Genomic DNA, 72,089 nt, shown 5'->3' on the forward strand with positions numbered 1-72,089 from the left:
ACCGTTCCTTTGTTTCATCAAAATAAGCTTGGTTGATATTTGATAATTGACTTGAATATCCAGCACTGTGACTTTTGTTCACGGGGACCCTGGATTGCAGGACAATGGTTATTTCATTTGTGGCCACAGACTTTCATTTGGAGTTTTAATGTGGCCCATAGGGTATTTTACTTTCTTTTTTATGGTTCGTTTTTTAATGCCCTGTAATCAACCGTTTATTATTGTAATTGTGGCTTTCAGTATATTCTTTTGCAGCCCGAGAAAGTCGAGTGGGAGGATGTGAGAAAGTAGCCTCTTTCTAGCCTTGTTACCCCCACTTTTGGCCTGTTTGTGAGTATATGTCAGGGTGTTTTCACTGTCTCACTGGGATCCTGCTAGCCAGGGCCCAGTGCTCACAGTGAAAGCCCTATGTTGTCAGTATGTTTGTGATGTGTCACTGGGACCCTGCTAGCCAGGACCCAGTGCTCATAAGTTTGTGGCCTATATGTATGTGTTCCCTGTGTGATGCCTAACTGTTTCACTGAGGCTCTGCTAACCAGAACCTCAGTGGTTATGCTCTCTCTGCTTTCCAAATTGTCACTAACAGGCTAGTGACCAATTTCACCAATTCACATTGGCATACTGGAACACCCATATAATTCCCTAGTATATGGTACTGAGGTACCCAGGGTATTGGGATTCCAGGAGATCCCTATGGGCTGCAGCATTTCTTTTGCCACCCATAGGGAGATCTGACTATTCTTACACAGGCCTGCCAGTGCAGCCTGAGTGAAATAACGTCCATGTTATTTCACAGCCATTTACCACTGCACTTAAGTAACTTATAAGTCACCTATATGTCTAACCTTCACCTGGTGAAGGTTGGGTGCAAAGTTGTAGGAAAGTACCATCTTGCCTGGCATGTTACCCCCATATTTCACTGCATATATGTTGGTTTAGTTGTATGTGTCACTGGGACCCTGCCAGCCAGGGCCCCAGTGCTCATAAGTGTGCCCTGTATGTGTTACCTGTGTTATGACTAACTGTCTCACTGAGGCTCTGCTATCCAGAACCTCAGTGGTTATGCTCTCTCATTCTCTTTCCAAATTGTCACTAACAGGCTAGTGACCAATTTCACCAATTTACATTGGCATACTGGAACACCCTGATAATTCCCTAGTACATGGTACTGAGGTACCCAGGGTATTGGGGTTCCAAGAAATCCCTATGGGCTGCAGCATTTCTTGTGCCACCCATAGGGCGATCTGACAATTCTTACACAGGCCTGCCAATGCAGCCTGAGTGAAATAACGTCCACGTTATTTCACAGCCATTTACCACTGCACTTAAGTAACTTATAAGTCACCTATATGTCTAACCTTTACCTGGTAAAGGTTGGGTGCTAAGTTACTTAGTGTGTGGGCACCCTGGCACTAGCCAAGGTGCTCCCATATTGTTCAGGGCAAATTCCCTGGACTTTGTGAGTGCGGGGACACCATTACACGCGTGCACTATACATATGTCACGAAATATGTATTGCGTCACAATGGTAACTCCGAACATGGCCATGTAACATGTCTAGGATCATGGAATTGTCATGATCCCCCGAGTCTCTAGCTCAGACCTGGGTACTGCCAAACTACCTTTCCCGGGGTTTCACTGCAGCTGCTGCTGCTGCCAACCCCTCAGACAGGTTTCTGCCCTCCTGGGGTCCAGCCAGGCTTGGCCCAGGAAGGCAGAACAAAGGACTTCCTCAGAGAGAGGGTGTTACACCCTCTCCCTTTGGAAAAAGGCGTCAGGGCTGGGGAGGAGCAGCCTCCCCCAGCCTCTGGAAATGCTTTGATGGGCACAGATGGTGCCCATCTCTGCATAAGCCAGTCTGCACCGGTTCAGGGATCCCTCAGCCCTGCTCTGGCACGAAACTGGACAAAGGAAAGGGGAGTGACCACTCCCCTGACCTGCACCTCCCCTGGTAGGTGCCCAGAGCTCCTCCAGTGTGCTCCAGACCTCTGCCATCTTGGAAACTGAGGTGCTGCTGGCACACTGGACTGCTCTGAGTGGCTAGTGCCAGCAGGTGACGTCAGAGACTCCTTCTGATACGCTCCTTCAGGTGTTGCTAGCCTATCCTCTCTCCTAAATAGCCAAACCCTCTTTTCTGGCTATTTAGGGTCTCTTCTTTGGGGAATTCCTTAGATAACGAATGCAAGAGCTCATCAGAGTTCCTCTGCATCTCTCTCTTCACCTTCTGCCAAGGAATCGACTGCTGACCGCGCTGGAAGCCTGCAAAACTGCAACAAAGTAGCAAAGATGACTACTGCGACCTTGTAACGCTGATCCTGCCGCCTTCTCGACTGTTTTCCTGGTGGTGCATGCTGTGGGGGTAGTCTGCCTCCTCTCTGTACTAGAAGTTCCGAAGAAATCTCCAGTGGGTAGACGGAATCTTCCCCCTGCAACCGCAGGCACCAAAGAACTGCATCACTGGTCCTCTGGTTCTCCTCTCAGCACGACAAGCGAGGTCCCTTGAACTCAGCAACTCTGTCCAAGTGACTCCTACAGTCCAGTGACTCTTCAGTCCAGGTTTGGTGGAGGTAAGTCCTTGCCTCCCCACGCTAGACTGCATTGCTGGGAACCGCGTGTTTTGCAGCTACTCCGGCTCCTGTTCATTCTGCAAGGATTTCCTTTGTGCACAGCCAAGCCTGGGTCCACGGCACTCTAACCTGCATTGCACAACCTCCTGAGTTGTCCTCCGGCGGCGTGGGACTCTCTTGTGTAACTTCGGGTGAGCACTGTTTCACTCCACTTTGTAGTGCCTGTTCTGGCACTTCTCTGGGTGCTGATTGCTTCTGAGTGGGCTCTTTGTCTTGCTGGACACCCCCTCTGTCTCCTCACGCAATTGGCGACATCCTGGTCCCTCCTGGGCCACAGCAGCATCCAAAAACCCTAACCGTAAGCTTTGCAGCTAGCAAGGCTTGTTTGTGGTCTTTCTGCGGGAAAACACTTCTGCACGACTCTTCACGACGTGGGACATCCATCCTCCAAAGGGGAAGTTTCTAGCCCTTGTCGTTCTTGCAGAATCCTCAGCTTCTACCATCCGGTGGCAGCTTCTTTGCACCCACAGCTGGCATTTCCTGGGCATCTGCCCACTCTCGACTTGATCGTGACTTTTGGACTTGGTCCCCTTGTTCCACAGGTACTCTCGTCTGGAAATCCATCGTTGTTACATTGCTGGTGTTGGTCTTTCCTGCAGAATTCCCCTATCACAACTTCTGTGCTCTTTGGGGAACTTAGGTGCACTTTGCACCCACTTTTCAGGGTCTTGGGGTGGGCTATTTTTCTAACCCTCACTGTTTTCTTACAGTCCCAGCGACCCTCTACAAGGTCACATAGGTTTGGGGTCCATTTGTGGTTTGCATTCCACTTCTAGAGTATATGGTTTGTGTTGCCCCTATCCCTATGTGCCCCCATTGCATCCTATTGTAACTATACATTGTTTGCTATACTGCATATTTTTGGTGTTGTGTACATATATCTTGTGTATATTTGCTATCCTCATACTGAGGGTACTCACTGAGATACTTTGGCATATTGTCATTGTAAAGAAATGGCTCCCTGTTGCAGTTACCCCCCACTTTTTGCCTGATACTGATGCTGACTTGACTGAGAAGAGTGCTGGGACCCTGCTAACCAGGCCCCAGCACCAGTGTTCCTTCACCTAAAATGTACCATTGTATCCACAATTGGCACACCCTGGCATTCAGATAAGTCCCTTGTAACTGGTACTTCTAGTACCAAGGGCCCTGATGCCAAGGAAGGTCTCTAAGGGCTGCAGCATGTCTTATGCCACCCTAGAGACCCCTCACTCAGCACAGACACACTGCCTACAAGCCTGTGTGTGCTAGTGAGAACAAAATGAGTAAGTCGACATGGCACTCCCCTCAGGGTGCCATGCCAGCCTCTCACTGCCTATGCAGTATAGGTAAGACACCCCTCTAGCAGGCCTTACAGCCCTAAGGCAGGGTACACTATACCATAGGTGAGGGTACCAGTGCATGAGCACTGTGCCCCTACAGTGTCTAAACAAAACCTTAGACATTGTAAGTGCAGGGTAGCCATAAGAGTATATGGTCTGGGAGTCTGTCAAACACGAACTCCACAGCACCATAATGGCTACACTGAAAACTGGGAAGTTTGGTATCAAACTTCTCAGCACAATAAATGCACACTAATGCCAGTGTACATTTTATTGCAAAACACACCCCAGAGGGCACCTTAGAGGTGCCCCCTGAAACTTAACCGACTGTCTGTGTAGGCTGACTAGTTCCAGCAGCCTGCCACACCAGAGACATGTTGCTGGCCCCATGGGGAGAGTGCCTTTGTCACTCTGAGGCCAGTAACAAAGCCTGCACTGGGTGGAGATGCGAACACCTCCCCCAGGCAGGAGCTGTAACACCTGGCGGTGAGCCTCAAAGGCTCACCCCTTTGTCACAGCCCAGCAGGGCACTGCAGCTTAGTGGAGTTGCCCGCCCCCTCCGGCCACGGCCCCCACTTTTGGCGGCAAGGCTGGAGGGAACAAAGAAAGCAACAAGGAGGAGTCACTGGCCAGTCAGGACAGCCCCTAAGGTGTCCTGAGCTGAAGTGACTCCAACTTTTAGAAATCCTCCATCTTGCAGATGGAGGATTCCCCCAATAGGGTTAGGACTGTGACCCCCTCCCCTTGGGAGGAGGCACAAAGAGGGTGTACCCACCCTCAGGGCTAGTAGCCATTGGCTACTAACCCCCCAGACCTAAACACGCCCTTAAATTTAGTATTTAAGGGCTACCCTGAACCCTAGAAAATTAGATTCCTGCAACTACAAGAAGAAGGACTGCCTAGCTGAAAACCCCTGCAGAGGAAGACCAGAAGACGACAACTGCCTTGGCTCCAGAAACTCACCGGCCTGTCTCCTGCCTTCCAAAGATCCTGCTCCAGCGACGCCTTCCAAAGGGACCAGCGACCTCGACATCCTCTGAGGACTGCCCCTGCTTCGAAAAGACAAGAAACTCCCGAGGACAGCGGACCTGCTCCAAGACAAGCTGCAACTGTGTTTCCAGCAGCTTTAAAGAACCCTGCAAGCTCCCCGCAAGAAGCGTGAGACTTGCAACACTGCACCCGGCGACCCCGACTCGGCTGGTGGCGATCCAACACCTCAGGAGGGACCCCAGGACTACTCTGATACTGTGAGTACCAAAACCTGTCCCCCCTGAGCCCCCACAGCGCCGCCTGCAGAGGGAATCCCGAGGCTTCCCCTGACCGCGACTCTTTGAACCTAAAGTCCCGACGCCTGGGAGAGACCCTGCACCCGCAGCCCCCAGGACCTGAAGGACCGGACTTTCACTGGAGAAGTGACCCCCAGGAGTCCCTCGCCCTTGCCCAAGTGGAGGTTTCCCCGAGGAATCCCCCCCTTGCCTGCCTGCAGCGCTGAAGAGATCCCGAGATCTCTCATAGACTAACATTGCGAACCCGACGCCTGTTCCTACACTGCACCCGGCCGCCCCCGCGCTGCTGAGGGTGAAATTTCTGTGTGGACTTGTGTCCCCCCCGGTGCCCTACAAAACCCCCCTGGTCTGCCCTCCGAAAACGCGGGTACTTACCTGCAAGCAGACCGGAACCGGGGCACCCCCTTCTCTCCATTCTAGCCTATGTGTTTTGGGCACCACTTTGAACTCTGCACCTGACCGGCCCTGAGCTGCTGGTGTGGTGACTTTGGGGTTGCTCTGAACCCCCAACGGTGGGCTACCTTGGACCAAGAACTAAGCCCTGTAAGTGTCTTACTTACCTGGTTAACCTAACAAATACTTACCTCCCCTAGGAACTGTGAAAATTGCACTAAGTGTCCACTTTTAAAACAGCTATTTGCGAATAACTTGAAAAGTATACATGCAATTTTGATGATTTGAAGTTCCTAAAGTACTTACCTGCAATACCTTTCGAATGAGATATTACATGTAGAATTTGAACCTGTGGTTCTTAAAATAAACTAAGAAAATATATTTTTCTATATAAAAACCTATTGGCTGGATTTGTCTCTGAGTGTGTGTACCTCATTTATTGTCTATGTGTATGTACAACAAATGCTTAACACTACTCCTTGGATAAGCCTACTGCTCGACCACACTACCACAAAATAGAGCATTAGTATTATCTATTTTTACCACTATTTTACCTCTAAGGGGAACCCTTGGACTCTGTGCATGCTATTCCTTACTTTGAAATAGCACATACAGAGCCAACTTCCTACAGTCATAAAAATAAAGTACCTTTATTTTTAGTATATCTGTGTATTGTGTTTTCTTATGATATTGTGCAAGTGACACTAGTGGTACTGTAGGAGCTTCACTCGTCTCCTAGTTCAGCCTAAGCTGCTCTGCTAAGCTACCTTTTCTATCAGCCTAAGCTGCTAGACACCCCTCTACACTAATAAGGGATACCTGGGCCTGGTGTGTGGGCACCCTGGCACTAGCCAAGGTGCCCCCACATTGTTCAGGGCAAATTCCCCGGACTTTGTGAGTGCGGGGACACCATTTCACGTGTGCACTATACATAGGTCACTACCTATGTATAGCGTCACAATGGTAACTCCGAACATGGCCATGTAACATGTCTAAGATCATGGAATTGTCCCCCCAATACCATTCTGCTTTGGGGAATTCTTCAGATACCGAATGCAAGAGCTCACCAGAGTTCTTCTGCATTTCCCTCTTCACCTTCTGCCAAAGGATCGACCGCTGACTGCTCAGGACGCCTGCAAAACCGCAACAAAGTAGCAAAGACGACTTCTGCAACCTTGTATCGCTTCATCCTGCCGGCTTTCTCGCCTGTTTCCTGGTGGTGCATGCTCTAGGGGTAGCCTGCCTCCTTCTTGCACCAGGAGCTCTGAAGAAATCTCCTGTGGGTCGACGGAATCTTCCCCCTGCAACCGCAGGCAACAAAAGACTGCATCACCGGTCCTCTGGGTCCCCTCTCAGCACGACAAGCGTGGTCCCTGGAACTCAGCAACTCTGTCCAAGTGACTCCCACAGTCCAGTGACTCTTCAGTCCAAGTTTGGTGGAGGTAAGTCCTTGCCTCCCCACGCTAGACTGCATTGATGGGTACCGCGTGATTTGCAGCTGCTCCGGCTCCTGTGCACTCTTCCAGGATTTCCTTCGTGCACAGCCAAGCCTGGGTCCCTGACATTCTAACTTGCAGTGCACAACCTTCTGAGTTGCCCTCCGGTGTCGTAGGACTCCCTTTTCTGACTTCGGGTGGACTCCGGTTCACTCCTCTTCTAAGTGCCTGTTCCGGTACTTCTGCAGGTGCTGCCTGCTTCTGTGAGGGCTCCCTGACTTGCTGGGTGCCCCCTCTGTCTCCTCATCTAAGTGGCGACATCCTGGTCCCTACTGGGTTACATCAGCATCCAAAAACCCTAACAGCGACCCTTGCAGCTAGCAAGGCTTGTTGGTGGTCTTTCTGCGTGGGAACACCTCTGCAAGCTTCTTCACGACGTGGGACATCCATCCTCCAAAGGGGAAGTTCCTAGCCCTCTTCGTTCTTGCAGAACACAAATCTTCTTCCATCTGGTGGCAGCTTCCTTGCACCCTCAGCTGGCATTTCCTGGGCTCCTGCCCACTTTCGACACTGTCGCAACTCTTGGACTTGGTCCCCTTGTCTTACAGGTACTCAGGTCGGGAAATCCACTGTTGTTGCATTGCTGGTGTTGGTCTTCCTTGCAGAATCCCCCTATCACGACTTCTGTGCTCTCAGGGGGTTGTAGGTGCACTTTACACCTACCTTACAGGGTCTTGGGGTGGGCTATTTTTCTAACCCTCACTGTTTTCTTACAGTCCCAGCAACCCTCTACAAGCTCACATAGGTTTGGGGTCATTCGTGGTTCGCATTCCACTTTTGGAGTATATGGTTTGTGTTGCCCCATACCTATGTGCTCCTATTGCAATCTATTGTAACTTTACACTGCTTGCATTACTTCCTTTTGCTATTACTGCATATTTTTGGTATTGTGTACATATATCTTGTGTATATTTGGCATCCTCATACTGAGGGTACTCACTGAGATACTTTTGGCATATTGTCATATATATCTGTGTATTGTGTTTTCTTATGATATTGTGCATATGACACCAGTGGTATAGTAGGAGCTTTGCATGTCTCCTAGTTCAGCCTAAGCTACTCTGCTATAGCTACCTTCTATCAGCCTAAGCTGCTAGAAACACCTCTTCTACACTAATAAGGGATAACTGGACCTGGCACAAGGTGTAAGTACCTCTGGTACCCACTACAAGCCAGGCCAGACTTCTACATTGATTGTGCAGTGGTGGGATAAGTACTTGTAACTACTTACCACTTTGTCATTTTGTACTTTTCATAAGAGAATAATATACAAAACAAGTTCAGTGTATGTACACCTAACCAAAAAGTTTTGCTTTTCTTCTCTTACACTTTCTGCTAAGTGCTGAAAAGTACTTCTAAACTTTTTAAAAGTTTCAAAAAGTTTGAAAAAGTTTTTTTTCCTGTTCTTTAAAAAGTCCTGAAACTTTTTCTCTCTTCTCACTGTCTCTAAACCTTCTTCTATCATGTCTGACGTAGGCACTGCTCTTAAATTAGTCAATACAACTTATGACAATTTAAACTTCAAGAGCCTAAGGAGTCTCTGCATTGATAGAGGTTTAGTGGTAGGAAAGAACCCTTCTAGAGAATTTCTGTATACCATGCTCATTGCGAATGATAAGTCCCTAGGTGGCACTTCATCTGAGAAGTTAGTAGATAGCTCACACTCTGACTCAGGGGAACCCCCTGAGGGAGGTGTACAGGGTTCTCTTCCAAATCTGCCCCTTAGCAGACCACCTAGCAATGCTGGTAGTAATAGAAGCTCTCATCATAGTAGGGATGCTTTTGTTCCTGGAGGCCAGGTTGTTAGAGTGCAAGCTGTTAGGGACAGGTTTCCGTCTGTTAATCCCAACATATCCTCAGTATCCAAGCATTCCCAACCCACCCACCCTGAAGACAACATGTTAGAAAGGGAACTCAAAAAGTTGAGAGTGGAAGAGACCAGACTGAAGCTTAAACAGCAACAGCTGGCTCTAGACAGGGAACCCCTAGATCTGGAGAAGGAGAGACAGAGGTTGGGGTTTGGACCCCATGGTGGCAGCAGCAGTATTCCTGATAGCAATCCTGTGAGAGAGCATGATTCCAGGAATCTGCACAAGATAGTTCCCCCTTACAAGGAGGGGGATGACATTAACAAGTGGTTTGCTGCACTTGAGAGGGCCTGTATGGGACAGGGGGTCCCTCAAAGGCAGTGGGCTGCTATTCTATGGCTATCTTTCAATGGAAAGGGTAGGGAAAGGCTCCTTACTGTTAGAAAAAGTGATGCCAATAATTTAGCAGTTTTGAAGGATGCACTCTTGGATGGATTTGGCTTAACCACTGAACAATACAGGATTAAGTTCAGAGACACCAGAAAAGAGTCCTCACAAGACTGAGCACACCCTCAGTATGGTGTGATTCAATTTCTGTACCAACTATGCTAGACTGTCTAGTAATGGGCAGGCTGAGAAGTTTCTTTCCTGAACCTTTTACTGGGGGAGTCCCTGGATCAGATTGAGAACCATTAGCTACTTTTTCACCAGATTGGGCACTTATAGCCTTATCCTGTACTCTAAGCATATTAATTAACAGTTCTAAGGAAGGATTCTCCCTACACTCAAACCTCTCTCTATGCAGAGACTCCTTGCTCCTTTCCAGCTAAGGTGATCATATGCAATTTTGGACAGTTCAACATTTTGGCCTGTACCAGACATTTTTTAGAGAGAGTTAAAGTGATAGAAAAAGAGAAAAAAGTTTTCAGAACTTTTTGGAAAGACAGAAAAAACTTTTTAAACTTTTAAGAACTTTTTGAAAGTTTTAGGAGTACTTTTCAGCACTTAGAAAAGAGTGAAAAGAGGAAATGCAAAACTTTTTGGCTATGTGTATATACACTGACCTTGTTTTGTATATTTTTCTCTTATGAAAAGTACAATGACAAGAGTGGTAAGTAGTCTCAAGCACTTATCCCACCGCTGCCACCAATGTAGGAGGCTGGACTGGCTTGTAGTGAGTACCAAGGGGTACTTGCACCTTGCACCAGGCCCAGTTATCCCTTATTAGTGTATAGGGTGTCTAGCAGCTTAGGCTGATAGATAATGGTAGCTTAGCAGAGCAGCTTAGGCTGAACTAGGAGACGTGTGAAGCTACCACAGTACCACTTAGTATCATATGCACAATATCATAAGAAAACACAATACACAGTTATACTAAAAATAAAGGTACTTTATTTTTATGACAATATGCCAAAGTATCTTAGAGTGTACCCTCAGTGAGAGGATAGGAAATATACACAAGATATATATACACAATAGCAAAAATATGCAGTATAGTCTTAGAAAACAGTGCAAACAATGTATAGTTACAATAGGATGCAATGGGGAAACATAGGGATAGGGGCAACACAAACCATATACTCCAAAAGTGGAATGCGAACCACGAATGGACCCCAAACCTATGTGACCTTGTAGAGGGTCGCTGGGACTATTAGAAAATAGTGAGAGTTAGAAAAATAACCCTCCCCAAGACCCTGAAAAGTGAGTGCAAAGTGCACTAAAGTTCCCCTAAGGACAAAAGAGTCGTGTTAGAGGAATAATGCAGGAAAGACACAAACCAGCAATGCAACAACTGTGGATTTCCAATCTAGGGTACCTGTGGAACAAGGGGACCAAGTCCAAAAGTCACAAGCAAGTCGTAGATGGGCAGATGCCCAGGAAATGCCAGCTGCGGGTGCAAAGAAGCTTCGACTGGACAGAAGAAGCTGAGGTTTCTGCAAGAACGAAAAGGGCTAGAGACTTCCCCTTTGGTGGACGGATCCCTCTCGCCTTGGAGAGTCGTGCAGAAGTGTTTTCCTGCCGGAAGGACGCCAACAAGCCTTGCTACACGCAAATCGTGCATTTGGCGTTTTTGGACGCTGCTGGGGCCCAGGAGGGACCAGGAGGTCGCAAATTGGACCTGAAGAGAGAGGGGACATCGAGCAAGACAAAGAGCCCTCACTGAAGCAGGTAGCACCCGGAGAAGTGCCAGAAACAGGCACTACGAGGATGCGTGAAACGGTGCTCGCCGAAGTTGCACAAAGGAGTCCCACGTCGCCGGAGACCAACTTAGAAAGTCGTGCAATGCAGGTTAGAGTGCCGTGGACCCAGGCTTGGCTGTGCACGAAGGATTTCCGCCGGAAGTGCACAGGGGCCGGAGTAGCTTGCAAAGTCGCGGTTCCCAGCAATGCAGCCCAGCGAGGTGAGGCAAGGACTTACCTCCACCAAACTTGGGCTGAAGAGTCACTGGACTGTGGGGTTCACTTGGACAGCGTCGCTGGATTCGAGGGACCTCGCTCGTCGTGCTGAGAGGAGACCCAAGGGACCGGTAATGCAGCTCTTTGGTGCCTGCGGTTGCAGGGGGAAGATTCCGTCGACCCACGGGAGATTTCTTCGGAGCTTCTGGTGCAGAGAGGAGGCAGACTACCCCCACAGCATGCACAAGCAGGAAAACAGTTGAGAAGGCGGCAGGATCAGCGTTACAGAGTTGCAGTAGTCGTCTTTGCTACTATGTTGCAGGTTTGCAGGCTTCCAGCGCGGTCAGCGGTCGATTCCTTATCACTATATGTATGTGTTCCCTGTGTGATGCCTAACTGTCTCACTGAGGCTCTGCTAACCAGAGCCTCAGTGGTTATGCTCTCTCTGCTTTCCAAATTGTCACTAACAGACTAGTGACCAATTTCACCAATTCACATTGGCATACTGGAACACCCGTATAATTCCCTAGTATATGGTACTGAGGTACCCAGGGTATTGGGGTTCCAAGAGATCCCTATGGGCTGCAGCATTTCTTTTGCCACCCATAGGGAGATCTGACTATTATTACATAGGCCTGCCAGTGCAGCCTGAGTGAAATAACGTCCACGTTATTTCACAGCCATTTACCACTGCACTTAAGTAACTTATAAGTCACCTATATGTCTAACCTTCACCTGGTGAAGGTTGGGTGCAAAGTTACTTAGTGTGTGGGCACCCTGGCACTAGCCAAGGTGCCCCCACATTGTTTAGGGCAAATTCCCCGGACTTTGTGAGTGCGGGGACACCATTTCGCCCGTGCGGTCACTATGGGCACTACCTATGTATAGCGTCACAATGGTAACTCCGAACATGGCCATGTAACATGTCTAAGATCATGGAATTGTCACCCCAATGCCATTCTGGCATTGGGGAGACAATTCCATGATCCCCCGGGTCTCTAGAACAGAACCCGGGTACTGACAAACTGCCTTTCCGGGGTTTCCACTGCAGCTGCTGCTGCTGCCAACCCCTCAGACAGGTTTCTGCCCCCCTGGGGTCCAGGCAGCCCTGGCCCAGGAAGGCAGAACAAAGGATTTCCTCTGAGAGAGGGTGTAACACCCTCTCCCTTTGGAAATAGGTGTGAAGGCTGGGGAGGAGTAGCCTCCCCCCAGCCTCTGGAAATGCTTTGATGGGCACAGATGCTGCCCATCTCTGCATAAGCCAGTTTACACCGGTTTAGGGATCCCCCAGCCCTGCTCTGGTGCGAAACTGGACAAAGGAAAGGGGAGTGACCACTCCTCTGACCTGCACCTCCCAGGGGAGGTGCCCAGAGCTCCTCCAGTGTGCCCCAGACCTCTGCCATCTTGGAAACAGAGGTGTTGCTGGCACACTGGACTGCTCTGAGTGGCCAGTGCCAGCAGGTGACGTCAGAGACTCTTTCTGATAGGCTCTTACCTTTCTTACTAGCCTATCCTCCTTCCTAGGCAGCCAAACCTCCTTTTCTGGCTATTTAGGGTCTCTGCTTTGGGGAATTCTTCAGATACCGAATGCAAGAGCTCACCAGAGTTCCTCTGCATTTCCCTCTTCACCTTCTGCCAAAGGATCGACGGCTGACTGCTCAGGACGCCTGCAAAACCGCAACAAAGTAGCAAAGACGACTACTGCAACCTTGTATCGCTTCATCCTGCCGGCTTTCTCACCTGTTTCCTGGTGGTGCATGCTTTGGGGGTAGCCTGCCTCCTTTTGCACCAGGAGCTCTGAAGAAATCTCCCGTGGGTCGACGGAATCTTCCCCCTGCCACATCAGGCAACAAAAGACTGCATCACCGGTCCTCTGGGTCCGCTCTCAGCACAACGAGCGTGGTCCCTGGAACTCAGCAACTCTGTCCAAGTGACTCCCACAGTCCAGTGACTCTTCAGTCCAAGTTTGGTGGAGGTAAGTCCTTGCCTCCCCAAGCTAGACTGCATTGCTGGGTACCGCGTGATTTGCAGCTGCTCTGGCTACTATGCACTCTTCCAGGATTTCCTTCTTGCACAGCCAAGCCTGGGTCCCCAACACTCTAACCTGTAGTGCACAACCTTCTGAGTTGCCCTCCGGCATTGTGGGACTCCCTTTTCTGGCTTTGGGTGGACTCCGGTTCACTCCTCTTTTAAGTGCCTGTTCCGGTACTTCTGTGGGTGCTGCCTGCTTCTGTGAGGGCTCCCTGACTTGCTGGGCGCCCCCTCTGCCTCCTCATCTAAGTGGCGACATCCTGGTCCCTCCTGGGCCACAGCAGCATCCAAAAACCCTAACAGTGACCCTTGCAGCTAGCAAGGCTTGTTGGCGGTCTTTCTGTGTGGGAACACCTCTGCAAACTTCTTCACGACGTGGGACATCCATCCTCCAAAGGGGAAGTTCCTAGTCAGCTTCCTTGCACCCTCAGCTGGCATTTCCTGGGCTCCTGCCCACTCTCGACACTGTTGCGACTCTTGGACTTGGTCCCCTTGTCTTACAGATACTCAGGTCCGGAAATCCACTGTTGTTGCATTGCTGGTGTTGGTCTTCCTTGCAGAATCCCCCTATCACGACTTCTGTGCTCTCCGGGGGTTGTAGGTGCACTTTACACATACCTTACAGGGTCTTGGGATGGGCTATTTTTCTAACCCTCACTGTTTTCTTACAGTCCCAGCGACCCTCTACAAGCTCACATAGGTTTGGGGCCATTCGTGGTTCGCATTCCACTTTTGGGGTATATGGTTTGTGTTGCCCCATACCTATGTGCTCCTATTGCAATCTATTGTAACTTTACACTGCTTGCATTACTTCCTTTTGCTATTACTGCATATTTTTGGTATTGTGTACATATATCTTGTGTATATTTGGCATCCTCATACTGAGGGTACTCACTGAGATACTTTTGGCATATTGTCATAAAAATAAATTACCTTTATTTTTAGTATATCTGTGTATTGTGTTTTCTTATGATATTGGGCATATGACACCAGTGGTATAGTAGGAGCTTTGCATGTCTCCTAGTTCAGCCTAAGCTGCTCTGCTATAGCTACCTTCTATCAGCCTAAGCTGCTAGAAACACCTCTTCTACACTAATAAGGGATAACTGGACCTGGCACAAGGTGTAAAGTACCTCTGGTACCCACTACAAGCCAGGCCAGCCTCCTACAGAGGAAACATGTGCTGGTTTTATGGACAATTTCTCATTTCATATGTTTCTTTGCATGAAATAGACAGATGATCTTTTAAAGTTGTGCAGTGTTTTGCATTATTTTTCAAACTTTCCTTCGCGGAATAATTCCCACATCAGGCTTGCTCCCTTTGTTCGCTCCGTCGTTTGCTATCTCTTTCAGTAGCACCTACTGTCTCTGTAGCAAGTCCAGCTTCCCTTACACCCCTCTCTCTTTCCTACCTTGCTCTCCTCATGTAGTCATCCAACTCTCTATATGCAGTATTCACCATGTCTCCTGGGTGCGCCTCTATCAAGACATCATTGTTCCATGTGAAGACGGTCTGCAAAAACATATTTCCAAAAACAAACTCAGTTTGCCAAAATCACCACCTTATAAAATGGCCCTACAAAGATGCTGACCTGAATTTGTTTAGTTAATGAAGCTAAAATAATTTACTAAACTTATTAATACCAAGTTAATTTATTACTTTAACTCCAGTAGGGGCCTATTTGTGGATGAGCGCTTCTAAGTGGGATGAGATTTTGATAATCATTGTTATGAAGTCTTTATTTCTGCAAAATACTTTTTTTATATGCTGCGATTTCCTATGCTTTTGAACTCCTGGCTCGTGTTCATTCTTCTATCTCATAATGGCCCTCTTTCCTGGCCCTTTCTGCGGTAATCCGATTTGAGCAGAATACCAAAATGATAGTAGTGGTGTAATCAACTGCACATTCTGTGAGTGTCAATCAATAACAAATGGATTGCTACCTGCAATATTTCGTATTCTGAAACAGCACTGGCATATACTTTTATTGGACACCACGCTTGGTAAAATACCTAAGAAGGGACCTTCTATTACTCACAGGAGAGATAATACTTTGAGGCCGAAATTATGTCCCAGTTACATTATGCCAAATACACAAGAGAATCCTGGTCTGTGGTTGCCAAGGAAACCGGATGGCTTTTTCAAATGTGGTGGGTGCATAACATGTCAATTTGCATTAGACAAAACTTTGTCTTTTTCATGTAATACAAAGAAGGTCTATCATGTTAGACAAGTTCTTAATTGCAACACTAGATATACTGTTTACCGTATTGTTTGCACTTGTGGTAAGATTTACATTGGCAGTACCATTAGGCCTCTTAAGGAACGGGTACAGGAAAATATGAGAGCCATTAGGAATAATAACACAAATTATCCTTTAGCCATACATTACAATTCTGTACATAATTATTCTGAATTACTAAACATCAAATTACATGGTAATACTCAGGTTGGAGGTCACCCCAGGGGCAGGAACAGGAATGGAGCCCTGACAAAATGTGAAGTGAAATGGATTATTAAATTACGGGGTGTAGAGAAAGGACTCAACATGGATAGGGAATTACATGCATTTCTGGATTAATGGTTAAACAAATTCCTATCATATGTTAGATCACACAACATTGTAACACAGTTTATTCAATCCATGGGCTTTAAATGTATTTTCCAAATGGTTCATCTGGTACATACATTACTACAACAGGTGCATGTTGGACTATATCTTGATTCCTGTCAGAAAGGGTATTTCTCAGGTGGCACTGTACTATAATGTTATACTGCAGGGTCTCCCCCCTACATGGTATATTTATTATGTTCTTTGATTCCCACAACTTCAATGTATTGAGATGTAGGGCTGGTTTTGTTTGTGACCTACCTTATGTGAACCCAAAAAATCATTTCACTTTGCATACTATATGATGCAGTATGCCTCTAGAGCAGTGCAGTGAGGGGCCTGATGGGGTGAGGAAGCGCCAACAAGGTTTCCTTTATCAGTCCAGCTTCCAGACAGGCCTGCCCAGGCCGCGGTGGTGTGCAGGCACCAAGGTAGGTGCCTGCTTGTGCCCCAGTGGCGCCTCTTTGAGTGTGCTTCGTCCCGGGGCACGATAGGAGCGTGCTCGCTCCTTTCCTTTCTCCTGGTGGTGCCCTGGGACTGCTGCAAACATACTGCCGCCACCGCGGATATCCGCTAACCAAAGTATGACACACACACACCAATCCGTTACTATTCAGACACACACACAAATCCGCCAGCCCAAAGGTCAGTGATAAAGTAGCGGTAGCAAAACCCACACCGTTACGCCAACAGAACAACGCCCACAACATTATGACCCACGAATCACCACGGTGGACATTCAATGGCGGTAAACCATTGGCGGTACATACCGCCGCGCTCAAAATACACACACACTAACAAAACAGCACCACATTGGACAATTCAAACTACACACACCTGACAAACATACACACACGCACGCACACACACACCACTATAAAACACACACCCACAGTACTCACAAACCTTTACGACTGCAAACCATTGCCAACAGACTGACATCATGACTACTGACAAGACCAGACCCACACACCACCATCACCTATACACCACCCACGCAACTTACAACACACACCCCAACACATCACCCTACACACCCTCACACACACCACTCACACTACACTCATGGCACCACAACGACACCCCAGATTCTCTGAGGAGGAGCTGAGGGTCATGTTAGAGGAAATCATCTGGGTAGAGCCACAGCTATTTGTATCACAGGTGCAGCAGATATCCATTGCTAGGAAGATGGAGCTATGGCGGAGAATCGTGGATAGGGTCAACGCTGTGGGACAGCACCCCAGAACAAGGGATGATATCAGGAAGAGGTGGAACAACCTACGGGGAAGGTACGTTCCATTGCAGCAAGACACCAACTCCCTGTACAGAGGACTGGCGGTGGACCCCACCTCCTCCCCCACAACTAACAAAATGGGAGGAGCAAGTCTTTGCAATCATGCATCCTGAGGGCCTGGCAGGAGTAGCAGGAGGACTGGACTCTGGTAAGTCAACTCTCCATTTCTATCATCCCCCTGCCTGTGTGCCATCACAAAACCCCACCCTCACCCTCACTCCCATCACTCCACCACTTCCCACACACCCCACCATCACATCTCACTCGACCCAATGCCAAGCCCTGCATGCTCTACCAATGCATGGACACCCCTCACAGCCCTGCATGGACACCCATCACTAAAGTATGCACACTAGAGACAATCAGCTAGCCCACCAAATAACAACTCACACAAGGCAAAGCTGCCAGGGCAATAACAAGCATAGAGGGCAACCCACCCATGCACAAAATGTCACTCATAGAAACAATAACACTGTATTTACATCCCCACAGGTATCCCAGCCAATGTCACCGGAGAAGAGGTGCCAGCAACATCCAGTCCCCCCACAAAGGAGGCCCACAGTGATGACAGCAGCCCTGCTCGCCTGGATCTGGATGACCAACCTGGCCCATCAGGGACCTCCGGACAGTTGGTTATCCAGCCGCATTCTCACACCACCACAGAGCCTCCCCTGTCAGGAAACACAACCACAGCATCCACACAGCAGGCCCATACCTCTGTTCCCAGGACATGAAAATCAGCAGTGTGTCCACCACTACAGGGACCCCGATGCACCCCACAAAGCCAGAACAATCAGGGACCTGGGTCAGTGACAGTGGGCACACGGTTCAGGGGGAAGAGGCACAGGACAACAGGGAAAGTGGGAGGACTGCTGTGTGGCAGGGGGAGGACAGGCCCAGGGAACCGACCGTCCGGGAGGCACTCACTGTGATCCTGGGAGCCTACAAACATTCCCAGGATACGCTGGGCCAGATTCTGGACAAGATGCAGGAGAACATGCGGCTGCAGGAAGGACAGTACCTGGGGATCAGGGAGGGCTTGAAGTCCATTAACACCACCCTGGTCTCCATTGCAGGGGTGCTGGCAGACATGGCCAACAGTATGAGGGAGGCAGTGGCACGCCACCGGGCCCCTGACACTAGCCTGACTACTGAACAGCCCTCCTCCTCCGCTGCTGCTAGTGGACAGGTGGCCCTGCCAGAGGACCAACAGGCCACCAGCACCCCTTCCCCTGCAGAAGGTGAACCAACCCGCAAACGTTCCCTGCGATCCAGGCAGAAGCCAGAGACTATTGCCAAGACCCCCGCCAGGAAATAAGACTCTTCTGATTGTCACCCTTGTGTCCCACTCTGTTACCCTGTCCATCTTGAACTGCCATTGCTGCCCTTCCAATGTCCCCTTGAACACTGCACCTGTGATACAAATAGACTGGACTCTACCCTGGACTTTCCTCCATCATCAATCCAGCCCATTGCCCTACCCCCTCTTCTTCAGAGCACTGCAATAAACACACTTTGAAAAAATACAAGTATGGTGTATGTCAAATGATTTCAAAACTTATTAGTTTAACAAGGTTCAAACATTGCAATTCAACTGTACAGTAATGTTTACATAGAAAAGACCTGTAGTTGGCTGCACTGAACACACCAGGAGCGATAGTGGGGCACCAACATCTGCAAACAGAGATGCCAAAGGGTACAGTGAGTGGGCACAGGCGTAAGAATTCACAGCCTGCCAGTGACAATGTTACACATCAAACTGTAAATAAAAATGTGAAGTTACACAGTGTTACCTGTGTTTCATTGGAAGGATTGACGAATAATCGCACTTCTGTTGTCCTCATCCTCATCCTCTGCCTCTTCATCTTCACTGTCCACAGGGTCCACTGCTGCCACACAGCCATCTCCAGCCTCCTCCTCCTGCAGAAAAGGCACATGGTGGTGCAAGGCAAAGTTGTGCAACATACAGCATGCCACGATGATCTGGCAGGCCTTCTTGGGTGAGTAGCACAGGGATCCACCTATTAGATGGAAGCAACAAAACCTGGCCTTCAGGAGGCCAACTGTACTTTCTATTATCCTTCTTGTTCGCCCGTGTGCCTCATTGTACCGTTCCTCTGCCCCTGTCCTGGTATTCCTCACAGGGGTCAGAAGCCATGAGAGGTTGGGGTAACCAGAGTCACCTGCAAATATCGAGGGACAACTGTTAGCCACACACTCACCCTTAGGGCCCACAATATACCCATACACCAACATCCACTGGGTGGGAACCAGGCCTCACCTATTAGCCACACCCTGTGCCTCTGGAGTTGGGCCATCACATTTGGGATGCTGCTATTCCTCAGGATAAAGGCATCATGCACAGACCCAAGATACTTAGCATTGACGTGGGAGATGTACTGGTCCGCTAGGCACACCATCTGGACATTCATGAATTTAAAACTCTTTCGATTTCTGAAGACCTGTTCATTCTGCCGGGGGGTGGGGCGACAAATGCAGTATGTGTTCCATCAATTGCCCCAATGATGTTGGGGATATGTCCCATTGCATAGAAGTCAGCTTTCTCTGTGGCCAAATCCTCCACCTGGGGGAAAAACGATGTAGCTGCACATGTGTTTAATCAGGGCAGCCAACACTCTGGTCAGCACCATTGAGAACATTGGCTGTGACTTTCCTGCTGCCAAGCGCACTGTCACTTGGAAAGAACCAGTTACCAAGAAATGGAGCACAGATAGGACTTGCACGAGAGGGGATCCCAGTGGGGTGACAGATAGCAAATATTAGGTCAGGCTCCAATTGGGCACACAGCTCCGTGATTGTGGCCCTGTCAAGTCTATAGGTGAGGATAATGTGCCTGTCCTCCATTGTTGCCAAGTCCACCAGGGGTCTGTACACTGGGGATGTCTCCATCTCCTATTTATCCGCAGCGGTTGCAATCGATGTGGCAAAAGAGTGAGCAGCTGGTCATTTTCTGTACATAGCAACCACTACAGTTCTAAGCATATTGTGATTGTTACATTATTTAGGTGTGATAGGTCCAAAATGTGACATTTTGTGATGTGATGCAGTTAGGATCCATGGCCTACACCCCCCCCCCCGAAATGGCGTTCGCCTGTCCAATATGTAGGGACAGGTGGAAGTGTGGTAATTCCTTTGACGTTGAGCGCTGTTGCTGGAGGCGGTTGAGAACCGCTGTGCAACTCCTCATTGGTTGTCTTTGGGCCATATGGGGTACAGCGGCCAATGGTGATGTATGCTGGCGGTGACGCTACGCACCGCCGCGGACTTCACCGCCATTTTCTATCTGTTCACCCACTTACTACCTGACCTTCGCCAGGAGAGGACCTACACTGCATGTGCTGCTGTGACCTGTGTCTGGAACTGACCATGGCTCGTGTGACTGGGGAAAGGGCCCCTGCCTTCACCTCGGCGGAGTTGGAGAGACTGGTGAATGGGGTCCTACCCCAGTACCGATTGCTGTATGGACCTCCAGACCAACAGGTGAGTACACCGTGAGTACGATGCATGGGCCATGAATGCATGGAGTGCTGTGTGTGAAGGCCTCGTGTGGGGGGGGTTGGTGGATGGGCCCTGGGCAGCGTGCAGCATGTATGCTGGGCCATGTCTGTGCTAATAGGGATGGGAAGGGGCATGGTGGCCCATAAGTGTAACAGGCAGGACGGTCAGACTAATACATTTCCCTGTGTGTATTTCCCTGCAGGTCAGCGCCCATCAGAAGAAGGGTATAGGGCGTGCCATTGCCAAGGACGTGCGGACCCTGGGGGTCTACGGCAGGCGGAGCACCCACTGTCAGAAACGGTGGGAGGACCTGAGACACTGGGCATGGAGGACAGTGGAGGCAGAGCTGGGGATGGCATCCCAACGTGGAAGGGGTGCCTGTCGAAACCTGACCCCCCCCCGATGGCCCACATACTGGTGGTGGCCTATCCGGAGCAGGATGGGCGCTTGGGGGCATCACAGCAGCAACAAGGGAGTTAGTACAGTGCCCTTCATTACAAATTACGCCTGGTGGGGGGGTATCCGGATGGGGGGTGTGGGCCTTGTGGGTGTCCCTAGGCCAGGCCTGACATTGCAGAGTAGGTCCCATGCTGGGCAGGGTTCTGATTTGAAGGTCCTCCAACCAAGGTAGTAGGCATCCACTACTGGGAAGGGGTCCGTGGGTCTCAGGTATGCTGCAATTGGCGTTAGGTGTCCCTATCCATGGGCTGGTGACTAGCATTGTGAGTGGTAGTGCATTGCCCTGTGCATAGGGCTGTTCCCTGTGTGTTGTGTACGCCAACAGTGGTGTTATTGCCGCCATTGACCAAGTGTATCCTTTGTCTCTCCCACCGCCTTTTTGTTTTGTCACCCTGTCCTTATGTGCATTAGCATCATCTGGCGGAGGAGCAGAGGCACCGGAGACAGAGGGAGCTGCATCCCACAGGACCCAGGAGGCCGAATCCACGGACAGTGAGGACACCAGTGGGACGGAGGGTGAGGGGAGCACCACGGCAGAGACTGGAGGGGACAGTTCGGACATGGATACCTCCTCCGATGGAAGCTCCCTGGTGGTGGTGGACACCTCTGTGCCCACCCAGCTACAGATACAGCCGCCACCCCGTGTACCAGCATTGTCCTCTTAGCAGCCCCTCAGCAAGATTCCTGTGCCTGCTAACCCAGGAGGGTGGGCATCTCCTTCGCCCCAGGCACCTCAGGCCTTTCCACAGTCAGCCCTGCTGCCCTGAGTGAGGAGGCTATTGACCTCCTGCGGTCCATCTCTGTTGGGCAGTCAACCATTGTGAATGCCACCCAGGGTCTGGCAGCCCAAATGCAACAGACCAATGCATTTCTGGAGGGCATTCACACTGGCTTGGTGGCCCAACAGAAATCAATCTTGGGTCTGGCCTCCTCTCTTATGGCAGCCATTGTCCCTGTTTCCACCCTCCCCCCTCCAACTTCCTCCACCCAATCCCAATCCCCTCAACCCCAACCTATCCCAAGCACACAGACAGACAAGCATGCACACAGGACAAAACATAAGAGTGGACATGGCAAACACAAGCACCACACTTCATCCCACAGGCACTCACACAAACACCATCCAGATGCACACATACCAACATGCACTGCCTCCACTTTGGCCCCCTCCTCCTCGTTGTCCACCTCCCTCCCACTAGCGTCTCCACTCACACCTGCATGCACTACATCCTCATCCATTACCACCATCAGCAGCACACCTATCAGTACACACCCCTCACTTGCAGTCACCACCCCCACATCCATGCACACGTACCCTGTGTCCTCTCCCACTGTATCTCTGCCCCCTCCTCCCAAAGTACACAAACGCAAGCACTCAGACACCTAACAGCCATACACCTCACAACAGCATCCAGCCCATGCACCTGCACCCAAACACAGCAGAATGACACCTCCTACAACCACTCCCTCTTCCTCCACTCCCAAACCTTCTCCCTCTTCCGGCCCCAATGTCCCTAAGATGCTTTTCCTCTCCAACATTGACCTCTTCCCTACACCTCCCCCCTCGTCCCTCACGTCAGGCCAGGGTGGTCAAAACCCAGGCAAGCATGTCAGCCACCCAGTCCACAGGCACAGTAGTGTCCCTAGCAACTCCAGGTGGGAAAGGATCCCGGCCTCCAGCCAGCAAGACAGAAAGGGTGCCTGCCCCAAGTGCTTCAAGGAAGGGCAACGAGCCAGCCCCAGCTGCAGGAAGGAAGGGCAACGAGCCAGCCGCAGATGCAGGAAGGAAGGGCAATGAGCCAGCCCCTGCTGCTGCCAAAAGGGGCAAGGAGCCATCCCCAGCTGCTGCTAGGAAGGGCAAGGGGCCTGCACCAGCAGGCAGTAAGGACAAGAGGACTGGTACTGGGACTCAGTCGGAGCCCCCACCACCAACCATGGTAGTGCAGCCATCCGAGGCTGCAGTGGATGGGCTGGAGCCTCCCACCACCACCACCAGCAGCAGCAGGCCCAGTGGGCAGACGTCCAAGGCTGCAGGGAATGGGCTGGAGCCTCCCACCACCACCACCAGCGGCAGCAGCCCCAGTGGGCAGACGTCCAAGGCTGCAGGGGATGGGCTGGAGCCTCCCCCCACCACCAGCGGCACTGCCACCACCACCACCAGCAGCCTCAGTGGGCAGCCATCCGAGGATGCAGGGGATGGGCTGGAGTCTCCCCCCACCGCTACCAGCAGCAGCACCACCACCACTGCCACCACTGAACAGCCGTGTCCGCCGGCGGACAGTGCATAGTCCTGCATCCATGGGCTATTGTGCGGCCTGGCCACTGCAAACCCTGTGGGTATGACACCCAGCTGAGAGACTGTGACCTTGCACTCCTCAAGATCTGCATCACTGGGCACGATGCCCTCTCCAGAACCAGTGGAGAAGCCATCCACTCACCCCATCCTTCCCAGGATGAAGCTCACGGGGCACAATGCCCCCTTCAGAACCAGTGGAGAAGCCATCCACTCACCCCATCCTCCCCAGGATGAAGCTCACTGGGTATGATGCCCCTTCCAGAACCAATGGAGAAGTCATCCACTCGAGAGACTGTGGCCTTGCACTCCCCAGGACAGAGCAATGGGCATGTTGCCCCCTCCAGAGCCAGTGGAGAAGTCATCCACTCAAGAGACGGTGGCCTTGCACTCCCCAGGACAGAGCACAGGGCATGTTACCCCCTCCAGAGTAGGTGGAGAAGTCATCCACTCGAGAGACAGTGGCCTTGCACTCCCCAGGACAGAGCAATGGGCATGTTCCCCCCTCCAGGACCAGTGTCATTGTACCATCTTCCGGCTGAGGTGCCACCTGTTCCCTGTCCCCCTAAGGTGCCCCCCTATTTTCGACCTGATGCCCCTGCAGTGTTCTCTCCGTGTTGTTGCAGGAGTGAGGTGGGGCCTTGTACTTTGTGATGTGGCCCTGTGGCCCACGAACATTGAGGACTGGGCAGTGTCCCTTGATTTGTACATATGTATATACTTTTTTATTTGGATGCACGTATTTGTACAATATTTATCTTATTACACTCACTTTAATCTATTGGAGTTGTCCTTGCATTAATCCTGAGGGGTACGGGGTCAATATGTTATGTTACTGCATCTGCTTGGGTGTATGGTGTTGGGGGTGTGGCATGTTGCTTGTGTATGTCACTCTCTTTTTCTCTCCCCCTTCCCATGTATGTTAGGCAGCTGTACTCACCATGATCATCTTTGCCATCGTTGGTGCTCATAGTGGAGCAGCACGTAGAAGAGCATGGGGAAGACATGCCGCTCAGGCTCCATGGCGGCGTGGTTCTTCCCAGAGTCTCCACAGGTGAGTTGTTTTCCTTCTGTGCAGTGTTTCTGCCAGGATTTTGATGTCGTTGGTACCGCCCCAGAAAATGTGGCGGATTGGCATGTCTTAATACAGTGGGCGGAACATTGTCTTCCGCCGGGTTGTAGGCGGTTACCGCCGTGGTGCCTGTTGTTTCCGCCCTGGTGGTCGGTGTGTTAAAGTGGCTGTCTGTCTGAGCTTTTTCTGCTGTGGTCATAATTTGGTGCTAATTACCACCGGTCTGTTGGTGGTATTAACGCCACTTTATCACCGACCGCCAGGGTTGTAATGAGGGCCTATATGTTGACTATTGGCTTGTATGATCAGGAAAGCTACCACGCTTTGACTTTTGATTTGTTTGCTTGGCAAGCACCAGAACTCATGCACTTGTATCTGTAACGTATACATAGAGCTCGCCTCTGTTGCATGGCGAGTGTGGCAATTATGGATAATTTGTCATTCAAAGGTAGCCACCATAGGCCCTCTAATATGGCTAGTCCACTTTCTACTCTTGTTAATTTCAGCATGCCTACCTTGCCGGTTTATTTGAACGCACGAACTCCCATGCAGGTAGGACACGTAAATCCAGGAAGTACATGTTATCAGATAACTTTGCGTACTATATGTTTGACTATTGGTTTGTATGGTTAGGACAGCTACCATGCTTTGACTTTTGAATGGTTTGTTTGGAGAGCATTAGAACTCATGCACTTGTAGCCGTAATGTATGTATATATTGAGCCCGCCTCTGTTGCATGGCAAATTGTGAACGCACAAACTTTTGTGCGAGTTTGCGATGCTGACCATAAGATACCGTGCACCATCAGGGGTGTAATAATATTGATGTGTTGTTTTGTATATTTATTGTGCTTGTGTGCGGGCTGGATCAAGTGACTTGTTGTTTTTTGGCATCCATGTCACCTCATTTTAGGTGCGACATTTAAGGCACACCTAGATGTTCCTAAGTTGGTCGTCCTAAGTTTGGCCACCTTATTTACTTTAGATCGGTTTTGCAGCCGTATTGATTTCAATTCGATATTCAGAACATGCTACTTCATATGCACATTTACATGTGCATTATCACATTAGTTTTGGATGGTATTTTGCTTAATCCTGAGTTTGGCACGTGCTGTCTCAAATGGACATTTACCTGTTCATTATTACAGGAGTTCTGGACGGTATTTTATGTTCCTTCTTTGAAACACTACATTTTCGGTGGTGATGGATGTAACTACCCAGTAAGGATGTCATGTTTTCCCATGTTTTCCCATATGTTATTGTACGTAGTATGTTTATGTGTATCTTTTATACTTTGCAGCCTTGAAAAAGTCACATGTTGTGACGAAACATGTGTTGGCTTTTTGTATATACCTGACTGGTTCTGTGCATCTCGAATAAAATAAAGTTGATTCATCTAACACGATTGGCTGCTCTGGATTAATCCCACAAGAAGATATAGATATTCATTGACTACCAAGTCAGCTATGGACTGAGATTTACTTGATTTGCCATTGAGTACACCATTTGGTATTGAGTACTGTGGGGACTGTGGTACTATTGTAATCCGATCTCTGTTGCACTGTACTTATCCCTGGGTCTCTTTCTCTCTTTCTATTACAAACAAGAGTCTCTGTAATTATGGTTAGATCCCATTCCCCAATCAAAAGCATTTTTGTTTTGCTAATAACTTTTGCTTCACTTTCAAAATATGCACAAAACTTCACAAAAATGTAATTCCATTCTGTTTGATAATGTTTAATGCCCCCGGCAGAGCACTGTTGATACTTCAAGGTGGTGATAAATCTAACCGCATGAAACAGAAGTAATCTAAAAACTATTCCTATTTTTTTAGCCAAATGTCAGGGGGGTGAGAGGACAGAAAAGAGAAACAACATTGTCTCGACTCCCATGAAGGCTGCTCCCCCAGCACTGCAGTAGATATGCTGCCTGCAGCAATATATGCCGTGCAAAGATCACTGAACAAGCTGGCCTGAGAAGACAAAAAAGCATTCACTTCCACATAATTCAACACAACACCACATAATTAAGTGCCACGTAATTCCACAACACACAAATCCACACTTCATAATTTCACTACATACAACACATTTAAACAACTCATTATTTCATGCCGCACACTTAAACTGCACATAATTCCACCCATCATTTCATGCCACATAATCACAATCCCAAAACTTCAACTCCACATATTTCCACTTCACTATATGACACATAATTCCACTTCACATACTACCACTCCACACAACTTTGTACAACTCCACTCCAAACCACATAATTACATTCCACACAACACAATTCAATTTCATATAATTCCTGTACACATAATTCCACTTCAACCTACATAATTATACTTCGTCACAAATGTACACTCACCTCCAAAACACATAATTTCACTCAATAAAAATCGACTCTGCAACATGCCACATAATTCCACACAACACAGTTCAATGCCACACACCATAACTTCACTCCACATACTACCACTCAACACCACATAATTCAACTCAACATAATTACTCTACTCAATACCACATACACTCTACATAAATCCATGCTGTGCCACATAGCAACACTACACGTGAACACTCCACACTGTCACATAGTACCAATCAACATAATTTCACTCAACCCAATAAATCCCCGCCACACAATTCAAACCCACAAAATTCCACTCCACAACACTTAATTCCACTACACGCACTACAGAAGTCAACAACATGTCACAAAATTAATCACCAACCACATACTTTAACTCCACTACACACAATACCACTACACATTACACTCCATGACACAAGTTCACCATCATGCATCAATTAATCAGCAAAACATAAAAAGGCTATTATTAAAAACACATACAATCTACAATTATTGCACACCCACACTTCTGTAAAGCAAAGAAAGAAAAAAAACTTTCACGCAGACGAGAACAATTGGCTTTGCCAATGCTTGTTTCACGCACTCCTCACCTCCGCCACACAATTCAAACCCACACAATTCCACTCCACAACACTTAATTCCACTACACACACTACAGAAGTCAACGTCATGTCACAAAATTAATCACCAACCACATACTTTCAATCCACTACACACAATACCACTACATATTACACTCCATGACACAAGTTCACCATCATGCATCAATTAATCAGTAAAACATAAAAAGGCTATTATTAAAAACACATACAATCTACAATTATTATACACCCACACTTCTGTAAAGCAAAGAAAGAAAAAAAACTTTCACGCAGGCGATAACCATTGGCTTTGCCAATGCTTGTTTCACGCACTTCGATCAATTAACGTTTCCATATAAAACAGCTTGCATGTGTTTAGCACAAACTGGTTGAAAGATAAAGATTTTCGGGTCAAAAGCCATTCTATTTGCAAATCTGATAAAAACACAGACACTTGGGGCATAATTTATGAATAGTTAATGCCGCCATTACATCATTTTTTGGCGCAAACTTACAAAATATATGATATAGAGGCGGCGCTAACTTTTCATAAATCAGGCCCTAAGCATTTTCTGTTACAAACTCGTCATTTTGTCTGTAAAAACGATAACACGTTTTGGCTTATCCAGTAAGACGCCGTACGAAAGATAGCGCATTCAACTTATTTCAAACTTCTGAGCTGCAGACTCTCTAGACAGCCGTTGTCTCTATCGTCAAGAAGGGTTGACGCCATGTTGGAAGAGTAAGCAGTGGCTCCAGCACGTACTGTTAAAAGAAACAGCGACAAGCTTGCCCTACGTTTGAAGCATGCAGCTTTCACGTCGTTGTCGTAAGACAAATACGGATATATTATTAGGGTGTGTAAGTGAGACAGCCTGGTGTAGTTTTCATTTATGTGGTTTCCATATATCTTAAGCATTCTATTCTTCTATTACAACTGGTTCTTTAGCGCCCTTTTGTGGGCGTCTCCGTCCTTTTATCACAGCAGAGGAGGCCGAATCACTAAAACATGTCTCTTGAGTCCCTCAGTGACGTTGTTCGAACTACGGAAGCCTGCGTACTTCCGGTGCCCAAACGGTATAAATTACTGCGGCTTCATAAAACGTTCTTTTTTTCTGTTGGCCCTGGCTGCTGAGTAGAGGGTAAGAATGTTTTGTGGTGAACAAGGGCATAGAAGCGCGTTGGGGGCTCGCGGCAGTGCACAGCTAGCGTAGTAGTTTTCAGCTGCACGTTGAACCTAGGAATTTGGGGGGAGACTTCTACGTTGTGTTTGTTAATTGCTTTTACCGCGGTTGGATTGTTCATTTAAAAGATGTGAGTACTCTATGGGCGTTTTGGGCTACTAAGGGGACTTTTCAAAAGCTCAATATTTTCTATATTTTGTCTATTATTAACTGTATATATAGTTGCAAACCCCATTAAACGATTTACTGGCATAGCGCAGTTTAAACTAGAAACACCCCCACACTTCTTTTGTATTCTGTCTTAGAGTACGCTTACACATTTTGTGGTAAGCCATATTTGTGCAAGCAGTCCTTATACAGGTTTAATGGAGGAGTGAGTGGTGCTTTTAATAATTATGCTTGTTCTAAAAAGGCTTGGAGATGTAAGCCATGCGTTGTTTTTAAACTTAAACGATAAAATGTTCCTGTGGATTCGTGGTTTACTATTTACATGTTGCCATGTACACGGGCACCTCACGGGCAAAGTAATTTGCTTAACTGTTAGTTTAAACCAGGTTGTCTTAACTACTTTCAGTGGTATTCCTGCATCGCCATTTTGTTTTCCTTGCGAAATATGTCCTCAATGATCTGTTGTAGTGCCTACAGTGGACCGTTGTATTTTAAATGTTTTTCATTATGCATGAATGTGAACCAACGGGGATACCCAGGGAGGTTGCTCTCCCATGGCTCTGTCCTAGTGGCATATGGGAGCGTAGACCTTCGGGCCCATGACGTACAGTCCCGTTCCACGCCGTTGGAGAGCAAGTTTTGCTCGCAGTCTTAACATTGCTGAGCTTCATCCTGTATATTCCTACAACTTCTCAGTCATCTGATCATGTCTGAGGAGCCAAACCATGCAGGACACAGCCTTAAGCATGACATTGTGATTAGATGTGCAGTGCTTTTAATGCGACTGTAGAAGTGCAGGTACTAACTATTTAGAGTTCCCGTTTTAGCCCAAGTCATGCCTGTACTCTACTGATACATTGGAGGGTACCTGCCAATTTAAAGCACTGGTATAGTGTATTCACTAGTTTACTGCTTACGTGAATTGGTTATTCAAATGTACTTCTTTTCCCCCACACAGATGCCATGTCTCTACCCAATCTGGTAAGTCACATTTCCATGTCGAATTATACTTATGTGGCGTGTTTTGGGCAAGTTTCGAGTCTAGTTTATCGTCTCGCGCACGATAGCGATGCTTTGAGATGGAAATTATTTGGGCTCACTTAAGTTATCATTCTGAGAAAGTAACTTTGCCAATAAAGTGCTTCTGTTGGGGCAGAGTTGATTTTGGCAGTGATATTTTGGTGGTTTGCTTTTAGTTTAACTAGATTACCTCGATGTCAGTTTTGCATCTGCTTAAAACAGTTTGAGCAAAGGACCCTAGCGTGTATTAAATATTGCACGGCGGCCATATTGTGCTCCCCTTAATTGTAACCTGTAGTTGCACCTTTACGTGTGCCGAATTTGTGGGAGTCTATCTAAGGAGGTCTTAATTGTTAGTGCTGCCTTTGTCGTGGCGGCTCATATGTCTGGGACACTAATTGTAAGCTGCAGTGGGTATACCGCTCAATATCAGTCACTTCGTGCTCTGTCGTTAAGTTCATGTTTGCTGTGGGGTGCTGGCTGTGATTAGAAGTTGGTTCATTTGGTTGTAATAGTAACCCAACGGGGATACCTGCGGGAGGTTGCTCTCTCTCAGCTCTGTCCCAGTGGCATATGGGAGCGTAGGCCCTCGGGCCCGTGACGTATGGTCCTGTTCCACGCCGTTGGAGAACAAGCTTTGCTCGCGGTCTTAACATTGCTGAGCTGCATCCTGTATATTCCTACGACTTCTCAGAGTCCTCGGGCCATGACTGAGGAGACAAACCATGCAGGGTACACACCGCAGCGTCAGACTACGTGCGAGGGTGGATGTCATGTAATATATCCCATTGTTACTGTGGCGGGTAATGTTTTTGTTTGAGATCTTTTGGCTGTACTAATAGTTGTTTTTTCCCCTCTTTAGCTAGCTCAAAGACTATGCACACTTTTGGGTAAGTAGCAGGAAAGCTCCCTAGGTCCTAGTAGTGTAGTTACTTGACCTTGATCATGCTTTTTGTGTGCTTGTAGGTGCTGATATGGCATAAATGTGGCTTGATCATTTTGCAGTTGCCAACTAAAAGCTTTGTGCTGTGTGGTTTACAGGCTCTCTATATAGGGCTGAGTGCGGTTGTATGTGATCCTTGTCAGTACAGGGAGTTGCTGCATAGTGAGCGCACTGGTGTAGTGTAAATCCAACAGCTTTGATATAAACTTGTCAAATTAAATCCCAAAATATGATTTGTTTATGGAAATTGTTGTTTTTTAAAGTAGGGAGAAATGCTTCGTAGGATCATGTTAGTGAGCCAACAAGGAATGCCCAAGGAAGGGGTCGCTCTACCTCCACTTCTCCTAGTGGCATATGGGAGTATAGGCCCCGGGACCATGACTTAAATTCCTATTACGTGCCGTTAGCGAACAAGCTTTCTTTGCAGCCTATTGGTTGCTGAGCTGAAGCCTGTATATTCCTGTGACTCTGTCCCCCGGACCATGACCTAGGAGACTTTCCATGCAAGATAAACTACCATGGTTTCATACATGAGGCTACACCTACCTGCCTAGAAAGATAACTATGTAGTGCACGAAAATGAATGACACTTCGCAGTGTCCTGTAGATGTCAATCACTGCTGCTCGGGCAAAAGTAGATCAGTATAATATGGGGGTGAGTGGTTAGGGTCATCGGGACAACGACCACTTTAAATAATTTATTTACTTTTGTTTCTTAACCAAGAAATACTTTGGTAAGTAAATATTTAAGCATAAATAATTTGCAGTTTCAGAAATAGACGTTTAGCGCAGTTTCAATGTTTAGCAAAGACAGGGTTGACATGGACCATCTCAGTGAGTTAAGGTAAGTAAAAACGTTCCCCCTCTTTAATAAGACCACTGTCCCGGGGCGGGAAACTCCGATCATGCAAATGCCCAAGTCTAATTCATGGAGTAAAGTGGGCTTGGGAGCAGGTACTGATCTTTGACTGGTTGTGCAAGGGAGTTACGCTGTGCAGTGTGCTTATCAGGGCAGTTAAATACCCAGATTTATTTGTATTACTACAACTTATATTTTGGAAGCAGGTATGTAGTAGACGTGAAGGAGGTGCTTGTGGACCTGTTAGGTGCACCTTTGGTTTTCACATCCATGAGGATTGGCCATCAGAGGGTCTTGAGTTAAGGTTGCAGGTGATGATTGGCAGGGGTGGGCCCATGGTGGAGGGTTGCAGTCAACTGAGCAGTCCAAGTGGGGTTTGAATGAAAACAACCTTTTTCTGTGGGGTCATGACTTAAAACCACCTGGTTTACACAGGTAATTGTAACTGCAAGAATATCCTCTGTAAACAGTATTCCTGATGTTATGCAAGTTGGATAGCCTATTTCTTTTCCCAAAATGTCCTTGATTTGTTTTAGTGCCTACAGTGGACTGTTGTATTTTGAATGTTTTTCACTCTTAAGAATGGGAACCAACGGGGATACCCAGGGAGGTTGCTCTCTCATGGCTCTGTCCTAGTGGCATATGGGAGCGTAGACCTTCGGGCCCATGACGTACAGTCCCGTTCCACGCCGTTGGAGAGCAAGTTTTGCTCGCAGTCTTAACATTGCTGAGCTTCATCCTGTATATTCCTACAACTTCTCAGTCATCTGATCATGTCTGAGGAGCCAAACCATGCAGGACACAGCCTTTAGCATGATATAGTGATTAATTATGCAGTGCTTTAAATGGGGCTATAGCAGTGCAGGTACTCAATATTTATAGTCCGTTTGTGCCAGGGGGCGTGCAAGAGAAGTTCTAGTACTATCATTACAAATTAAGTTGTGCAGGTGCTCGTTACCAGAGTATCTGCCCATTTAAAGGACTGGTACTGTGTATGAACCAATTTACTGCTAGGTACTTCATGTGGGAAATTCATGCTTACGTTAACTTGCCGCGAAGGCTTTTGGTGTATTGTCTGGTAATTCAAATTATTTTTTTTCTCTTAGGCGTCGAGTCGGAGCCAAATCTGGTAAGTTCCACGTCGAATAATAACGTGCCGGTGTGGAACAAGTTTGAAGTAATTCTGATTATGGTAGCAATGCTGGGAGATGGAGATGGAAATGGCTTCGGCTCACTTTTCCTATCCTTCCGCGGAAGGAACTTTACTATTGTGCTCATCGCTGGATTGAGTTTCTTTACATTTGTTCTTACTGTACTATTTGGGTGGTTGGCTTTCCGTTTCTACCAGGTTACCGTGATTGCCAGTTTAGCACCAGCCTAATACAGTTTCAGTAAAGGACTCCCACTGTGTGACTTCACAGGGCCTGATAGTGCTTGCCTTAATTCGAACCTGCAGTTGTGCATCTATTTGGGTCTTAACTAACGAATTTAGTACATACATAGTACTGCGTCTCGGCCATAGAGGCTCAAACTTCTGGGGCACAGTATTTGCAAGTCAGAATGTGTATGCTGCTCAAGATTAGGCACTTTGTGCCTTGTTAATGTCCAGCTCTTGGGTTGAAACGGAGGAGAGGTGAAAGTGTGGGAATGGACTACTATGCCACAACTGCAGCAAAATGCGCTATACTCTTACAAATCATGCATTTACATTTTGTGGAACTCCTTCACTTGTGCTAAAGCACGTTTCCCATGGAAAGCTGCCTTAGCCTGAAGTTGTAACAAGTTAATGTTGACTGGTGTGCTGGCTGTGATTGGAAGTTTGTTCATTTGGTTTGTAATGGTAACCCAACGGGGATACCTGGGGGAGGTTGCTCTCCCTCAGCTCTGTCCCAGTGGCATATGGGAGCGTAGGCCCTCGGGCCCATGACGTATAGTCCTGTTCCACGCCGTTGGAGAACAAGCTTTGCTCGCAGTCCTCGGGTTGCTGAGCTTGCATCCTGTATATTCCTACGACTTCTCAGAGTCCTCGGGCCATGACTGAGGAGACAAACCATGCAGGGTACATACTGCAGCGTCAGACTGCGTGCGAGGGTGGATGTCATGTAATATATCCCATTGTCCAAAATGGTGGCTCTATAATGTGTTCTTGCCATCATTTATAATTTATGTTAAACATTGTTTTTTTTTCTTCAGGTTTTCAGTTGATTACAATTCGTATACGTGAGTGTGGAGCAGGTAGTAGAGGATGTCTACCTTCTAACAGTGTTGCTTACTACACAATCTGGAGACTACAACAAAGAAATGTCATGCCTAACTAATCAGAACGAAACTTGTGCAACTGCACTGAAGTTTGAGAATGCTGCAGAAATGTCAAGATGAAGTTCACAAGAGTCCAGTAGATCCCCCCCCCAGTTGGTATTGCAGAGGCAAAAATAGATATAACTAAAGCTTTTTGTGTTTATTGTGGGTGTGCATTTAGGCTTAACAGGGTAGTGACAAAAACATTGTTTCAAACCAGAGAACTATGTAATGGGGCAAGTAGACCTTTGAGCATAAGTAAGTATTTAGAGTTCTTCAACATTATCATATAGAGGAAAAAGTCTTAAAACACAGGTTAAAGACCCTGAAAGGTAAGTACTGGTCGCTGATGATAACCACACTAACGGTTCTCACTGGTGCAGCTGGGTGCAGAGGTGAGGTTGAGTCAGGTGACAAACTAGCTACAGGCTCCGCCTGGAAAGCCAGTTGAACAGATGGGTGGGTGTAGTAGACTTGTGTTGCTTCGGAGATATGGGTGCATCTTCAGTCCTCTTCTCCTAGGGCAGCAGATGTAGGGGTGCCTTTTCTCATCCAGGTGCTCTTATGGTCCGGGTGGGGGACTCGGGCAGGGGTGCATTTCCATTCTGTAGCTGGAAGAAGTTGTTGGCACTAATGCCCCACCTTAGATGGCAGTCAGTGGTTGCTGTAGGTGTCTGTTTTTTTTCTCACCACCAGACTGGGGGACAGGGGACCTGCATTCATCCAACTTGGATGAGCCCAGGAAGGATAACTGGGGTGGGTTCAACATTGCTGGGGTGACCTGCTGGCAATGTTGGCTTCTTGCTGGCTCAGTTGTCGGGGGCACTCGTGTGTTGGGTTTCCAGGTTGCAGTCCTTGTCTGCTGCTCACCAGGGCAGTTTTGTTAAAAGGCAGTCTTTTTTTTTTTTTTTTTTTTTTAAGGTTGCAGGACAGGATTTATTTTTTGCGCAGAGCCTTGGGAGGTTGGTTAGCAGGCAGGCTGGAAGGGTTGATACCTGGTCAGCTGTTTCTTTCTCTTCTGCAGTGGTCCACTTTGTCCTTCGTAGGTAGTCAGGATGTTAACGGAGTGCCAGGTAGGGGTCAATGGCCTGACCACCTTGAGGGTGACTACACCCTTCTTATGACCACTTCAGCTGGGAGGTGGGCATAACGCCAACTATAGTGGCCTAATTCCTTCTAAACAAGATGGAGCAATTTTAAAATTAGTGTCCCCTTCAGCTTGCCAACCTTAGGGGTGGGGCTGGCATGAAGTGGGCACTCCTAATGTAACTATTTTTCCTGTCTAGGCTGCCTCAAAGTGGGATCAGGTCAGGGGAGCAGGTCATCTCTGCCTTTTGGAGAGACCTGGATCACATTTCGAAAGCAACCAGGCCTACTCCGTGCAGGCCTTTGTTCTGCGCCTCAGAGCCTGGGCTCAACTTGAGGGACCAGAACTGTTTAGTGTGGCTACACTGTTGTTTGTCTTTGACTAGTCGAACTGTAGCTGTCAGATTTCAGGGGGCATATCTAAGGTGTGACCTCCTTGTGCATTAAATACATTTCTTCACTGACGTCAGTGATGGTTTGTTATTTAGCGGTTTGTTACCAAACATCCTGGGATTCGGAGAAGCAATCATGTAGCTAGTGAACTTGTGATGCCCAGCATATGCATTCAAAATGTTTTCCCTACTCAATTACTGTGTCTAGGAATCGGACATAGCGGGGCATATTTGCTGGTGCATGTAATATTATGCACCCTGCCTTAGAGCTGCAACCCTTGCTAGAGGGGTGACTTACATATATTGCATGCAGTACAAAGGAACATGGCACAAGGTTTGTGCTGGGTCCTTAGAGTAGTTTCCTTTTTAGTGCACTTAACAAAGTTGCATCTAAAAAAACAGGCAAAGTGGAAAGGGTGGTTATTGCACCCAGAACCCAGCTCTCTGCACCACCCAAACTGCATGCAAGCATACATTTGAAAATATGAACATACATTAAGCTCCCAGCAGCAATATAACCGCCAGCCTTCTGTTTAGTGTATGCTAATTGAAAAAGAAAATACATTTTAAAGCCTCTCTTGAGTGCTGGCTATGGTAACAAAGAATGAGCACTTACTGTTCTCAGCTGATTTATCTCCTGAAGATCTTGCTGATCACAGGATGCAATCAAGTGAGCAGGGACCCTTTTAAGAAGTGTCCTGAAAGAATTACATTTTGGACTTGACGGCAAAATTTGTGATGCCAGCTGGCAAGCAAAGCTCTCCAGTTTTAAATAGTGGGTGAAAATATGTGGGGATAGTGTCTAGCCCGCTGCATGGTCGGTATAACTTGGGGTTTTAGAATTGGTTTAACAAAAGCTTTTGTGGCACTTAGAGGAGTATGTAGGGTCCTTTCTCCATGAACCAACTTATGGACCTCTTGGTTGGTAGCCCTATTAAAAGTGACGTTGGTTCTGACCTGTGCAGAACCATTGGAAGCTATCAGCAAAGTCTGCTCATGTCAATCGGGAATAGATTCAATGCAGTATAACCTATAGATAGACCCTCAGACCAGTAGCTCCATTCTGATTCTGTTAATGCTAAGTCCTGGAAGAACCCAATTCGTACTTGAGGTACTGTAGGTGTATCTTCTACCAGTAATTAGAAAGCTGAAATTTGTCCCTTTGTTGTTTTTACCCCTGGCTTTTTATACCACATTAAGCCTTTCATAAGCAGACATGCCCAAGCTGTCGGCTCTTTTGTGATGTCATTGACAGGATTACACCCACTGTCTTTGCTGGTTGGTCATTAATATTGTGATGTAACTGTCTCTTGCTTCATGGACTTTGACCAGCCCTGCTTACATTAATGCTGCACTGGGATACTTTTAAAGGGGTTTATGAAAGTAAGTTTCACCATCTTTTTAACTTACTTGCTGTGGTTTGTGACATTTTAGTGTGCGTCAGTTTTAAAGTGTCTTAGGTAAACTTGTAACATACAAACCGAGTTGCTAATGGTCTTGGTTTTTCTTCATGTTGTGCTCAATTTAATTTGTCAATGTTTTGTGATTCCTTTTTCTAAAATAAAACATCAAACCTACATCTCTTTGGTAGCATGGTCCTGATTCTTATTGTTAACATGCACAGATGTTCTTTGATTGGAATTTTTGTACCACTTTAAGGACATGACGTGTCCTTGTGCTGCCTTGTTAGTTTCCTTAAGCTGGTCTGTTTGATTCAGAGTGGGGAGTCGAATTTGTGGAGCTGGGTGGTCAAAGTGAATAGGGAATTTTGAGTGTGGTTGCTGAAAAATTAATCCATGGGTTAGTGTGCCAAGTCACTTCCATATTAATCTCCATGTGCCCGTGGCCCAACATGTATGGCAAGCACCTGCTGAGAGAAAGCACTCTTTAGTTTGCAGGCTTAGTCCATCTATGGCATGTGTATGTTCAGCTCTGTTTTAACTTTAGAAGTCAGTGGTGGCAGCCTTTTTGCCTCAGCCAAACTTTGTTGTTCCAGAATTTGCTTCCTTACCATTCTTTCTGTTAGTGTCTTGCTATGCCATATGGTATTAAAAGCAATGTATCCTGTCTTCGCTGCCCTACATTCTTTACCAGGGGATAGAAAGTCTCCCAACAGAGCATAAGTGATGCTTTGTGGTGTGCCCACCTTCTCCCTCAAGATTTGGGGAGTACCATAGATGTAACCATGCTGTGCTAAATCCCACACAGAAGGGTCATTAACTAGGTATGCGTTAACATGCCAGTTTCAAAGTGGTTAAGTCGGGAGGGTTGATTCTTGTGACCTAAGCACTGGCAAACTGCATTTGCATAGGAGAAACACTGAACAGTGTCAGTTAACACTTATTTTTGTTTTGGGGAGGGTGGTATGGGTTGCGTGGAGTCTGTCCATAGGTGCAACCCTACTTTGACAACCGTGAAACATGAGCATTTTTCAGTACAGCAAAAACAATGCAAAGTACCAATATTTCCAGGAAATTACTACAGAAACTAAAATGGCATCAAAGGGTTTCGCGGGCTAATATCAGCTTTCAGGAACTGGTGGACTTTAATCCAAAACCACCATCTTTCAACACAATTTTGGCATTTTTTTTATTGGGGCATACCCTATTTTTACTATTTTGTGCTTTCAGCCTCCTTCCTGTTACTGACAGTAATGGGCATGAAACCAATGTTGGATTCCAGAAAGCTAAACATTTCTAAGAAGTAGACAAAATTCTGACTTCAGCAAGTGCTAATTCTTATAGATCTTAGAAGTGTTTCCTACAGAAGAGAAGAAACCGCCTTCAAAAGTTTTTAGAGGCCACTGCCCTAGATACAGGCCAAAAACATAGGTGTGCCCCCTTCCAGAAACATGGGTAGTTTTGATGTGTCCAGGTAATTCTGTGATGTCACATTCATTAAAATTGTGGAACGCCCATAGGTTGTTAAAAAGACCCCTGACCCACCAACCAAGTTGGTGGCATGCTTCATCATCAGGGTTCCACCCAAGATGCCGAGTACATCACAGGTGTGCTGCGATGCCTGATTACAGCAGAGCAGGTTGTCATTTTTACCACACATACTGGTTGGATTTGACACGAGCGTGAGTGGTTCAGTAGATCACATTTTATTAACAAGGAATGTACTGTTAATAACTGGCGAAAAAACAGAAACACTGACTCACACCAACTGCTTTACAGTCCATTCACCCCTTTTATACAGGACATCCACAAGACCATTCACGCCGCGTGCCCAGCACATTACGACACTCCAACACAGTGCCATTCAAGGGCCCATTACTTTCATATTCCCACAGCAACACACCAGCTGATGGGCGTGTGGACTGGTGTTTGGCTGGCACCGCCAGCCAAGCACCACTCCATGCACACCAAGCGCCATTCCACGCACACTCAATCACTTTTTTGTGTTTTTAAACAAACCACTATACTTAAAACTACAAACACAAGCTCTAACTGGATACATTACAGTAATGCCTACAGTGAAACTGAACATATGAAAATATAAAATGGCAGTGTATGCTCACAGTAGTTCCCAGTAATTCTTTGTGTGAACTCCTGAAACAGCCTGCCACACACAGCCCAGGCTTTGAAGGACAGTTCGGCAGTACATTTGGCTTTCCCTCAGGGCACAAACTTAGTGGAAAAGGGCTTTTTTTTGGGAGTGGAAGGAAAGTGGTGATGTTTCAGTCTAGCTGCATCCTCCACAACTGCTAATCTAGGAACTCCTGCAGGATCCATCATAACTAGGCTCTATCACAGATTCATCCTTGACTTGGGAACAATACTTAAACACAATAGAAGCATTAAACATTGCCAAATGAAACAATGGATCGCCAACTTTTTATACCACACGTAAGACTTGCGAATAGCAGTGTAAGGTTCCAACCTCTGATCTACTTTAATATTACAGACAAGATCCCTTGGATAGCCTTTCTTTGTACAATTTTCTTGCTAACTCCAAAATTGGGTGGACAACTGGGGGAGGGGGAGTTAATACTGGAATTTCTACCAGTGTAGACCTAGAAATTATAAACATCCTGTACTGTTTTGAGACCGCATATAGTTTATTTCCATACTGTCCCCTCTTGCTCTGAATGTACTGCCTAAAAACCAAAGACTTGTTCTCACTTATTTCTTTGCCTGGCACATAGACCTCTGAAAACTGATCATGGCAAGGCTAAAGTATTGTCAACAAAATGCAGCATCCGAAGAAGCAAATAGCTATTACAAGTCATGGTTGCTGGAAATATAGCTGTTGCCAGCAAGGGGCTAGTAGACCAATAAGTTGCAAGTGATGTCTTCCTTAACAACCCTATCAAAAAGTCAAACCTGATAACTTTCATCTCTTCAAAATTTGTGGGAATCTAATGAGTAGCTCTAGACTGAGGCCTAAGTCTGGCAGCGTTGTCCCTCAAATACTGCTCCGCATACAAATTAGTCTGCTCAGCAATCGTCTCCAAAAATACATCGTCCATAAACAAGTCAAAGAAATTGACACAGTTTTCTGTAGTTACTCTAAACCCCAGAGAGACTAGTAAATGCAGGCAACTGGCTGCTCAGTGTTTTGGGCATCCCAGGTGTCAAGTCTTCCAACAGGAAGCCTTTCAGCTGCTGCACCATTAGCCCATAGATGTCCTCCTTAAGAACAGGCCCTTCACCTGCACTGAGAGGCTTCCTCGTCAGAAGACTCCTCTTGGACAGAAATCTCACTGCCATGGTCAGAAGACGACTCCAAGCATGCCAACAACCTGCTGAGACTGTGGATAGCCATGATCCTTTCTAAGAAGTGTAAAGTGACAAATGGACTGACCAACAACCAGAACTGTCTACAATAAGTAATAAAAAGTGTGGCTTTATTACAAAGAGTTATGTACTCAAACTATACTACTCACTTGCCTGAAAAAGCTGTGCTCCTCAGCAAGCATGCGCTGCAATCACCAATGACATCCCACTACAAAGGAAAAGCGTATTAGACATAAGACAACACATATTGTGCACAAATCTAAGGCCAATTTCACAAACCATCCTGCATTTAGTACCCCACCTACAAATGTAATTCATTCATGCATGGCAACAATACTCTTGCGTAAATTTACTTACCTAATTTACTGAGCAGCAGGTCAACCACTGCCAAAACGAGCCACAAAAGAAGCAAAACCTTTGAACTAGAGCAAAAAAGAAATAAACTGTTAATCACAAATGCAAACACTTTGCCAGTTGAGAAACACCCTGCCGCCTGACAGCTAAAAGTTTTCCCTGGTCTAGTGGTCTCTGGGGCAGATGGCCCTAAAACAAAAGCTATGCTGATCTAACCTGAAATGGGGGGGGGGCTGCCCAAAACTGTTTACCCCCTTGGGGTGGGGGTGAGCCTTGCCCACAGGGCTGCCCCCTCCTCCCACCCTGCACACTAAAAAACTAATGAAACATCCCTGGTGCCGTCGTGGCCCCAGAAGACTATAAACCCCCTCGCAGCTGGCCAGCATGTGAGTACGTCTGTGCTATATTAAAAAAACATCGGAAGACCATGGTTCGGCCTGAAAAAAGACAGCTAGCGACTGACATGCGTGGTCTGTGCTGAAAAAGGCCACTCCTCCGTCCATCTCGGATTCAAGTAAATCAGCTAAAGCTACCACTTCAGACTCCAGTAAAAGGCATCACTCCTTGGAGTCAAATTTGGCACACTGGAGCTGAAACAACCAACAACTTTTTGGAGCTGAAAAAATCCTCATACGAAAGGACAGGGACTTTTGAGAAAATAAAAGCAAATCTCAAAGCCCATGCTGGGATCTCATAAAGCTTCTGAAGAAGAGACTGAGCTAATATTGGAGGTTATGGATGGAAGACAATTGAGAATCCATTAACATAAGGAGACTGGACGAATCATCACTGCACCGCCTTTAAAGACAAAAAGAAAGCTGGCTTTTCAAGAGGAGTTACTCTGTTCAACCACCAGAAACAAAAGGAGAAACCAGCAACTCTCCCTACTTCTCCTCACCTTTCTTATTCACCTCCCAATAGTCCACCACCATTCCCTTCTCCAACTCATTGATTGTATTCACATGCAGATACAGTAGACCCATGGGATCTTCATGATCCTGATCTCATTCTGAACAATGATCCAGACCTTTACCAATATATAAACCTTCTCCTCCAGAAGACACCACCACTGCCTACACTCGAGTAATATCTAGGGCAGCAGCTTATCATGGAGTGCTTATGTATTCTGAACCCCCTGGTAGAAGACTTTCTATTTTATGCACTATCTTCCACTCATTCCAAGTATCCGTGTCTCCTGATGTTGCCTGGAATGGTTAAACAAGCGGACCAAATTTTTAATGAGCCTGTCAAAGCTAAAGTCACCCCTAGAATTGATTTAAAATAAATAAATATATATATATATATATATATATATATATATATGTTCGATGGCATTTGTAGCTGCAGACACATGCTTTGCACATCCCGCCATCTAGTGTTGGGCTCGGAGTGTTACAAGTTGTTTTTCTTCGAAGAAGTCTTTCGAGTCACAAGATCGAGGGACTCCTCCCCTTTCGGCTCCATTGCGCATGGGCATCTTAGATTGTTTTTTTTTCGCCATCGGGTTCGGACGTGTTCCTTTTCGCTCCGTGTTTCGGGGCGGAAAGTTAGTTAGAATCTCAGAAAAATCGTCGGTATTGTTTGCGTTCGATATCGGGTTAGTTACAACAGATCAACACCGACTTTTGAAGAGCTCCGGTGGCCCTTCGGGGTTTTTCCGATTTCCCCCTGTCGGGGCCTGGTCGGCCCGGCCACGTGTCTCTTCAAGGCTGATGGAACGGACCCCATTCCGCTTCTGGCCAAAATGTCACAACAAGTATCCGTATACAGATCAGCATCTGGTCTGTAACTTGTGTCTGTCTCCAGAGCACAAGGAAGATACTTGTGAAGCCTGTCGAGCATTTCGGTCGAGAAAAACATTAAGAGACCGAAGAGCGAGAAGACTGCAGATGGCGTCGGCGCCGACAGGACAGAGGCGTTTCGATGAGGAAGAAGAAACCTCCATTCAGGAATCGGACTCAGACGAGCTTGATCCCGAAGAAATGCCGAAAACCGTGAGTAAGACGTCGAAACCTAAAACTCACGAGAAGACCACAAAAGCCCAGGGGACGCCACCGCCAACAGGCCATGGCTTAAACCGAAAAATAGGTGACCGATCATCGGCACTGAAAAAGGGCAAGCTTGTGTTGAAGTCATCCGACTCCGGTCGAGAGACCGGCACACAGCAATCTCGGGCCCGAGACAGCGGCTCCGAGCAGATCCGGGACCGAGACAGTGGCACCGAAATGGGTCGGCACTGAGACACCATGACGCTGAAAATAAAGAAGGTTTCCTCGGAGCCCAAAAAGGCGACCGAAAAGGTTTCGATTCCGAAACATCCAGCCTCGGAAACGAAAACAGGTTCCTACACAGAGGAACAAGGATTGTCCTCCCAAATGCAAGGACATAAGTTCGGAGAAGAACTTGAATCAATGGAGCCAGACTACACTCAAAGGAGGCTCCACATTCAAAAGGACACAGGGAAGATAAGCACTCTTCACCCAATTAAGATGAAAAGAAGACTTGCCTTTCAAGAAAAGGACAAGCAGCCACAGGCAAAGGTGGCAAGACAAACAACTCTGCCAGCATCTCCACCACCATCAATGCACACATCACCGGTAGCCTCTCCACCACTGATGCAATCCCCGACTCATACTGCAATGAGTCAAGATGATCCCGACGCATGGGACCTTTATGATGCTTCGGTATCAGATAACAGCCCAGGCTGTTACCCTGCGAGGCCGTCGCCACCTGAACACAGTACATCCTACACGCAGGTGGTCTCAAGGGCAGCTGCCTTTCATAACGTCACCTTGCATGCAGAACCAATTGAGGATGACTTCTTGTTTAATACACTATCCTCCACTCATAGCCAATACCAAAGCTTACCTATGCTCCCTGGAATGCTAAAACACTCCAAACAAATATTTCAAGATCCTGTAAAAGGCAGAGCCATAACTCCAAGGGTGGAGAAGTACAAGCCACCGCCAACAGACCCTGTTTATATTATGCAGCAATTAACACCAGAGTCTGTGGTTGTCGGGGCAGCTCGCAAGAGAGCAAACTCTCATACCTCGGGAGACGCACCACCTCCAGACAAGGAGAGTCGCAAATTCGACGCTGCAGGGAAAAGGGTTGCAGCACAAGCAGCAAACCAATGGCGCATTGCCAACTCACAAGCACTTCTGGCAAGATACGATAGAGCTCATTGTGACGAAATGCAGCATTTCATAGAACACTTACCCAAAGAGTTCCAGAAAAGGGCACAACAAGTGGTGGCAGAAGGACAAAGTATCTCCAATAATCAGATACGGTCAGCAATGGATGCAGCAGATACGGCTGCAAGGACAGTAAATACTGCAATAACGATAAGGAGACACGTATGGTTGCGTACGTCAGGATTCAAGCAGGAAATACAACAAGCCGTGCTGAATATGCCCTTTAATGAACAGCAGTTGTTTGGGCCGGAGGTGGACACCTATTGAGAAACTCAAAAAGGACACGGATACGGCAGAAGCCATGGGCGCACTCTACTCCCCACAGAGCAGAGGCACATTTCACAAGACACAATTTAGGGGAGGGTTTCGAGGTCAACCTACAGAAGCTACAACCTCACAAGCAAGGCCCACTTATCAAAGCCAATATCAGCGGGGAAGTTTTCGGGGGCAATATAGAGGGGGACAATTCCAAAAGAATAGAGGGACGTTCCAAAGCCCCAAAACTCCTTAAAACAAGCAGTGACTTCCAAGTCACACATCCCCAACACATAACACCTGTTGGGGGGGGAGACTAAGCAAATTTTACAAACATTGGGAGGAGATAACAACAGACACTTGGGTACTGGCAATTATCCAGTATGGTTATTGCATAGAATTTCTCAAATTCCCTCCAAACGTCCCACCGAAAACACACAATATGTCAAAACAACATATAGATCTTCTAGGACTAGAAGTCCAGGCATTGCTACAGAAAGGAGCAATAGAATTAGTACCAATACAACAGAAAGGAACAGGAGTTTACGCTCTGTACTTTCTCATACCCAAAAAGGACAAAACACTAAGACCTATATTAGATCTAAGAACATTAAATACCTACATCAAATCAGACCACTTTCACATGGTGACATTACAAGACGTAATCCCACTGCTCAAACAACAAGACTACATGGCAACACTAGACCTCAAGGATGCATATTTCCATATACCAATACATCCTTCACACAAAAAGTACTTAAGATTTGTATTCCAAAGGGTACACTACCAATTCAAAGTGTTGCCATTCGGAATAACTACTGCGCCAAGAGTCTTTACAAAATGCCTGGCAGTAGTAGCTGCGCATATCAGAAGGCAGCAAATACATGTGTTTCCATACCTAGACGATTGGTTAATCAAAACCAACACACTAAAATGGTGTTCACAACACACAAAGTGTGTCATAGAAACCCTACACAAACTAGGTTTCTTAATCAAGTACACAAAGTCACACCTTCAGCTGTGTCAAAAACAGCAATACTTAGGGGCAACAATCGACACCACAACAGCGATTGCCACGCCAAGTCCACAAAGAGTACAAGCATTTCACAATGTAATACAGGTCATATATCCAAACCAAAAGGATACAAGTCAAAATAGTAATGAAACTACTAGGCATGATGTCCTCATGCATAGCCATTGTCCCAAACGAAAGATTGCACATGCGGCCCTTACAACGGTGCCTAGCATCACAATGGTCACAGGCACAGGGTCAACTTCTAGATCTAGTGTTGATAGACCGCCAAACATACACCTCGCTTCAATGGTGGAACAATATAAATTTAAATCAAGGGCGGCCTTTTCAAGACCCAGTGTCTCAATACGTAATAACTACAGATGCCTCCATGATACGGAGGGGGGCACACCTCAATCAACACAGCTTTCAGGGGCAATTGGACTCGCGGCAAAAACAGTTTCACATAAATCACTTAGAACTATTGGCAGTATTTCTAGCATTAAAAGCATTTCAACCAATAATAAGCCACAAACATATTCTTGTCAAAACAGACAACATGACAACAATGTATTACCTAAACAAACAGGGAGGAACACACTCAGCACAGTTGTGTCTCCTGACACAGAAAATATGGCATTGGGCGATACACAACCACATTCGCCTAATAGCACAGTTCATTCCAGGGATTCAGAATCAATTAGCAGACAATCTCTCGCGGGATCACCAACAGATCCACAAATGGGAGATTCATCCCCAAGTACTACACACTTACTTCCAGAATTGGGGGAACACCACAAATAGACCTGTTTGCAACAAAAGAAAACGCAAAATGCAAAACTTCGCATCCAGGTACCCACAAGATCAGTCTCTGGGCAATGCGTTATGGATGAGTTGGTCAGGGATATTTGCATACGCTTTTCCCACTCTCCCACTCCTTCCATATCTAGTAAACAAGTTGAGTCAAAACAAACTCAAACTCATAGCACCAACTTGGGCAAGACAACCTTGGTACACATCACTACTAGACCTCTCAGTAGTACCTCATATCAAACTACCAAACAGACCAGATCTGTTAACTCAACACAATCAACAGATCAGACACCCCAATCCAGCATCGCTGAATCTAGCAATCTGGCTCCTGAAGTCTTAGAATTCGGACACTTAGATCTTACACAGGAATGTATGGAAGTCATAAAACAAGCTAGAAAACCAACCACTAGACATTGCTATGCAAATAAGTGGAAAAGGTTTGTTTATTATTGTCATAATCAAATTAAACCCTTACACACATCTGCTAAAGATATCGTAAGCTATTTACTACATTTGCAAAGGTCAAAACTAGCTTTTTCATCCATTAAGATACATCTTACCGCAATTTCAGCTTACCTGCAAATTACCCACTCAACTTCACTGTTTAGGATACCAGTCATAAAAGCCTTTATGGAAGGCCTAAAAAGAATTATACCACCAAGAACACCACCAGTTCCTTCATGGAACCTCAACATTGTCTTAACGCGACTCATGGGGCCACCTTTTGAACCCATGCATTCATGTGAAATGCAATATTTAACATGGAAAGTTGCACTTCTAATTGCCATCACATCTCTAAGAAGAGTCAGTGAAATCCAAGCATTTACCATACAAGAACCATTTATTCAAATACACAAGCATAAAGTAGTTCTACGGACAAATCCAAACTTTTTTACCAAAAGTCATATCACTGTTCCACTTGAATCAAACAGTAGAACTGCCAGTGTTCTTCCCACAGCCAGATTCTGTAGCTGAGAGAGCACTACATACATTAGACATCAAAAGAGCGTTAATGTACTACATTGACAGAACAAAACAAATTCGGAAAACAAAACAATTATTTGTTGCTTTCCAAAAACCTCATACAGGAAATCCAATTTCCAAACAAGGCATTGCTAGATGGATAGTTAAATGCATTCAAACCTGTTATCTCAAAGCAAAAAGAGAACTGCCTATTACACCGAGGGCACACTCCACTAGAAAGAAAGGTGCTACCATGGCCTTTCTAGGAAACATTCCAATGAATGAAATATGTAAGGCAGCCACATGGTCTACGCCTCATATGTTTACCAAGTACTATTGTGTGGATGTGTTAACAGCACAACAAGCCACAGTAGGACAAGCAGTACTACGAACTTTGTTTCAAACAACTTCAACTCCTACAGGCTGAACCACCGCTTTTGGGGAGATAACTGATTGCTAGTCTATGCAAAGCATGTGTTTCTGTAGCCGTTTCGAAGTTGATCTTGAACATTTGTAAATTCGTTAATATATCACTTTAAACTACATTATGTACAGACATGTTTACTCCATTGCGTGGGCACTATTACTATAATACACAACTCCTACCTCACCCTCTTCGGGGAAAACAATCTAAGATGGAGTCGACGCCCATGCGCAATGGAGCCGAAAGGGGAGGAGTCCCTCGATCTCGTGACTCGAAAGACTTCTTCGAAGAAAAACAACTTCTAACACTCCGAGCCCAACATTAGATGGCGGGATGTGCAAAGCATGTGAATCTGCAGCGACTCATGCCACAAACAGATATACACTTGGTAAGTGACATTTTCCATATATAAGCCTGCTCCTACTGAGATAGTGCAGCAAAGAAAAGAGTCAGTCATCAAGAGACTCACCACCTCCTGATATAGAAAGTAGGAAATTTTAATGCAGCTGGGAAAAGTCTCCACACAAGCGGCTAACCAATGGACAATTCCCAGGCACTTCTAACCAGATATGACCGAACCCATTTGGACGAGATGCAAGATAGTTCGATGGCATATGTTGCTGCAGATACACATGTTTCGCACAGTCCGCTGCCTGGTGTTGGGCTCGGAGTATTACAAGTTGTTTTTCTTCGAAGAAGTCTTTTTTGGTCACGGGACCGAAGGACTCCTCCCTCTTCGGCTCCATTGCGCATGGGCGTCGACTCCATCTTAGATTGTTTTTTTCCGCTGTCGGGTTCGGACGTATTCCTTTTCGCTCCGTGTTTCGGTTCGAAAAGTTAGTCAGAATCTCGGAAGAAAGCATCGGTATTGTTCCGTTCGGTATCGGGATAGTTAGGTACATCGACACCGATCATCGGAAGACTTTGGGGTAGCTTCGATTCCCCCATCGAGGCCTGGTCGGCCCGACCGCGTGCGACATCGAAGCCGATGGAACGGACCCCGTTTTGTTTCTGCCCAAAATGTCACAGTAAGTATCCTTATACAGATCAGCACTTGGTCTGTAACTTGTGCTTGTCCCCCGAGCACAAGGAGTATACCTGTGAGGCCTGTCGAGCCTTCCGGTCCAGAAAAACACTCCGGGACCGAAGAGCCAGGCGTCTACAAATGGCGTCCACGCCAACAAAACAACGTTTCGACGATGAAGAGGAAACATTCTCGGTTCCGGAATCAGAATCCGGAGACTCTGACGTCGAACAACAGCAACAAACCGTGAGTAAGACGTCGAAAATTAAAACCATCGAGAAGACAAAAGACCAGGCGACGCCACTGCCAACAGGCCATGGCTCGACCCATAAAACCGGCGACCCGTCGAAGGCGCCGAAAAAGGGCACGTCCATAGCGAAGACACCCGACTCCGGTCGAGGGACCGCCATGGAGCAACCTCGGAGCCGAGATAGCGGCTCCGAGAGGCAAAAACAAGATGCCGGCACCGAAAAACATCGGCACCGAGACACACTGCCGAAAGCCACAAAAATTCTGTCGGTGCCGAAGCCGAAAAAAGATTCTCTCTCGGCGCCGAAAAGTTCCACACCTTCATCCTACACAGAGGAACAAGGAATAAGTGGCCAGATGCACAGATTTGGACAAGAGCTCCAAAGTGTAGAATCAGACTACACACAAAAGAGACTGTACATCCAGCAAGACACAGGGAAGATATCAACCCTTCCCCCAATAATGAGGAAAAGAAGGGTCGGACTTCTCAAGGATGACGCACAACCACAAGCCAAAGTGGTTAAAAAAGTCACGCCTCCGCCCTCTCCACCACAACAGGCATCGCCGGCACAAACACCGCCACAAATGCACTCACCAGCGCAAACTACCATAAGTCAAGATAATCAGGATCAAGACGCTTGGGACCTATATGACACCCCAGTGCCGGACAATGATCCCGATTCATACCCCACAAAGCCGTCACCGCCAGAGGACAGTACCTCATACTCGCAACTGGTGGCTAGGGCTGCAGAATTCCACAATGTCCAACTGCATTCCGATCCTATAGAGGATGATTTTTTATTTAACACCCTCTCGGCTACACATAGCCAATATCAATGTCTCCCAATGCTACCAGGGATGTTACGGCACGCAAAACAAATTTTTGAAGAGCCCGTAAAATCAAGAGCCATCACCCCAAGGGTGGATAAGAAATACAAACCACCACCCACAGACCCAGTGTTTATTACTTCGCAGTTACCACCTGACTCCGTAGTAGTAGGGGCAGCTCGCAAGAGAGCAAATTCCCATACATCTGGCGACGCCCCACCTCCGGACAAAGAAAGCAGAAAATGTGATGCGGCAGGAAAAAGAGTAGCATCACAGGCAGCCAACCAGTGGCGCATCGCAAATTCTCAAGCGCTGCTGGCCAGATATGACCGCGCACACTGGGATGAGATGCAACTTCTCGTAGACCATCTTCCCCAGGAATACCAAAAAAGGGCGCAGCAAATAGTTGAAGAGGGACAAACGATCTCAAACAATCAAATCCGCTCTTCACTGGACGCAGCCGATACTGCAGCGAGAACAGTCAACACTGCTGTCACCATAAGGAGACACGCTTGGCTCCGCACTTCAGGCTTCAAACCTGAAATCCAGCAGGCTGTCCTTAATATGCTCTTCAACGAGAAACAACTTTTTGGCCCTGAAGTGGACACAGCCATTGAAAAACTTAAAAAGGACACAGACACGGCCAAAGCCATGGGCGCACTCTACTCCCCGCAGAGCAGAGGCTCTTTTAGAAAAACTCCATTTAGAGGGGGGTTTCGTGGCCAACCCACAGACACCACCAGCCAACAAACAAGAACCACACCATATCAGGGTTCATTCCAAAGGGGAGGTTTCAGGGGATATAGAGGGGGTCAATTCCCAAGGAGTAGGGGAAGATTCCAGACTCCAAAAACACCTCCACCTAAACAGTGACTTTCAAGTCACACAACCCCTTCACTCAACACCAGTGGGGGGAAGACTAAGCCAATTCTACCAATCTTGGCAGCAGATTACAACAGACAATTGGGTATTAGCAATAATCCAACATGGCTATTGCATAGAATTCCACAAATTCCCACCAAACATCCCTCCAAAAACACGCAAAATGTCACCAGAACTTTTAGGACTAGAAGTTCAAGCACTACTGCAAAAGGATGCAATAGAGTTAGTACCAGTACAACAAAAAAACACAGGAGTTTACTCCCTGTACTTTCTAATTCCCAAAAAAAGACAAAACATTAAGACCAATATTAGATCTCAGGACACTAAATACCTACATCATATCGGACCACTTTCACATGGTCACACTACAAGACATAATTCCACTGCTCAAACAGCAAGATTACATGACCACATTAGACCTAAAAGATGCGTACTTTCATATACCGATACACCCTTCTCACAGAAAGTAAATAAGGTTTGTATTCAAAGGAATACATTACCAATTCAAAGTGTTGCCATTCGGAATAACAACTGCACCAAGAGTGTTCACAAAATGTCTAGCAGTAGTAGCAGCACATATCAGGAGACAACAGATACATGTGTTTCCTTACCTGGACGATTGGCTAATCAAGACCAACACAGTAAAAAGTGCACAAACGACACCACATATGTCATACAAACCCTTCACAAACTGGGTTTCTCCATCAACTATACAAAATCACACCTCGAAACGTGTCAGACACAACAATATCTAGGAGCAACCATCAACACATCAAAGGGAATTGCCACTCCAAGTCCACAAAGAGTGCAAGCATTCCACAAGGTAATAAGTGCTATGTTTCCAAACCAAAAGATACAAGCAAAATTTGTGCTAAAACTTCTAGGCATGATGTCATCATGCATAGCCATTGTCCCAAACGCAAGGCTACACATGCGACCCTTACAACAGTGCCTAGCATCACAATGGTCACAGGCACAGGGTCAACTTCAAGATCTGGTGTTGGTAGACCGCCAAACATACCTCTCGCTTCTATGGTGGAACAGCAACAATTTAAACAAAGGGCGGACATTTCAGGACCCAGTGCCTCAATACGTTATAACAACAGATGCTTCCATGACAGGGTGGGGAGCACACCTCAATCACCACAGCATTCAAGGACAATGGGATGTACACCAAACAAAATTTCATATCAATTACCTAGAACTGTTAGCAGTATTTCTAGCGTTAAAAGCCTTTCAACCCATAATAACACACAAATACATTCTTGTCAAAACAGACAACATGACAACAATGTATTACTTAAACAAACAAGGAGGAACACACTCAACACAATTGTGCCTCCTAACACAAAAAATATGGCAGTGGGCGATTCACAACAACATTCGCCTAATAGCACAATTTATTCCAGGGATCCAAAACCAACTAGCAGACAACCTTTCGCGAGACCACCAACAAGTCCACGAATGGGAAATTCACCCCCAAGTTCTGAATAAGTACTTTCAAATTTGGGGAACACCCCAGATAGATTTGTTCGCAACAAAAGAAAACGCAAAATGCCAAAACTTCGCATCCAGGTACCCACACCGCGAATCACAAGGCAATGCTCTATGGATAAGTTGGTCAGGGATATTTGCATACGCTTTTCCCCCTCTCCCTCTCCTTCCATATCTAGTAAACAAGTTGAGTCAAAACCAACTCAAACTCATACTGATAGCACCCACATGGGCAAGACAACCTTGGTATACAACTCTACTAGACCTTTCACTAGTACCGCATGTCAAACTACCCAACAGACCAGATCTGTTAACACAACACAAACAACAGATCAGGCATCCAAACCCAGCATCATTGAATCTGGCAATTTGGCTCCTGAAATCCTAGAATTCGGACACTTAGACCTCACACAAGAATGCATGGAGGTCATAAAACAAGCTAGAAAAGCTTCCACTAGACACTGCTATGCATCTAAGTGGAAAAGATTTGTTTGCTACTGCCATACCAATCAAATCCAACCATTGCATGCCTCTACAAAGGACATAGTGGGATACTTACTACATTTGCAAAAAGCGAATCTCGCTTTTTCATCTATAAAAATACACCTCGCAGCAATATCTGCTTACCTACAAACTACTCATTCATCGTCTCTATTTAGAATACCAGTTATTAAAGCATTCCTGGAAGGGCTAAAAAGAATTATACCACCAAGAACACCACCAGTTCCTTCATGGAACCTTAACATCGTCTTAACAAGACTCATGGGTCCACCTTTCGAACCCATGCATTCCTGTGAAATGCAATATCTAACCTGGAAAGTCGCATTTCTCATTGCAATCACATCCCTCAGAAGAGTAAGTGAAATACAGGCATTTACCATACAAGAACCATTTATTCAAATACACAAAAAATAAAATAGTTCTAAGAACAAATCCAAAATTTCTACCAAAAGTAATCTCACCATTCCATTTAAATCAAACAGTAGAATTGCCAGTGTTCTTCCCACAACCAGATTCCGTGGCTGAAAGGGCACTACATACATTAGACATCAAAAGAGCACTAATGTACTACATTGACAGAACAAAGCTAATCAGGAAAACAAAACAACTGTTCATAGCTTTTCAAAAACCACACATAGGAAATCCAATCTCTAAACAAGGCATTGCTAGATGGATAGTCAGATGTATTCAAACATGCTATCTTAAAGCCAAAAGAGAATTGCCTATTACACCAAAGGCACACTCAACCAGAAAGAAAGGTGCTACAATGGCCTTTCTAGGAAACATTCCTATGAGCGAAATATGTAAGGCTGCAACCTGGTCTACGCCTCATACATTTACTAAACACTACTGTGTAGACGTACTAAATGCACAACAAGCTACAGTGGGCCAAGCTGTACTAAGAACATTATTCCAAACTACTTCAACTCCTACAGGCTAAACCACCGCTTTTAGGGGAGGTAACTGCTTTATAGTCTATGCGAAACATGTGTATCTGCAGCAACATATGCCATCGAACTGAAAATGTCACTTACCCAGTGTACATCTGTTCGTGGCATTAGTCGCTGCAGATTCACATGTGCCCTCCCGCCTCCCCGGGAAGCCTGTAGCCGTTTAGAAGTAGATCTTAAATCTTAAACATTTGTAAATAATTATTATAAACTTTTTATGTACATAGGTATTCACTCCATTGCATGGGCACTATTTATAGCAAACAACTCCATCCTCACCCTCTGCGGGGAAAACAATCTAAGATGGAGTCGACGCCCATGCGCAATGGAGCCGAAGAGGGAGGAGTCCTTCGGTCCCGTGACCAAAAAAGACTTCTTCGAAGAAAAACAACTTGTAATACTCCGAGCCCAACACCAGGCAGCGGACTGTGCGAAACATGTGAATCTGCAGCGACTAATGCCACGAACAGATGTACACTGGGTAAGTGACATTTTCATTACACAGCACCCCCCAAAGGTGCATCAAAAGAGCACAACAGGTTGTGGAGGAGGGAACAGCTATAAGCAATAATCGGATAAGGTCTGCCTTTGATGCTGCTGATACAGCTTCAAGGAGTGTTAATGCTGCATCACAATTAGAAGGCATGCATGACTATGCTCCTGGTTTTAAACCAGAAATTCAACAGGCAATACTTAATATGCCTTTCAACAAGAAACATCTATTCGGTCCAGAAGTAGACACCACTATTGAAAAACTGAGAAAAGACTCAGATACTGCAAAGGCAATGGAGGCTTTATACACCACTCCATATAGAGCTTCCTTTCGCAGACCCCAGTTTAGAGGAGGTTTTAAGCCACAGTCCTCTGATGCTTCCACCTCCCAAACAAAACAGGGAAACAAACCCAATATCAAAGAGGGCGGTTAAAAGGGTTCTATAGAGGACAATATTTCAGGAGCATAGGTAAATTCCAAACCTCAAAGTGTAGTGTGGTCAGTTTTATGTATCCTTTGCGTGTTAACTTCAGGCGTTAGGCCTTTGTGCACTTTGCCCTGGATGTCTTTTATTCCTTTGCTCGCAGCATAGAGCCTCTGTGCACTTTGCTCTAAATGCTTTTTATTCAGCTTCGTACTGTTATTTTTCAAATAGCCAGTTCTACGGTCTTGTTTTATTTTTTATATCGCACTGTTTAGCCTACTAAAGCACTGGAGTTTTCAATAACACATTCTTGTTCACTCTGTGCTTCAGTCAAGGATACAGTCTGGTACATTGCTGATAGACGTGGTAGGAGTTTAGTCTTTATTATTCTTGCGTAGGGACATTTTGTGATCACACTGACATGTTAGTTATAAAAACACTTCCTTGTCCTAATACACGGAGGAGGGAGATTCTGACCAGGGAACCACAACTAGACGCTGACTGCCTCGTTGCAGATGCTGAACCAGATCACAGGCCTTTGCTCAGGTATGAGGGTCGATGGCTTCCCGGGGAATCTGAAAGGCAAGTTAGTAGCTTAACATGCTGTGCTCGAAATATAACTAACAGAGAGAGAGAGAGAGAGAGAGAGAGAGAGAGAGAGAGAGAGAGAGAGAGAGAGAGAATAGAATAGAATAGAATAGAATACATTAACACCATGATAGCGTTGTTTTTATGTTTCACTCTCATCGTTACTATTTCAATCCTACTGTGTTGTATGGTTCTGGTTATTGCGGCTCGTGCCTTATCGAAAATGCAGTTGTTTTATTAAAAGCAATATATAAAACTCAAACTGCCTTTGTCATTTGTATATGAGATCATACTGTAAATGAGAGAGCTGGTTTGGATCTGAGTGACCACGACTTCCCTGAGAAGTTCCAAAGATGTCATGCGCTCGGCTGCCCAATCATTCTTGGGAGAGATGAGGCACTGCTAGTTAGCCAGAGCAAAACCGGATTTAAGGTGACAAAGGTCCTTCCAAGTGGGTAAGACTTAGTCCCCCACACCAGGAACAACCCTGCCACCTATAAATCCAGTAGTCTCATTTAGAATAATGAGAGCCCACGCGACATGGCGCCGCCAACGATTGGTCTGGCTCTAATTATTGGGTCCGGCTGACTCTCTCGGTCTCATATATATATATATATATATATATATATATATATATATACTCCTCGGTTCCGTTAACGGAGACGTCCGTGGCGCTGAGGATTTCCGCCACCACAATATAGGTACATCCTATTATTTTGTGGTCGGTTGTTCAAGCTTGAACTCTGAAAGGAAAACCCCGATATTGGTGTGCCTTCTCTGACCTAGCGCTGTTTTCATAATGGCGAATCCCCAAGTAGTGAACATCGCACTTAATATGCGACACCCGCTCACAGGACATCTGTTAGCACATGGTCTGATGAACCAGGGGGTCCGGTCACGTTTGTGGTGAACGCCCATGCAGCCTATAGGACAGAGCTTTTTTTATTCTTGGGTTGTATTTCCGGCAGTTGATGGGGCATCACACACTTTTCATGATTACACTGTTGCAAATGCCCCTGGACAATACAGGGCATATGCATACTTAGAGATACCTTTAACTTATCAAGAACACCATAATTGGCTTGATGGCGCCCTCCCACGCATAGCACAAGTTAGGTTAAGTCCACTAAGTAATGATGGTCCTACCTGGCCTTTATTGGCTACATATACACCACATCCTGCGGTTGCTCAATTGGCAGTGTCTGAAGTTCGCCGTTTATATACAGACTTAACGGCTACATATAGACGCTTAGTTCAATTTGTAATGCAGACACTAAATCCAAATGCAGCGCGTGCTGCTCCGGCGCAACCACATGCGGTGGTTCCGGGTATCAATCTGGCCACTGTACACTCAGTTATGGGCAATGTACCGGCTAAACGAGAGGAAACTCCATTTTGGCTGGCGCAAAAGATTAATACGCTGGGAGCAGTATTTCCCCATACGGGACCTCAGGATGAACATAGAATATTGACGATGTGTTTGCCGTTTGGTATGGTTCCTACTGTGGACCATTGTAATACATGGGGCACGGTGTTTGCCGCGCTCTACACTACAGCACACAGTACACCGACATTGGCTAATTTACCGGAAGTGCTTAAACTAATTCAAGATGAATACGGGGCTGCCCCGGCCTTAGATCTAGGGATGCAACTGATTGGCAATTTTGCCACGGTTTCTTCCATCATACTGAGTATTCTAAAAGCGGAGGCAGTGGCACTAGCGTCTTCGTGACGTCCCGCAACTCGATCAGGAGCGGGAGCTGAAGAGAATAATAGCAGAAACATATTCGAGTATCGGTCGTGATAGCCTAGGGGCTAGACTGCAAAAACCTCAGTTTCAGGGTAAGAATAGTAAGGATACTACTAAACAAAAGCAACATGAGGGTACTAAAAAGCGCTGGGAGAAAAAACAACAGACACCTAAAAAAGAAAGGGGAGAATCTCCGCGACCGGAGACCCCGCAGACTAAGTATAATCTCAGAAATAGGGATAATTTGAAGACGCCTGATAGATATCAATATATTGATACACGCCAATCTCGTTCCTTTCAGGACTCATTGGAAAAGAGAAATGAGAGAGGTGGGCGGTCAGAGCGGAGAACAGAGTACGTGAAACAGAGACAGGAATCACAACGCTCAATGGAGGTTTCTGTCAAGAAAGACGAGAAACGTACCCAACAAAAACAGCAGTTTAAAAAGAAGGTGGCGGCAGTCTCAGTTAGACATGCCACACAAGAAGAGAGTTCTCTTGCAGAACAAGACATGGGCGTTAGCGCTATTAGCGCGGCAGAGGTCACAATAGTTCGTCGGAATCTTCTAGAGCATCTGGAGGTGAAAGCAACTGATGACTTCATACAAGTCGAAACAGCAGATATGCATGTCTCTGATCCCGATAGTTTATACAGTAACTTTGCAATTAGAAGGGGACATTGAGCGCACTATAAACGCCATCTTTTGGGATCGTGTAGTCAAATTGTATGACATTCTGCTGGCCGAACAGGATTGGCCCCCAGGCTTTGTTCGTGACTGTCCGGTTGGGGGAGGAGGTTATTACACCTTTGTTCTCACCACTTGTTCCGGGAGAACTTGCAGAGTCCTATAGTAATACATGGGCTCTGGCACAGGCACCGCCTTATATAGAAGTCATGTGGGGTGGGATAGGGGTTCACCTTATCATGTAATTCCGATTAAGGGCGAACCTCAGCCGCAACCGCAATATCCTATAAAATTTGAAGCAAGGGCATTGGTACGGAAAATACTTAGACAGTTGGAGTACCAGGGAGTTATTGAACCCTGTGTCTCGCTGATGAATAATCCCTTATTTCCTGTAGCTAAACCAGACCATTCTTATAGGATAGTGGTGGATTACAGACATTTAAATGGACATACACGCACATATGCAATACAAAATTCACACGGCGCTGCGCTTATGAATAATATAGTGCGTAAAAAATACAAAACAACTTTGGATATCTCGAATGGTTTCTTCTGCCAGAATATTGTGCACGAAAGTAGGGATTTGACTAGCTTTAGTGCGTCTGTCTCTCAGAAATTTTTTTGTTGTTTCCCTCAGGGGTTTAAGAATAGCCCAGGACTGTTTTCGGCCCGTGTGACTGAAATCTTGCACGAGTTGGACCCTGAAGCTTTGTCATATGTCAATGATATCTATCTGACAGATGACGAGTTACTACAACATTTAAGGCGGGTAGCCCGCATTGTTGTGGGATTTGCCGAAATTGGCTACAAATTTAACTTTAAAAAATCTAAAATTGCCTTCCTCAGCGTCATTTTCCTGGGATATGAACTGTCGAATGAGGGCAAGAGCTTAGCGCCTCACTTTTTGGAAAAATTTGCACAGTTGCAACCTCCTAATACGATTAGAAAGCTCCAGTCGTTATTGGGATTTCTACATTTTGGCAGAACTTACATTCCTGATTATGCTACACGTATAAAGCCATTATACGAGTTGATTCACCCAAATTTTTCAAGTAAATTTTGGACGATTGAGCATACACATATTCTTCGAGATTTGCAAACTGATTTCTTAGCAGTAAAGCATTTACACACACGGGACAATAAGACACATCTGGTCATCAGGGTTATAGCTGGGGCCGTTGGGTTTACATATGTCACCTTTTATGAGGGTGAGACAGTCCCGATAGCATACAAGTCCTACTTGTATTCTGCTGCAGAACAACGTTTTGCACAAGCTGAGAAAATTCTCACTGCTGTACAGATGGCTGTGATTAAAGAACGTCCTCTTGCCCAGGGCCAACGCATCATTGTCGTTTCCCCGATTCCAGCTTTAGAAGCTGTTACAAAAGCGAGTGTTCCTAACTCGAAAGCATTACACCCGCGATGGATACAATGGGCAACGTCTTTGACAGCCACTGATGTAGATTACAAATTTGACCCTAAACTGCAGACTCAGAAATTTCTTCAATATGAAATAGAGTACCCAGTTCCCGCTGGCACATTGCCTATTGATCAATATCAGGTGGTCATGTACACCGATGGCTCTGCGCAACCTGCGGTTGGGACTAAACAACAGTATTCTGCTGCATGTGCGGTGGTGAGCAGCTACATGGAGGGGGAGAAGTTCTGCCCCCAACATACTTATACACAGACCTTGGGAGACTGTACGGCACAGTTCACTGAGCTGAAGGCTCTGTTATTAGCATTGGAGCATACGGATCCTGCGCAGTTTACACTGCTTGTTTGTGATTCATATTACTGTGTTCAGTCTTTCAATGAATATCTGCATTACTGGAGGTTAAATGGGTTCAGAGATTCCAAGGGCAACACCATCAAACACAGGTTACTGTGGGGGAAGGTTGTGGATCTGAAGGAAACGCTTCCTAAAGTCCATGTTGTGCATACACTTGGACACCAGCGCGTTGGAATACATGTTGCTGGGAATACCGCGAAATCGGCAGTGGCAGTTGCCAATGTAGCCGCAGTAGCTCGTTCGAGTTCCAAACCAGACACAGAGATTTTGGCTGCCATAAAGGCTACGGCTGATGGCACGCCATATCTTAAAGGATTCCCTTCCAAATATCACTATTCCATGGTTGGTATGCTGAACGCTGAGGTTAAAATCCCAGGCGTTGGTTTAAGTGAGATGCCCAATAAAATTGAGCGACCTCGATTGATTACTGCAGCACATGAGGGGGCGGCATCTGCACATGCTGGCGTGGCTGCCACAATTTCACTCTTACAGGCTCGTTACTGGTGGCCTGGTCTCTATAGAGAGACAAAGCAGTATGTCCTTTGTTGTGACATCTGTCAACAAATTAAAGTTTCCACGGCTAGACGCCCGCAGCAGACGCCCCTTCTGATATCGAATAAACTTTTACAGTGTGTTTACTTGGATTATTGTGGTCTGCTGACACCAGATAGTGCATACAAATATATAGTGGTAGCTGTAGATTCGTGCTCCAGATTTGTGTGGGTCTGGCCACAGTGCTCGGCTGACGCTCGGACTGTTATTAAAGATTTGCGCATCTTTATCGATACATATGCAGTTGCGGCTTTTCATTCGGACCAGGGCCCTGCTTTTGCCTCTAAGGCATTCAGGGACACCATGGCTTCGTTGGGGGTCCAGCTCCAGTTCTTGTCTCCATTTCATCCCGAGTGAAATTCTGTCGTGGAGCGTTTAAATCGCGATTTAAAGCAATCCTTAACGGCCAGAGTTATAGGTACGGGTCGTAGTCGGCTAGCCCACCTGTATGGAGTACAGAGAGCACTTAATAACTTGCCTAGAAGGTCCCTGGGGGGAGTCGTACTTCATATGAGTGCCTGTTTGGAACACAAATGTATGTTCCTGATCTAGATGGTCCTGGTGTGGAGGCGGCAGATACGCCCTTTGACATAAATGATCGTGTCACTGTTTTGCAGGATTTCGTGAAGATAACTCTTCTGCCAGTGCTGCCTCCACAGGAATTAAGGATTCCCAGAATTGGGGATCTTGTGTGTGAAAAGGTCGCAGTGAAAAAATAATTTGGCCCTACATATCGAGTACCAGTCCCTGTACTAGGGATTCAAGGCACAAGAACTGTGATTTTGCCACCGCTGCAAGGGGCCAAAGGAAATCGCTTTGTATCAATCGACAATGTCAAGTTACAACATGTGGCCGATTCTGCACAGCAGACCAAGAGGAACGCCCAGTAGTTCCCGAATCCCTCTCACTACTGGGGACGATGTTCCGCTGCAGGTGATTTGCACCGACGCTGTTTCCTCTCCGAGCTTGGGGAGGGTGGAAGCTGATCTTGCGATTGTTCCACTAACGGCGAATAATTTGGAATCTTTTGATCAAGTTGCTGTGACTACTGATGTTGCTGAAGGTGTTATCTACAGCATACCATGGCGAGAGCCACAATCTGCCCCTTTGTTTATGGTTGCACCTTTTGCAAGAACTGCCTCAGGCTGCTTTAATAACAATGATGATACCGTGTCGGACTCCTCGTCCTCTTCAACACCAGCCCTGGGTCCACGTAAGCTGCTGTATCGGTTCAAAAACACATATTTTGTTGTTCCTTGGAACTATCTGTGGCTTTTCATGACTGTGATTACTTTTTTCCTATGGTTGGGGTTTGTTGTTACCTTTTTTCTGGTGATACATGGTCATTTTCTTCCTGAACGTTCTGAGACTGAACAGGTGGAGAAGGTGTTGAAACCGCATTTTTCATCACATGGTTCGATGAGACTTGTCCTTTGTGAACATTTCGGCTGTACCAATTCCGGATGGGATTGTGTAGGATAGAGTAATGTTTGATATATATGGTCCCACTGAAATAATTCAAATACTGTATGTTCTCAAATTATCAATGAATGAAATCGTTATACCAGGCATTGTATCTGATGATTGGGATGTGAAGACAGTTGATTCTATGTTGACAGAATTGCAATATTATACTGTCTATGAAAATGAAGATGCATACCAATTTAGAGATAATTATGGTGACATGTTTTGCTACAATTATTACGGACACCACTTTATTCATAAAGATAGTAGCCCTAAATCAATATTTGAGTATCTGCAATGGGAACATTGCCCGACTCCTCCACAGGGGAGTTCTAGGTGCTATTCTACATACTCAAAAAGCTCTAGCATACCCAAATGCACAGAGGATACAAGCTTTCCAAATTCTCATACCACAAATACAGCCAAATCAAAAATATACTGTAAGATTCATAACGAGAATTCTAGGGATAATGGCATCTTGCATAGCTATAGTTTCTCATGCAAGACTAAACATGAGACCCTTACAGCAGTTCCTCTCGCAACAATGGTCTCAAGCACACGGTCAACTTCAAGCTCTAGTGTTGATAGACTGGCAAACACATATGTCCCTTCAGTTGTGGAATCTCGGTAATCTAATGAAGGGGCAGTCGTTTCAAGACCCTGTGCCTCAGACCATAATCCCAAGAGGCATCCATGATAGGTTGGGGAGCTCATCTCAACAATCATACCATTCAAGGGGAATTGGATGCCAAGCAGAAACAGTTTCACTTAAACCACCTAGAATTATTAGCTGTATTCCTTGCTCTAAAAGAGTTTCAACCGCTTCTCAAACAGAAGACTGTTCTAATAAAAACAGACGTATTACCTCAACAAACAGGGTGTGACGCATTCATCTCAACTGTCCCTACTAGCCCAAACAATATGGAAATGGGCAATTCCCAATCACATTCATCTGTTAGCGCAATACAATCCAGGGATAGACCATCAGCTGGCTGATCTAAGCAGGAATCACCAACAAACTCATGAATGAGAGATTCACCCCCAACTACTTCAAAAATACTTTCAAAAGTGGGGGACACCAGGACTAGACCCATTTGCAACAAGTGAAAATGCAAAATGCCAAAACTACATCAGACTTTACTCACATCGCGTTCGGGCAGCAGGAATGCTAAAAGAAGCATAGAGGGAAAGGAAATCCCTTTCCTGTCCCCCCAGTGCCTCTTGAAGCAATACACCTTCTCTACTGACACCCCCCCCCCCCAAGTCGGAGAATAAACTTACCATCTCTTCATGCGGCGTGCTGGAAGCAAATGGCTTTTAGCGCGTCACGCAGCCTCTAATGATGTCAGCGTGCAATTGCGTGCTGATGTCATTAGATGGGGGCGGGACTGGAGGGGGGGGCGGCGGCAGGGAGTGCCTCTATCCCAGGCATCCGAGGGTTAAGGAATCTTGAAAACCACTAAAAACATTAATGCACAACTAATGCTGAAAAAGCTATTAGGGAGTTGTGAATTTACATTGATATTGTCTGACTTGTTGGTCAGTAATGTGGTTGGTTACAGTTTGAGGCAAATGACCCTTGGATTGGCTTTGGGGCGGTGCAAACAGTGCCATGGCACCAGTTGACTGTTTTGTAATCTTGTGGACTTTTTGAATGTCTTGTGGAGTCCATGTGCTGAGCAATTTTCAGGCAGCAATAAAAATATCAAGATTCATTGGCTATTAACACCTTTGCTGTTCATTTAATTTCTAGACTGCTGATACTTAAAAAAAATCTGTTTTGGGGAAGTTTACTCTTAGGCTTTAACCCCCACTATCCCACCCCTTTTCCAAATAAGGTTCCATATTTGCACCCCCCTCCAAACATCCCAAGAAGTTACTAGGGTTTGTGTACCCCCTGGAGGGGGAACCAAGAAAAAAAACAATATATAAGTACATTTGGCTTGCTATTTTTTATTTATTTATTATTTTTTAAAGAAACATAGAAAAAAGTGACAATGCTCTGCAAAATGTGTTGTTGTGCAGAAGTGACTAGCTTTCATAAGTGTGCAGGGCTGAATCCCAAAACCTTTTTTTTTTTTCCTTTTTTCGCGTACCAGTTTTGGCACTTGGGGGTAGATTGTTGAGGAAAAAAACATCTGAATTGAGCAAGTTTCTGGAAGAAATGGTTAAAAAAAATGGTAGGATGGGCATCTGTGACTTGAATGGGCCCAAAACAATGTGGAGACATTGTTTCTTGTTTCATGTATTAACCTGGTTTGGGAAGTAAGATTGTAGGTGTTTTTTTTTGGGCCTTATAGCCCTCTGGGGTGGTTCAGATTTGGTCTGGGTGATTGGAGTTCTGCGGATCTTCGCAGATTGGTGTTTAAACAGACGATGTATAGGAATACAGGCAATAGTAAGTAGCCTCTTACTCTCATGGTTGCTCCCGAAATGTTAGGTGTTTGACACAATTTAAAACCTGTGGGCACTCAGACCAGAATTAGGACACTTGTGGCATTAGATAACTCTTCGTACTACTTTCTGACAAAGATTTTTTGGGAGTTGGAAGAATGTATTTGCCAAAATGGGGATCTTTCTACTGCATCCTCAACCACTCTGATTCTAGCAAGGCTACCTAGTAGACTGCTGAAACTACAAAACTCCTCTTGGAGTCTGGTGAATGATGTTAGCAAATAAGCATTGAAGGATGCCAAATGAACAGCAAACTGCTCGGGCTAGGTATGACTTCAAGCAGCGTTGTAAGGCCCTAACCAACCTTTAATCATCTCCATGTGCATGTTGTATTCTAGAATGTGCACTTCTGCTACCTGACTGGTTAGCAAGTGCAGTGCTTCTATCCTGTATAGATGTGAGGATCCCTTTTTCTGGAAACTTTAACACTGGTAGTTCATTACTGCACAAGGCACTGCTCTGTCCCCTCTGAACAGTCGCACCTGAGCTCTGGATTATGCCACAGTGCCCACCTACAACAATTTGTTTTTAAATAATTGCACACCTCATTAGGAGCGAACATTTTTTTACTTCCTATAAAAGAGGTTTTGGTGGTGGGCCTGGGGATAGATGCTCAATGGAAGAATCCCTACCAGTGTACACCCTGAATAATGCAAATATCCCTGTGGTGCTTTCACAAAACATAGTTTTTTTTTCTTTTTTTTTTTCGTTTTTGGCAAATGTTAACCAAAAAAAAACAGCATTCTTGTTTGCACATTCTCCAAGTTGCCATGGTTTGTTTGTTCGCACAAGTTGTTGGCCGTCTTTGTTACTTTGGTCAGCAAAGATGCATACATTCTGTAAGAGTGCATTAGAAACTCGTAAGTGCAAAACAGTAGTATCCCTGTTATTGATATGCTTGTCATATTGTGAAAGGGTGTGGTGTGGTAGAGGTGTTTACCCAATTGTGTAGGTGCCTCACTTTTATGTTCTGTCAACTGATTTGTGCTGTACATTTCCGCCAGCCCACTAAGGAATGAGTGTCAGTCAATATATGGTCTCAGGCTTTGGTCTGGCCCTGGGGGTCGTAGTCTCTAACTTCTCAGTGCAGTGTTGCCCCCTTGTAAGAGGCCTGTCTGCAGAGTTCTACTAGCTATGTCTGTAGATGTGGGCCTGTTGCAGCCTTCCTTGATAATGTTGTTTGCCAGTTGGAAGTATGAAGGCCAGGTCAGTGAACCTATTTGTTGCTTTGGTTTTATGTTGTGTCAACCATCTTAAGAGACATACTCTGGAGTTTCAGCAACCTGCCTTTCTGTTGCTATGGACACCATTTCTGTACAACATTTACAGGTTAATACTATATTGTGCTTCCCTGCTGAGTATATTGTATTGTAATAGTATGTTCGATGGCATATGTTGCTGCAGATACACATGTTGAGCACAGTCCGCTGCCTGGTGTTGGGCTCGGAGTATTACAAGTTGTTTTTCTTCGAAGAAGTCTTTTTTGGTCACGGGACCGAAGGACTCCTCCCTCTTCGGCTCCATTGCGCATGGGCGTCGACTCCATCTTAGATTGTTTTTTTTCCGCTGTCGGGTTCGGACGTGTTCCTTTTCGCTCCGTGTTTCGGTTCGGAAAGTTAGTCAGAATCTCGGAAGAAAGCGTCGGTATTGTTCCGTTCGGTATCGGGATAGTTAGGTACATCGACACCGATCATCGGAAGACTTTGGGGTAGCTTCGATCCCCCATCGGGGCCTGGTCGGCCCGACCGCGTGTGACGCCGAAGCCGATGGAACGGACCCCGTTCCGTTTCTGCCCAAAATGTCACAGTAAGGATCCTTATACAGATCAGCACTTGGTCTGTAACTTGTGCTTGTCCCCCGAGCACAAGGAGGATACCTGTGAGGCCTGTCGAGCCTTCCGGTCCAGAAAAACACTCCGGGACCGAAGAGCCAGGCGTCTACAAATGGCGTCCACGCCGACAAAACAACGTTTCGACGACGAAGAGGAAACATTCTCGGTTCCGGACTCAGAATCCGGAGACTCCGACGTCGAACAACAACAACAAACAGTGAGTAAGACGTCGAAAATAAAGACCATCGAAAAAACAAAAGCCCAGGGGACGCCACTGCCAACAGGCCATGGCTCGACCCATAAAACCGGCGAGCCGTCGAAGGCGCCGAAAAAGGGCACGCCCATAGCGAAGAGACCCGACTCCGGTCGAGGGACCGCCATGGAGCAACCTCGGAGCCGAGATAGCGGCTCCGAGAAGCAAAAACAAGATGCCGGCACCGAAAAACATCGGCACCGAGACACACTGCCGAAAGCCACAAAAATTCAGTCGGTACCGAAGCCGAAAAAAGATTCTCTCTCGGCGCCGAAAAGTTCCACACCTCCTTCCTACACAGAGGAACAAGGAATAAGTGGCCAGATGCACAGATTTGGACAAGAGCTCCAAAGTGTAGAATCAGACTACACACAAAAGAGACTGTACATCCAACAAGACACAGGGAAGATATCAACCCTTCCCCCAATAATGAGAAAAAGAAGGATCGGATTTCTCAAGGAGGACGCACAACCACAAGCCAAAGTGGTTAAAAAAGTCACGCCTCCGCCCTCTCCACCACAACAGGCATCGCCGGCACAAACTCCGCCACAAATGCACTCACCAGCGCAAACTACTATAAGTCAAGATAATCAGGATCAAGACGCTTGGGACTTATACGACACCCCAGTGCCGGACAATGATCCCGATTCATACCCCACAAAGCCGTCACCGCCAGAGGACAGCACCTCATACTTGCAACTGGTGGCTAGGGCAGCAGAATTCCACAATGTCCAACTGCATTCCGATCCTATAGAGGATGATTTTTTATTTAACACCCTCTCGGCTACACATAGCCAATATCAATGTCTCCCAATGCTACCAGGGATGTTACGGCACGCAAAACAAATTTTTGAAGAGCCCGTAAAATCAAGAGCCATCACCCCAAGGGTGGATAAGAAATATAAACCACCACCCACAGACCCAGTGTTTATTACTTCGCAGTTACCACCTGACTCCGTAGTAGTAGGGGCAGCTCGCAAAAGAGCAAATTCCCATACATCTGGCGACGCCCCACCTCCGGACAAAGAAAGCCGAAAATTTGATGCGGCAGGAAAAAGAGTCGCATCACAGGCAGCCAACCAATGGCGCATCACAAATTCTCAAGCGCTGCTAGCCCGATATGACCGCGCACACTGGGATGAGATGCAACTTCTCATAGACCATCTTCCCCAGGAATACCAAAAAAGGGCGCAGCAAATAGTTGAAGAGGGACAAACGATCTCGAACAATCAAATCCGCTCTTCAATGGACGCAGCCGATACTGCAGCAAGAACAGTCAACACTGCTGTCACCATAAGGAGACACGCATGGCTCCGCACTTCAGGGTTCAAACCTGAAATCCAGCAGGCTGTCCTTAATATGCCCTTCAACGAAAAACAACTTTTTGGCCTTGAAGTGGACACAGCCATTGAAAAACTTAAAAAGGACACAGACACGGCCAAAGCCATGGGCGCACTCTACTCCCCGCAGAGCAGAGGATCTTTTAGAAAAACTCCATTTAGAGGGGGGTTTCGTGGCCAACCCACAGACACCACCAGCCAACAAACAAGAACCACACCCTATCAGGGTTCATTCCAAAGGGGAGGTTTCAGGGGATATAGAGGGGGTCAATTCCCAAGGAGTAGGGGAAAATTCCAAACTCCAAAAACACCTCCACCTAAACAGTGACTTTCAAGTCACACAACCCCTTCACTCAACACCAGTGGGGGGAAGACTAAGCCAATTCTACCAATCTTGGCAGCAGATTACAACAGACAATTGGGTACTAGCAATAATCCAACATGGCTATTGCATAGAATTCCACAAATTCCCACCAAACATCCCTCCAAAAACACGCAAAATGTCACTACAACATTTAGAACTTTTAGGACTAGAAGTTCAAGCACTACTGCAAAAGGATGCAATAGAATTAGTACCAGTACAACAAAAAAACACAGGAGTTTACTCCCTGTACTTTCTAATTCCAAAAAAAGACAAAACATTAAGACCAATATTAGATCTCAGGACACTAAATACCTACATCATATCGGACCACTTTCACATGGTCACACTACAAGGCATCATTCCACTGCTCAAACAGCAAGATTACATGACCACATTAGACCTAAAAGATGCGTACTTTCATATACCGATACATCCTTCTCACAGAAAGTACCTAAGGTTCGTATTCAAAGGAATACATTACCAATTCAAGGTGTTGCCATTCGGAATAACAACTGCACCAAGAGTATTCACAAAATGTCTAGCAGTAGTAGCAGCACATATCAGGAGACAACAAATACATGTGTTTCCTTACCTAGACGATTGGCTAATCAAGACCAACACAGTAAGAAAGTGCACAAACAACACCACATATGTCATACAAACCCTTCACAAACTGGGTTTCTCCATCAACTATACAAAGTCACACCTCGAACCGTGTCAGACACAACAATATCTAGGGGCAACCATCAACACATCAAAAGGAATTGCCACTCCAAGTCCACAAAGAGTTCAAGCATTCCACAAGGTAATAAGTGCTATGTTTCCAAACCAAAAGATACAAGCAAAATTTGTGCTAAAACTTCTAGGCATGATGTCATCATGCATAGCCATTGTCCCAAACGCAAGACTACACATGCGACCCTTACAACAGTGCCTAGCATCACAATGGTCACAAGCACAGGGTCAACTTCTAGATCTGGTGTTGGTAGACCGCCAAACATACCTCTCGCTTCTATGGTGGAACAGCAACAATTTAAACAAAGGGCGGACATTTCAGGACCCAGTGCCTCAATACGTTATAACAACAGATGCTTCCATGACAGGGTGGGGAGCACACCTCAATCACCACAGCATTCAAGGACAATGGGACGTACACCAAACAAAATTTCATATAAATTATCTAGAACTGTTAGCAGTATTTCTAGCGTTAAAAGCCTTTCAACCCTTAATAACACACAAATACATTCTTGTCAAAACAGACAACATGACAACAATGTATTATTTAAACAAACAAGGAGGAACACACTCAACACAATTGTGTCTCCTAACACAAAAAATATGGCAGTGGGCGATTCACAACCACATTCGCCTAATAGCACAATTTATTCCAGGGATCCAAAACCAACTAGCAGACAACCTTTCGCGAGATCACCAACAAGTCCACGAATGGGAAATTCACCCCCAAGTTCTGAACAATTACTTTCAAATTTGGGGAACACCCCAGATAGATTTGTTCGCAACAAAAGAAAACGCAAAATGCCAAAACTTCGCATCCAGGTACCCACACCGCGAATCACAAGGCAATGCTCTATGGATGAGTTGGTCAGGGATATTTGCATACGCTTTTCCCCCTCTCCCTCTCCTTCCATATCTAGTAAACAAATTGAGTCAAAACCAACTCAAACTCATACTGATAGCCCCCACATGGGCAAGACAACCTTGGTATACAACTCTACTAGACCTTTCACTAGTACCGCATGTCAAACTACCCAACAGACCAGATCTGTTAACACAACACAAACAACAGATCAGGCATCCAAACCCAGCATCATTGAATCTAGCAATTTGGCTCCTGAAATCCTAGAATTCGGACACTTAGACCTCACACAAGAATGTATGGAGGTCATAAAACAAGCTAGAAAAGCTTCCACTAGACACTGCTATGCATCTAAGTGGAAAAGATTTGTTTGCTACTGCCATACCAATCAAATCCAACCATTGCATGCCTCTACAAAGGACATAGTGGGATACTTACTACATTTGCAAAAAGCAACCCTCGCTTTTTCATCTATAAAAATACACCTCGCAGCAATATCTGCTTACCTACAAACTACTCATTCATCGTCTCTATTTAGAATACCAGTTATTAAAGCATTCATGGAAGGGCTAAAAAGAATTATACCACCAAGAACACCACCAGTTCCTTCATGGAACCTTAACATCGTCTTAACAAGACTCATGGGTCCACCTTTTGAACCCATGCATTCCTGTGAAATGCAATATTTAACGTGGAAAGTCGCATTTCTCATTGCAATCACATCCCTCAGAAGAGTAAGTGAAATACAGGCATTTACCATACAAGAACCATTTATTCAAATACACAAAAATAAAATAGTTCTAAGAACAAATCCAAAATTTCTACCAAAAGTAATCTCACCATTCCATTTAAATCAAACAGTAGAATTACCAGTGTTCTTCCCACAGCCAGATTCCGTGGCTGAAAGGGCACTACATACATTAGACATCAAAAGAGCACTAATGTACTACATTGACAGAACAAAGTTAATCAGGAAAACAAAACAACTGTTCATAGCTTTTCAAAAACCACACATAGGAAATCCAATCTCTAAACAAAGCATTGCTAGATGGATAGTCAGATGTATTCAAACATGCTATCTTAAAGCCAAGAGAGAATTGCCTATTACACCAAAGGCACACTCAACCAGAAAGAAAGGTGCTACAATGGCCTTTCTAGGAAACATTCCTATGAGCGAAATATGTAAGGCTGCAACCTGGTCTACGCCTCATACATTTACTAAACACTACTGTGTAGATGTACTAAATGCACAACAAGCTACAGTGGGCCAAGCTGTACTAAGAACATTATTCCAAACTACTTCAACTCCTACAGGCTAAACCACCGCTTTTAGGGGAGGTAACTGCTTTATAGTCTATGCTCAACATGTGTATCTGCAGCAACATATGCCATCGAACTGAAAATGTCACTTACCCAGTGTACATCTGTTCGTGGCATTAGTCGCTGCAGATTCACATGTGCCCTCCCGCCTCCCCGGGAAGCCTGTAGCCGTTTAGAAGTAAATCTTAAATCTTAAACATTTGTACATTTGTAAATAATTATTATAAACTTTTTATGTACATACGTATTCACTCCATTGCATGGGCACTATTTATAGCAAACAACTCCAGCCTCACCCTCTGCGGGGAAAACAATCTAAGATGGAGTCGACGCCCATGCGCAATGGAGCCGAAGAGGGAGGAGTCCTTCGGTCCCGTGACCAAAAAAGACTTCTTCGAAGAAAAACAACTTGTAATACTCCGAGCCCAACACCAGGCAGCGGACTGTGCTCAACATGTGAATCTGCAGCGACTAATGCCACGAACAGATGTACACTGGGTAAGTGACATTTTCATTATATAGCGCTTACTACCCCTGACGAGGTGTCTAAGTGCTTTTTAGTGAGTAGCACGCTACTCTGGAACCCAACAAGAATTAGTGATGGATTAGTATCGGGAAATACAAGTACAATTTTAGTATTATGAGTTAATTTGAGCCGCGGATATGAGAGTTTGTTAGTTAGATTGACTGGAGTAATGGAGGGGTGGAGGAGGAAAGAAATCCAGAAGTGTTAATTGGGAGTATATCCCTCATTTACTCATCCCAAAGGCTTGTGATGAGTAAAGGGGGATGAGGAGGGAAGAATCTGTAAAAGGGTTAGGGAGATCATAGTAGCAGGGTGAGATAAATGAGGGCGAGTTTAGTCGGGTTGTTTGGGAGGTCATGGTAGTAGAGTGAGGTTTGGTGAGTTAGATGTGGAAGCGGAGGGAAGAGCTTAGGCAGAGTTATTTAGGAGATGAAGGTAGTAGAATGGATTTGGGATGAGTCAGAGTGGGAATGGAGGATAGATTGATAGTCATGACATATGATGATGGGTAGATACATGTGATAAGATGAGAGCAGGGATTCATAGATATTTAGTATAGCAGCCCACCCAGGAGCCATGCAATGACCCACGAACATGCCAAGCACAGAACAACATACACACACACACACACACACATACATACATATATATATATATATATATATGTTCAATGGCATGTGTAGCTGCAGATACACATGCTGTGCACATCCCGCCATCTAGTGTTGGGCTCGGAGTGTTACAAGTTGTTTTTCTTCGAAGAAGTCTTTTCGAGTCACAAGATCGAGGGACTCCTCCCATTTCGGCTCCATTGCGCATTTGCGTATTTGCGTTGACTCCATCTTAGATTGTTTTTTTTCCGCCATCGGGTTCGGACGTGTTCCTTCTCGCTCCGTGTTTCGGGTCGGAAAGTTAGTTAGAATCTCGGAAAAATCGTCGGTATTGTTTGCGTTCGGTATCGGGTTAGTTATAACAGATCGACACCGATTTTTGAAGAGCTCCGGTGGCCCTTCGGGGTTTTTTCGATCGCCCGTTGGGGCCTGGTCGGCCCGGCCACGTGTCTCTTCAAGGCTGATGGAACGGACCCCATTCCGCTTCTGCCCAAAATGTCACAACAAGTATCCGTATACAGATCAGCATTTGGTCTGTAACTTGTGTTTGTCTCCAGAGCACAAGGAAGATACTTGTGAAGCCTGTCGAGCGTTTCGGTCCAGAAAGACATTAAGGGACCGAAGAGCGAGAAGACTGCAGATGGCGTCGGCGCCGACAGGACAAGGGCGTTTCGAGGAGGAAGAAAAAACTTTCTCCATCCAGGAGTCTGACTCGGACGAGCTTGATCCAGAAGAAACGCCGAAAACCGTGAGTAAGACGTCGAAACATAAAACTCACGAGAAGACCACAAAAGCCCAGGGGACGCCACCGCCAACAGGCCATGGCTTAACCCGAAAAAT

At 46.1% G+C, this 72,089-nt stretch overlaps 4 non-coding genes across 4 annotated transcripts; all 4 read left to right on the plus strand.

Moving 5' to 3' along the window:
* The first annotated feature begins 29,444 nt into the window (after positions 1-29,444).
* On the plus strand, positions 29,445-29,662 carry LOC138286245 (small nucleolar RNA SNORA73 family). The gene has a single exon (XR_011201909.1). It is a non-coding gene; the product is annotated as a small nucleolar RNA SNORA73 family (small nucleolar RNA).
* Positions 29,663-30,461: 799 nt separating this feature from the next.
* On the plus strand, positions 30,462-30,682 carry LOC138286244 (small nucleolar RNA SNORA73 family). The gene has a single exon (XR_011201908.1). It is a non-coding gene; the product is annotated as a small nucleolar RNA SNORA73 family (small nucleolar RNA).
* Positions 30,683-32,333: 1,651 nt separating this feature from the next.
* LOC138286246 (small nucleolar RNA SNORA73 family) lies at positions 32,334-32,551 on the plus strand. Its single transcript, XR_011201910.1, has one exon. It is a non-coding gene; the product is annotated as a small nucleolar RNA SNORA73 family (small nucleolar RNA).
* Positions 32,552-33,589: 1,038 nt separating this feature from the next.
* On the plus strand, positions 33,590-33,811 carry LOC138286243 (small nucleolar RNA SNORA73 family). Its single transcript, XR_011201907.1, has one exon. It is a non-coding gene; the product is annotated as a small nucleolar RNA SNORA73 family (small nucleolar RNA).
* The last annotated feature ends 38,278 nt before the right edge of the window (positions 33,812-72,089 follow it).

Source organism: Pleurodeles waltl, chromosome 3_1 (assembly GCF_031143425.1).
Source record: "Pleurodeles waltl isolate 20211129_DDA chromosome 3_1, aPleWal1.hap1.20221129, whole genome shotgun sequence".
NCBI lineage: Eukaryota > Metazoa > Chordata > Amphibia > Caudata > Salamandridae > Pleurodeles > Pleurodeles waltl.